At 43.1% G+C, this 72089-nt stretch overlaps 3 protein-coding genes across 6 annotated transcripts; 1 reads left to right on the top strand and 2 right to left on the bottom strand.

Moving 5' to 3' along the window:
• The first annotated feature begins 25994 nt into the window (after positions 1–25994).
• On the top strand, positions 25995–29494 carry LOC123097674 (ubiquitin-conjugating enzyme E2 32). Its single transcript, XM_044519484.1, has 5 exons — positions 25995–26284; positions 26616–26747; positions 26856–26940; positions 28591–28754; positions 28835–29494. The coding sequence occupies exons 1-5, from the start codon at positions 26171–26173 to the stop codon at positions 29255–29257; spliced, it is 918 nt and encodes a 305-aa protein (XP_044375419.1). The 5' UTR covers positions 25995–26170; the 3' UTR covers positions 29258–29494.
• Positions 29495–30794: 1300 nt separating this feature from the next.
• Positions 30795–34572, bottom strand: LOC123097672 (ATP-dependent Clp protease proteolytic subunit 5, chloroplastic). Its single transcript, XM_044519483.1, has 9 exons — positions 34389–34572; positions 34217–34312; positions 33854–33974; positions 33655–33747; positions 32612–32657; positions 32457–32529; positions 31558–31592; positions 31392–31480; positions 30795–31198 (listed from the first exon to the last, which is right to left on the bottom strand). Exons 1-9 carry the CDS (start codon positions 34484–34486, stop codon positions 31001–31003), a joined length of 849 nt encoding a protein of 282 aa, XP_044375418.1. The 5' UTR covers positions 34487–34572; the 3' UTR covers positions 30795–31000.
• A 3184-nt stretch (positions 34573–37756) lies between these two features.
• On the bottom strand, positions 37757–46673 carry LOC123097671 (protein SEMI-ROLLED LEAF 2). 4 transcript variants are annotated; one of them, XM_044519479.1, is made up of 20 exons: positions 46374–46673; positions 46101–46268; positions 45734–45808; positions 45509–45624; positions 45282–45393; positions 45016–45138; positions 44860–44907; positions 44294–44496; positions 43514–43710; positions 42821–43101; positions 42493–42642; positions 41886–42284; positions 40776–40925; positions 40466–40541; positions 40256–40380; positions 39408–39599; positions 39124–39264; positions 38827–38961; positions 38231–38431; positions 37757–38155 (listed from the first exon to the last, which is right to left on the bottom strand). In XM_044519479.1, exons 2-20 carry the CDS (start codon positions 46233–46235, stop codon positions 38030–38032), a joined length of 2985 nt encoding a protein of 994 aa, XP_044375414.1. In that variant the 5' UTR covers positions 46236–46268; positions 46374–46673; the 3' UTR covers positions 37757–38029. The 4 variants fall into 4 exon arrangements, with proteins under 4 accessions (XP_044375414.1, XP_044375417.1, XP_044375416.1 ...); XM_044519482.1 differs by having other exon boundaries at positions 40256–40377; XM_044519481.1 differs by having other exon boundaries at positions 41886–42281.
• Between the last annotated feature and the right edge of the window lie 25416 nt (positions 46674–72089).

Below are 72089 nucleotides of genomic sequence, written 5' to 3'. Positions count from 1 at the left end.
GAAGGTTTTTATCCGCATGACCGAAGCAACTTCACTCCTAGAGAAGCCGCGGATAATCAATTCAATGAGAATGCTCTCTTCATCATCCAAGATGCAATTCCACACGAAGATCTTGCTCATCTCCGGCCCTTCACCATGGCCAAGGATGCATGGCACCATGTTGTCTCTCTCTATAGGGGAAGCGCAAGCATTCAACGCTCCAACTATGAAGTGGTGCAAGATGAAGCCGATGAGTTTGCAATGAAAGAGGATGAAGAACCTCGTGAGCTTTATCGGAGATTAACTACTCTTGTGGTCTCACTCCAAGATCATGGGAGCAAGGATACGGATGACAATTGGATCAAGCGCAAATTCCTCAAGTCCATGATGCCTTACCACAAGGCCATGTCCTCCGTCATTCATCAAAGGCCGGACTTCCACACCTTGTCCTCAAGTGAAGTGTTGGATGAGTTTGTGGCTATGAGCATCTTGGACAAGACCGCCGACAAAGCGGTGTTACGCTCTCAAAGAGCAAAGAAGCCCAATCTTGCCTTGAAGGCCAAGCTTAGTGTGGAAGAAGAGGATGAAGAGGAAGAAGAGGAGAGCAACCCCGAAGATACAAAGTATGCTTATCATGAACACATGGCTCTTGCTTCAAGGCAATTTTGGAGTAAGAAGAACACAAGGCCCAACTTCAATAAGAAAAACTCAAGTGGCGCGAAGGTCAAGCAACGAGTGAGGACTTGCTATAATTGTGGCAACGTGAGCCACTTTGTTGCGGAATGTCCTTATGAGAAGAGGGAAGACAATGGTGGCAAGCTCATCCGAAAGGACAAGGCCAAGTCTTTCCGCAACAAGAGCAACTTCACCAAGAAGACTCCTCCCAAGGGGTTGGTGGCACAAGAAGAGTACAATGAGGATGATGATGATGATGATGAAGACGGTGAGCCGGTTGCCGTGGCCTCCATTGCCATTGCGACAACTCCACGGGTGTCTCTCTTCGACTCACCCAATGAGAACATCACCGCCAAGTGCCTCATGGCTAAAGCCACCAACAAGGTAACCCCCAACATCAAAACTACCATCATTAATAATCCTTCTTTAACGGATTGCATTGATGAACATGAGGGGTCCAATGTGGAGGAGAATGAATTTGAGTCTTTTACGAGTAAGCTCAAGGGTAAATCCAAGAAGCACTTCGTTGCTCTCTTGAAACAACTTGGTGAAGCCAATGACATGATCGAGGCTCACGAAGATACCATCTCTAAGATGGAGGGGCATAGTCGTGACTATGCCGATGAGATCTTGGATCTTTCCAATGCTCTTGAGGAAGAGTGAGGTCTTCGTTTGGCTCTTGAGGAGTCATACAACGATGACCATGCCAAATTAAAGAAAGATCTTGATCATGCTCTTGTTGTATCTCGTGTGCTAAACTCCGAGAAGGCCAATCTTGGGGTTGATCTTGCTAGACTCAAGGAGGAGTTTGATATACTTGACAAGGCTCACAAGGCCTTGAAAGGTGCTCATGCTAATCTCAAGGAGTCTCATGATCAACTCCAAGTGAAGCTAACCAAGGAGAAAGCCACCTTTCCTCACATGGTTTTAATTGATAATGCAAATGCTACTAACCCATGTTGTGAGCATGTGCATCTTGTTGAGGAGAATGCAAAGTTGAAGAAGCAACTTGAGAAAGGCCTTGTGTCGTGCATACAAGGAGAGAAGAACCTCAACGACTTTTTGAGCAATCAAAAGGAAGTTGTGGCCAAGGAAGGAATTGGGTTCACACCCAAGTCCAAGAACAAGAAGAAGGATGACAAGGCCAAATGACCTCCCCCTCTCAAGCAAACTTTTGTGAAGGAGGGAGAGGGTGCTTCTAAGAAGAAGAACAACAACAATGTGAAGGGTAGTGATGCTAAGAAGGGCAATGCTACCACTCCTAACGAAGCTGGCGACTTTAACCCTTCTTATGTGTTATGCCGTGCTACTGATGGACATGTTTATGCCAAATTTGTTGGTTCCTCTTATGAGTACATTGAATGGTCTATTTGGGTTCCTAAGACCCTTCTTACTAACATAAAAGGACCCATTACAAAATGGGTACCTAAAACCAAGCATTGATTTCTTGTAGGTGTTTGCTTCCGGTGAGGGATCATGGTTGCTCGATAGTGGAGCCACTAATCATATGACCGGAAGCAAGGACTTGGTGGTGGACGTTCACAAGATTCCATCTATGCCCACCAATGTCGAGTGGGGTGATGCCTCGTCCTCTAAGGTATTGGGACTTGGCAAGGTTGTCATTTCTCATGATCTCACGATCGAGAAGGTCATGCTTGTTGAGTCCCTTGCATACAATTTACTTTCCGTTCGACAACTTGCACTCATGGGCTTTGTCACTTTCTTTGATGTTGATACCGTGGCCCTCTTGTGGAGCAAGACTCTTAAAGTAGTCTTTGTTGGGCATGTCGAGAACGGTCTCTATGTGATTAACTTTTCGGAGCGACCCACTAAGACCGCGACATGACTAATGGCTAAAGTTGACGTGGGATGGCTTTGGCATCGCCGTTTAGCCCATGTCAATATGAGATCTTTGCAAAGTCTTCTCAAGGGGGACCATGTCCGTGGACTAAAAATGTTATTTTTGCTAAAGATCGTGCTTGCAGTGCTTGTATCAAAGGAAAGCTACATGAAAAGGTTCACCCTCCCACGACTATCATTTACTCGAAGAGGCCTTTGGAGCTCCTTCACTTGGATCTCTTTGGGCCTCCATCCTTTGATAGCCTCGGGGGTAGAAAGTATTGCTTAGTGATTGTGGATGACTATTCAAGATACACTTGGGTATATTTCTTCAAGAGGAAGAGCGAGACCCAACAAACCGTCATTGACTTTGCAAATGAAGCCCAACGTCAACACAATGCAAAGATCTTGACAATAAGAAGCGACAACGGCACCGAGTTCAAGAACTACACCTTGGATGAGTTTCTTAGTGATGAGGGGATCAAGCATCAATACTCAGCACCATACACCCCTCAACAAAATGGTGTAGCGGAGAGGAAGAACCGTACGTTGATGGATGTGGCAAGGACCATGATGGCGGAGTTCAAGTCTCCATACAACTTTTGGGCCGAAGCCATCAACATCGCGTGTCATGCATCAAATCGGCTCTATCTCCGCAAAGGCTTGAACAAGACTCCATATGAGATACTTACCGGTAACAAGCCCAACCTCAAGTACTTTCGGGTGTTCGGGTGTAAGTGTTTCATTCTCAAGAAAGGTGTTCGTTTGTCTAAATTTGAGGCTAGAGCTTATGAGGGCATATTTGTTGGTTATGCTACAAACTCTCATGCTTACCGTGTTCTCAATAAGTCCACGGGACTTATTGAGGAGACGTGTAACATGGAGTTTGATGAGAATAACGGCTCCCAAGTGGAGCAAAGTGGCACTTGTGATGTAGGTGATGAAATTCCTCCTCAAGCCATAAGAAGAATGGGAGTGGGTTTTATCCTACCCATTGAGTAACCCCTTGTGGCCGAAGGAGAAGGACAATGCTCCACTCAAGTGGAGCCATCACCAACCCAAGGCCCACACGCTTCCGAAGAACAAAGTGAAGGCCCTCAACCTCATGAACAAGACCAAGGGCAAGATCAACCTCAAGACGGTGTTGAATCACCAGTTGATGGCCAAGGTCAAGTTCTCTCCTCCGAGCAAGTTCAAGATCAAGAACAAGCTCAAGACGGCGCTCAAGATGATCAAGTGACCGCTCCTCGACTCACCCCCGAGGAGGAATTGGAGCACCGTGCCGCCAAGATTGCATCCAAGCTCTCTACCAAGGGTCATCTCATGAAGAATGTGCTTGGAAGGATTCAAAAGGGGGTAAGCACTCGTAGACAATTGGCAAACTATTGTGAACATCACGCGTTTGTATCTTGTATTTAACCCCAAAAGGTCTATGAGGCACTCGAAGATCCGGATTGGCTCAATGCCATGCATGAATAACTCAACAACTTCGAGTACAACAAGGTGTGGAGATTGGTGCCAAGGCCAACGGGGAACCACAATGCCATTGGAACCAAGTGGATATTCAAGAACAAGCAAGATGCTCATGGGACCATCGTTCGCAACAAGGCAAGATTGGTGGCACAAGGCTACTCCCAAGTCAAGGGTATCGACTACGGTGAAACCTTTGCTCCCGTTGCTCGCCTTGAATCCATTCGTTTGTTGATTGCTTATGCTTCTCATCATAACTTTAAGTTACAACAAATGGATGTGAAGAGTGCTTTTCTTAATGGTCCTATTAATGAGTTGGTGTATGTCAAGCAACCCCCCGGGTTCGAGGATCCCTACTTCCCCGATCATGTGTATCAACTCGATAAGGCACTCTATGGCCTTAAACAAGCCCCACATGCGTGGTATGGCCACCTTAACGAGTTGTTGCAAGATCGTGGATTTGAAGTTGGGAAAATCGACCCCACTCTTTTTACTAAGAAGGTCAAAGGGGAGTTGTTTGTGTGCCAACTATATGTTGATGATATTCTCTTTGGTTCCCCTAACAAAGCTTTAAATGAGGAATTTGCTACTCTCATGACCTCAAAGTTCAAGATGTCTTCGATGGGAGAGTTGAAGTTCTTTCTCGGGTTCGAAGTCAAGCAAAGAAGAGAAGGGACTTTCATCAACCAAGCCAAATATACTCAAGACATGCTCAAGAGATTCAAGCGAAGTGATGTCAATCCGGCCTCCACTCCAATGCCCGTCAAATGCCAACTTGACATAGATCCCAATGGTAAAGCGGTGGATCAAAAGGTATATCGCTCCATGGTTGGCTCCTTGCTTTACCTTTGTGCATCTAGACCGGATATCATGTTGAGTGTGGGAATTTGTGCACGATTTCAAGCCGCACCTAAGGAAAGCCACTTTGTGGCGGTCAAGCGAATCTTTCGATATTTGGCTCATACCCCAAACTTTGGCTTATGGTATCCAAGAGGTTCGAACTTCAAGCTTGCAGGATATTCGGATTCCGATTGGGCGGGAGACAAAGTGGATAGGAAGTCCACTTCCGGAGGGTGCCAATTTCTCGGTTGCTCTTTGGTAAGTTGGTCTTCCAAGAAGCAGAGTTGTGTGTCTCTCTCGTCCACCGAAGCGGAGTATGTGGCCACCGGTAGTTGTTGTGCGCAACTTCTTTGGATGAGGCAAACTTTAAAGGATTACAGTGTCATTTGTGACAAAGTGCCTCTTTGGTGTGATAATGAAAGCGCCATCAGGATTTCTCTCAACCCGGTGCAACACTTCAAGACGAAGCATATTGAGATTCGGTATCACTTCATCCGGGATCACATTAGGCGAGGGGAGATCGAGCTCAACTATGTCAACTCTCATGATAACCTTGCAGATATTTTCACGAAGCCCTTGGATGAATCAAGATTTCGTGAGTTAAGGCATGAGCTAAATATCATTGATTCGAGCAATGTTGCTTGAACCCTTGCACACCCCACCATACTCAACTTGTTATCTTGTTTAGGTGTAGGCATGGACATAGGGGGAGTGTTGTTCTCTCAATGAACTCTCCCTCCCTCCATTATGCATAAATTGATCAACTCTTTCACATTAGCCATTGTTGATGGTACTTGTGCTTCAAAGACGAGTTTTGGTCATGGGTCCGAGATAATTATTCGCGGTGCCATACCAATTGACTCAAACATAGGTGGCTCCGGCCACCACCCTCTCTTTGGAGAGGTTGTGTTGCGTGTTTTAGTCCTTGTTGTCTCTTGTCTCCCTTTCATCGTGTCGAGCTTGTGTGTGTTGTCTCGTGTGTCAGCGTTTTGGTGTGTCCGTTTGCTTGAAGGTTGCTTTGCAAAGGCCTTTTGTTTTCCCTTGTTCTTGAAACTTGCATCTTCTTGAGCACACGGTACTACCGCAGCCTGCCACGGTACTACCGCGAGAGCAGCGCATGGTACTTCCGCACCCAGCGCAGCAGTAATTTTTTACTGCCGCCAGGGGGCGGTACTACCGCCCATGGTGCGGTACCTCCGCCCAGGCGGTACTACTGCGATGACACGCGGTACTACCGCGCTGTCGAGGGCGCGTGGGGGTTAAGAGCGGGCAGGGAGAGTGATACGTCTCCAACGTATCTATAATTTTTTATTGTTCCATGCTATTATATTATCCATTTTGGATGTTTAATAGACTTTACTATACACTTTTATATTATTTTTGGGACTAACCTATTAACCCAAGGCCCAGTGCAAATTGCTGTTTTTTTCCTATTTTAGTGTTTCGCAGAAAAGGAATATCAAACGGTGTCCAAATGGAATGAAACCTTCGGAGCGTGATTTTTGGAACAAACGTGATCCAGAGGACTTGGAGTGGACGTCAAGAAATGAACTAGGAGGCCACGAGGCAGGGGGCGCGCCTACCCCCTGGGCGCGCCCTCCACCCTCGTGGCTCCACCGACCTACTTCTTCCTCCTATATATACCTACGTACCCCGAACCCATCCAGGAGCACCATCAAACCCTATTTCCACCGCCGCAACCTTCTTACCCGTGAGATCCCATCTTGGGGCCTTTTCCGGCGCTCCGCCGGAGGGGGCATCGATCACGGAGGGCTTCTACATCAACACCATAGCCTCTCCGATGATGTGTGGGTAGTTTACCATAGACCTTCGGGTCCATAGTTATTAGCTAGATGGCTTCTTCTCTCTCTTTGGATCTCAATACAAAGTTCTCCTCGATCTTCTTGGAGATCTATTCGATGTAACTCTTTTTGCGGTGTGTTTGTCGAGATCCGATGAATTGTGGGTTTATGATCAAGATTATCTATGAACAATATTTGAATATTCTCTGAATTCTTTTATGTATGATTGGTTATCTTTGCAAGTCTCTTCGAATTATCAGTTTGGTTTGGCCTACTAGATTGATCTTTCTTGCAATGGGAGAAGTGCTTAGCTTTGGGTTCAATCTTGCGTTGCTCGATCCCAGTGACAGAAAGGGAAACGACACGTATTGTATTGTTGCCATCGAGGATAAAAAGATGGGGTTTATATCATATTGCTTGAGTTTATCCCTCTACATCATGTCATCTTACCTAATGCGTTACTCTGTTCTTATGAACTTAAACTCTAGATGCATGCTGGATAGCGGTCGATGTGTGGAGTAATAGTAGTAGATGCGGGCAGGAGTCGGTCTACTGTCACAGACGTGATGCCTATATACATGATCATGCCTAGATATTCTCATAATTATGCACTTTTCTATCAATTGCTCGACAGTAATTTGTTCACCCACCGTAATACTTATGCTATCTTGAGAGAAGCCACTAGTGAAACCTATGGCCCCCGGGTCTATTTTCCATCATATTAATCTCCCGTCAACTAGCTATTTCTATCACTGTTTATTTTGCTTTCTTTACTTTCAGTCTTTATCATAAAAATACCAAAAATATTATCTTATCATCTCTATCAGATCTCACTTTTGCAAGTGGTCGTGAAGGGATTGACAACCCCTTTATTGCGTTGGTTGCATGGTTCTTATTTGTTTGTGTAGATACGAGAGACTTGCATGTGGCCTCCTACTGGATTTCTCAAAAACTGAGGGAAATACTTACGCTACTTTGCTGCATCACCCTTTCCTCTTCAAGGGAAAACCAACGCATGCTCAAGAGGTAGCAAGAAGGATTTATGGTGCCATTGCCGAGGAGGCTTACGCAAAGTCAACAAAATTTGATCTCCCGTCAACGAGCCATTTCTCGCGCCGTTGCCGGGGAGTCTACGCACAAGTCAAGACATACCAAGTACCCATCACAAACTCTTATCCCTCGCATTACATTATTTGCCATTTGCCTCTCGTTTTCCTCTCCCCCACTTCACCCTTGCCGTTTTATTCGCCCTCTATTTCTGTTCGCCTCTTTCCCATTTTTTTCTTGTGCCATGGCCGAATCAAAAAGGGCCAAGGGCTCTCTCCATGGTTTTAATACTTTGGATAGTCCCTCTGTCCTCTCTAAGCTCATAAGTAATGATGCTATGGAAAGACCTACCGGTGTTGTCAATGAGGGTTTGAATAATTTCGATGAAGATGATCCCAGAATTTTTCGTTATTTACTTGATGAGTCTTTGAAAGATGCTTGGGATAGGCTTTTAAGGATCCGAGCTAGCTATGTGCCCCAATATCAAATTGAGATATACCTAAAAAGCTTTTATGTTGGGTTGCCCGCTTCGTTCAAGCAAGTTTTAGATTCTATTTTTGAAGAAGGTTTTCTTGAAGGGGATCCCATAGATACCTATGAAAAGATGAAAACTATATTTGGGCACCCTATGAGTGAGAAAGTTGAATCCACCTCTCTTTTGTGCTTTTACCAAAACGAAATTATCAAAGAGATGAAAGCTAGCTTAGATGCAAATTTCCGTAGCGTGCTTAATCTTTCTTCCACCATTAATGGCCACATGCTTTATCAAAATAGAAAGATAAATGCTATAGATAATAAATTTTCTCTTTTCTTTCCCAACACTAAAGATGGCAAGACGTAGATCTATCCTTGCCTTTATGCCTAGCTAGGGGCGTTAAACGATAGCGCTTGTTGGGAGGCTGTAACATCCCAAATTTTATTGCATTTCCGTTTCACGGTCCTCAAAATCCTAAGCAACTCAAGGACCCGCGGAGAGAGTTGGGGATTTCACGATTTTCATATTTGAATTTTATCAAATATTGAAACAAGGATCATTTTGGTTTTAATGATTTTTCTCTCCGAAAATATTTCGAATTAAAATATATGAGAGGAGATAATATGACTTCTCCAAAATAAATGAAATATTGGAGGAAAAATATTAAAATCAAATAAATGATTTTATTTGGATTTTATTGCAATTTTATTCGAATTAGGAAAAATACGCGTTTTTCAAAATTGCATTATAGGCCCAAATAAATGTTCACCTTGTCCGGCATATTTTTAGAGGACGGGGAAAACTTATTTCGGGATTTTTGGAGTCGGTTTAGTATTTCTTTTTTTTGTTTTTTTGCGTCATGACTTATTTTTAAAAAAAGAGGCAACCGACTTAACGGGCCGGTTTCGACCCGGACTCCTCCCCCCCCCCCGGCCGGCCTTATAAGCCATCGAGGCCGCCCCAACCCGCCCCGTGCCCGTATCCCGCCCTAACCCTAGCCGCCAGCCGCCGCCCGCGCTAGCCGGAGCTGCGCCGCGCCGCTGCCCTGCCGCCTCGCCGGAGCCGCCGCCGCTGTTGACCATTGACCGGTCAGTTTTTTTAGAAACCGTAAGATCGGTTTTTTTTCTTTAGATCGGTTTTATTCCGGTTTTGTGCGGTTTAGTTAAGTAGCGGACGTTCGTCCGTACGGTCGTTTTAACGAAGGCCGTTCACCCGTTTTTCACAGACAGCGGACGTTCGTTCGTTAGCCTGTTCGTCAGTTTTTCTTTTTCCAGGGTTTTCCGTGATTATTTCTGATCGCGATTTCTGCCCTAATTTTCGTTTTAGTTTATCTTTTCGCTCGTTTGTCGGAATCAGGCGATTCAAGCGCCTAGATCTTTGTCTTGAAGCCCTCTTTCTGTTTAACCAACTTGAACAAGATTTTGGTACTGTAAAATTTGACTTCAGTCCAGATTAGTAATTGGATCTTGTTTCTTTCGCAGTTTGAGTTTCGTTGCTCCGTTTGATTTGTTTCTTTTTGCAAACCGGAGTTCTTCAGTTGAACTTTCTGGTTAGATCTCCTTGTTTGAGTTTTACCCGTGCATCTTTGCTTGATTGCTTATGTATGCTATTGTTTGCTTGCGATAGAATTCCCGGAGTGCGAAACGTGCTACTACGAGTCACTAGGTTTTGCGGATCGACAGCAAGGCAAGTAACACATTGATCATACTCTTTACATACCCAGTTTTTATGCATTAGTTACAATCCTCAAACATTGCATGATTAGGATGTGTTTAACTTGTGGGTTTGGGAAGTAGTTGATGAGGTAGAACCTATTGCCCTGTTTTATTATCAAACCCTGGGAGTTACTTCTACGTTATGCTTATATTGCCATGCTATGCTCGTAGACGTGGATTGGGTTTGAGTGTATCCATGACATATGTGAGATTGTTAATTAATGGTTCAACTTAAGGTGGCAACTTTAATACACATCTGGGTGGATTGTTTATTTTGGGCACCTGGGGAATCCAGTGTTGTCCTAGGATATCCCGGGGTTATACCGTGTGATCATCCTACGGTCCGCCACCCAGGCTCAAAGGGATCATAAGATTGTTCATGCTAGAAACTTCCGTGTGCAGCCACAAGTCATTATGGGCTCTGGCATAGTTGAGTATGTTGTGTGACCTCTTTCAGTGGTGGGCTAGCAGATGTAGAGGGAAAGTAGGTGTAACTGTCCACCCAGAGTAAAGAGTTAATGCTTCTGAAAGACTGTGTCTCGGTCATCCGTTTCTCAAACACCATGTAGTGCGAGAAATCCAACGGAGGAGATTGAGTCTTGTGGGGAGAAGTGCGCAAACCTCTGTGGAGTGTATAAACTAATCATGGTTAGTCGTGTCCCCGGTTATGGACATCTTGAGTATCTGGTGCTTGAATTATTGATTTGATCTCATCACTCTAAATAAATTTGTTGGGTTGTTAATGATTACTTTAATTGGGATTGAGTTGGAGGAACCTTCTCAATGATGTTTCAACCACCATGATAGTTAAATAAAATTTATTCCTTTGTTGTAGGGAAAAAATTGCTTTTCGCAAAAATCATATAACCATAGAGCCTCCACCAGCCATATATGCATGTAGTGATAGCATTTATCTATTTATTGCTCTACTGTGTTATATTGCCAGCATATTCCATGTGCTGACCCGTTTTCGGGCTGCAACGTGTCATGTTGCAGACTTTTCAGATGACGAGTAAGGTGCCATAGGTCGTTTGTCGTGCACTCAGCTATGCCGTTGGAGTTGATGGACTCACTTTATCTTCCAAGCCTTCCGCTGTTATCGTATTAGATGGCCTTAAGTCATATTTATTGTAATAAGTTCTCTTTGAAGACATTCGATGTAATAAGTGTGTGATTGCTACTCTGTTATAAATCCTTTGAGTACTGTGTGTGTCAGCATTACCGATCCAGGGATGACACTGAAGCACAGAGACTTGACCGTCTGAGGTCGGGTCGCTACAGAGGCAACCCAATTTTATTTTAGTTTCTTGCTTTTTGGTTCTGTTTAGGAATAAATAATCCATCTATCTTCTGTTTAGATGTGGTTTTGTGTGTTAATTAGTGTTTGTGCCAAGTAGAACCTTTGGGAAGACTTGGGTGAAGTCTTTTTGATCTTGCTGTGAAAAACAGAAACTTTAGCGCTCACAAGATTAGCTACAACTTTTTACTGGAGAGTGATATTTAGTTGATTCTTTTTGAAGATGATTAATAGATAAATTCCTCACGTCCAGCAATTTATTTTAGAATTTTTGGAGTTCCATAAGTATGCTTTTGATACAGATTACTACAGACTGTTCTGTTTTTGGCAGATTCTGTTTTTCATGTGTTGTTTGCTTATTTTGATAATCTATGGCTAGTAATAGAGTTTATGAACCATAGAGAAGTTGGAATGCAGTAGGTTTAACACCAATATAAATAAATAATGAGTTCATTACAGTACCTTGAAGTGGTGTTTTGCTTTCTTTCGCTAACGGAGCTCACGAGATTTTCTGTTAAGTTTTGTGTTGTGAAGTTTTCAAGTTTTGGGTAAAGATTTGATGGATTATGGAACAAGGAGTGGCAAGAGCCTAAGCTTGGGGATGCCCAAGGCACCCCAAGGTAAATACCAAGGACAACCGAAAGCCTAAGCTTGGGGATGCCCCGGAAGGCATCCCCTCTTTTGTCTTCGTCCATCAGTAACTTTACTTGGAGCTATATTTTTATTCACCGCATGATATGTGTTTTGCTTGGAGCGTCTTGTATGATTTGAGTATTTACTTTTTAGTTCACCACAATCATCCTTGTTGTACACACGTTTTTGGAGAGAAACACATTAATCGAATTTATTAGAATACTCTATGTGCTTCACTTATATCTTTTGAGCTAAACAATTTTGCTCTAGTACTTCACTTATATCTTTTTAGAGCACGGCGGTGGTTTTATTTTATAGAAATTATTGATCTCTCATGCTTCACTTTTATTATTTTGAGAGTCCTTTAGAACAGCATGGTAACTTGATTTGGTTATAAAATTGATCCTAATATGATAGGCATCCAAGTTGGATAAACAAAAACTTCCATATAAGTGCATTGAATACTAGGAGAAGTTTGATACTTGATGATTGTTTTGAGATATGAAGATGGTGATATTAGAGTCATGCTAGTTGAGTAGTTGTGAATTTGAGAAATACTTGTTCTAAAGTTTGTGATTCCCGTAGCATGCACGTATGGTGAACCGTTATGTGATGAAGTCGGAGCATGATTTATTTATTGATTGTCTTCCTTATGAGTGGCGGTCGGGGACGAGCGATGGTCTTTTCCTACCAATATATCCCCCTAGGAGCATGCGCGTAGTACTTCGTTTCGATAACTAATAGATTTTTGCAATAAGTATGTGAGTTCCTTATGACTAATGTTGAGTCCATGGATTATACGCACTCTCATCGTTCCACCATTGCTAGCCTCTTTAATACCGCGCACCTTTCGCCGGTATCATATACCCACCATATACCTTCCTCAAAACAGCCACCATACCTACCTATTATGGCATTTCCATAGCCATTCCGAGATATATTTCCATGCAACTTACCACCGTTCCATTTATTATGACACGTTTCATCATTGTCATATTGCTTTGCATGATCATGTAGTTGACATCGTATTTGTGGCAAAGCCACCTTTATAATTCTTTCATACATGTCACTCTTGATTCATTGCATATCCCGGTACACTGCCGGAGGCATTCACATAGAGTCATATTTTGTTCTAAGTATTGAGTTGTAATCTTTGAGTTGTAAGTAAATAAAAGTGTGATGATCATCATTATTAGAGCATTGTCCCAAGTGAGGAAAACATGATGGAGACTATAATTCCCCCACAAGTCGGGATGAGACTCCGGACGAAAGAAAAAAAGAAAAGAGGCCAAAAAAAAGAGAAGAAGGCCCAAATAAAAAAAATAAAAAAATGAGAGAAAAAGAGAGAAGGGACAATGTAACTATCCTTTTACCACACTTGTAGTTCAAAATAGCACCATGATCTTCATGATAGAGAGTCTCCTATGTTGTCACTTTCATATACTAGTGGGAATTTTACATTATAGAACTTGGCTTGTATATTCCAATGATGGGCTTCCTCAAAATGCCCTAGGTCTTCGTGAGCAAGCAGGTTGGATGCACACCCACTTAGTTTCTTTTGTTGAGCTTTCATACACTTATAGCTCTAGTGCATCAGTTGCATGGCAATCCCTACTCACTCACATTGATATCTATTGATGGGCATCTCCATAGCCCATTGATACGCCTAGTTGATGTGAGACTATCTTCTCCTTTTTGTCTTCTCCACAACCACCATTCTATTCTACATATAGCGCTATGTCCATGGCTCACGCTCATGTATTGCGTGAAGATTGAAAAAGTTTGAGAACATCAAAAGTATGAAACAATTGCTTGGCTTGTCATCGGGGTTGTGCATGATTAAATACTTTGTGTGATGAAGATAGAGCATAGCCAGACTATATGATTTTGTAGGGATAACTTTCTTTGGCCATGTTATTTTGAGAAGACATGATTGCTTTGCTAGTGTGCTTCAAGTATTATTATTTTCATGTCAATATTAAACTTTTATCTTGAATCTTTCGGATTTGAACGTTCATGCCACAATAAATAAAATTGCATTGAGAAATATGCTAGGTAGCATTCCACAGCAAAAATTCTGTTTTTTATCATTTACCTACTCGAGGACGAGCAGGAATTAAGCTTGGGGATGCTTGATACGTCTTCAACGTATCTATAATTTTTGTTTGTTCCATGCTATTATATTATCCATTTTGGATGTTTAATGGGCTTTACTATACACTTTTATATTATTTTTGGGACTAACCTATTAACCCAAGGCCCAGTGCAATTTGTTGTTTTTTGTGCCTATTTCAGTGTTTCGCGGAAAAGGAATATCAAACGGAGTCCAAACGGAATGAAACCTTCAGGGGCGTGATTTTTGGAACAAACGTGATCCAGAGGACTTGGAGTGGACGTCAAGAAACGAACAAGGAGGCCACGAGGCAGGGAGCGCGCCTACCCCCCCTGGGCGCACCCTCCACGCTTGTGGCTCCACCGACCTACTTCTTCCTCCTATATATACCTACGTACCCCGAAACCATCCAGGAGCACCACGAAACCGTATTTCCACCGCCGCAACCTTCTGTACCCGTGAGATCCCATCTTGAGGCCTTTTCCGGCGCTCCGCCGGAGGGGGCATCGATCACGGAGGGCTTCACATCAACACCATAGCCTCTCCGATGATGTGTGAGTAGTTTACCACAGACCTTCGGGTCCATAGTTATTAGCTAGATGGCTTTTTCTCTCTCTTTGGATCTCAATACAAAGTTCTCCTCGATCTTCTTGGAGATCTATTCAATGTAACTATTTTTGCGGTGTGTTTGCCGAGATCCGACGAATTGTGGGTTTATGATTAAGATTATCTATGAACAATATTTGAATCTTCTCTGAATTCTTTTATGTATGATTGGTTATCTTTGCAAGTCTCTTCGAAATATCAGTTTGGTTTGGCCTGCTAGATTGATCTTTCTTACAATGGGAGAAGTGCTTAGCTTTGGGTTCAATCTTGCGTTGCTCGATCCCAGTGACAGAAAGGGAAACGACACGTATTGTATTGTTGCCATCGAGGATAAAAAGATGGGGTTTATATCATATTGCTTGAGTTTATCCCTCTACATCATGTCATCTTACCTAATGCATTACTCTGTTCTTATGAACTTAATACTCTAGATGCATGCTGGATAGCGGTCGATGTGTGGAGTAATAGTAGTAGATGCAGGCAGGAGTCGGTCTACTTGTCACAGACGTGATGCCTATATACATGATCATGCCTAGATATTCTCATAATTATGCACTTTTCTATCAATTGCTCGACAGTAATTTGTTCACCCACCGTAATACTTATGCTATCTTGAGAGAAGCCACTAGTGAAACCTATGGCCCCCGGGTCTATTTTCCATCATATTAATCTCCCGTCAACTAGCTATTTCTATCGCCGTTTATTTTGCTTTCTTTACTTTCAGTCTTTATCATAAAAATACCAAAAATATTATCTTATCCTCTCTATCAGATCTCACTTTTGCAAGTGGTCGTGAAGGGATTGACAACCCCTTTATCGCGTTGGTTGCAAGGTTCTTATTTGTTTGTGTAGGTACGAGGGACTTGCGTGTGGCCTCCTACTGGATTGATACCTTAGTTCTCAAAAACTGAGGGAAATACTTACGCTACTTTGCTGCATCACCCTTTCCTCTTCAAGGGAATACCAACGCATGCTCAAGAGGTAGCAGGGAGTTCCAACTCCCCCATACCCATTCGTCTATTTCTCTCCACGCCGTCTCTCTCTCTTGCTCAAGAACGGCGCTGGAGACCCTCGCCGGATCTCCGTCTCCAGCCGCTCTCCTCGGATTTCGTCCGGTGGGATCGTTCCCCACCACTCCCTCTTGCCCTAGAACAAGGTTTCTCCCCAAATCCCTCTCTCCTTGGTTCGTTCTTTTGTTTCTAGGTTTTTGGGGAGATGCATGTTGTTCTTGAGATTTTGGGCCAAATCTTTGCAAGAGTAGGATGTAGGAGAGTAGTAATGCGTAGAGATTGTACTTGATATATTGTCCCGTGGTAGATTTGATCAACCGTAGTACCGCCTCGTTGTCACGGTTGTTCTCAGATTCAGTTGGGGATTCGGATCTGACGCCATGCGGTACTACCGCATCTCAGGTGCGGTACTACCGCTCGTACGGTACTACCGCTCCTCAGGAGCGGTACTACCGCGTGAGACGCCGTACTAAAACTCTACTGCCGCTCAGAGACCCGGTACTGCTGTGCCACCGCGCAGTACTGCCGTGACTAGGAGCGGCACTAAAATTTTAGTACCGCGCAGACAAGCAGTACTACCGTTGTTGTCAAATCTCCCTCATGGCAATTACCAAGTGCACATTCTACTTGTTTCACCTGTTTTGTTGTGGTCTTTGCATTGATCCTTCTCGCTCCTCGTGCGTGTTTTTGTGTTTTGTGTCTTAGGTGGTGGCTCCGGTGCTCCTGCTCGTCGTTCCAATCCCAGCCATGACACGGGTTCCAAGCGTCTGCGCAACCAAGATGAATCTCCAGAGGGCTCCAATGCCCCCCAACGCAGGACCAAGACCACCGCCACCAAGCACAAGGAGCCCTCCATGGGCATGGATGAGATACCACTCGCTGAGTTTATCTCTCGAAGGAGGATCAACCCTTATGTGAATCCTTGTGCCAACTTCAGAGGCAATGATTTGTTCTGGACCAAGCAACAAAATCTCATTTATTTGGATGTGATCAAGGGCAAGCAGAACACATATGTGGACGTGCACTGGATTGATATGAATCACATGAGGGAGGATAAGCACCGTGCCTACTTTGGTGAGGCCTTGGATCTCGTGGAGCAGTTTGCCATTGAGGATGTGATCTCTTTCCACCTGGACTTTGATCCCGAGCTTGTGGCCCAGTTCTTTGCTTCGGTTCACTTTCATACCGATGAGGATCGGAGGATGACCTGGATGACCAATGGACGTCAGTTGACTGCTACATGGAAGGACTTCATGGCGTTGCTCCACATACCTGATGAGGGGCTCAACACGCCCGTTGGTGTTCTCCCTCATGCCAACTCCGAGTCAGCTAACAAGAACAAGCTCCAGCAGTAGTATGTTGAGAAGCTCCTTCCAAGTGGCAAGAAGGCGTGGGTTCTGAACCCTTTTCTTGACATTATGCACTGGATCTTCCGCAACTCTCTCTTCCCACGTATTGGGGACAAGGACAAGGTGCATGCCTATCTGGTGGACATGATGCTCATCTGTGAGGAGGCGCGTCTCACTCAGACTCAACCATTGGACGTCTCCCACATCATGTGGTGCGAGCTTCAGTTTGCGGTGTTCAATCGTAAGGTTCCCATCTATGGACCTTACCTGTTTCTCTTGATCTCGAAGATGTGGGAGAAGCTCTTCCCTCAGGATGAGTTTTTGGCCCCTGACTGGATCCGTCATGACCCCATCAGACTCCGCATCAAGCCCCAGTGGGCTAACACTACTACTCGTGCTGAGGCCGCGGCTGCTAGGATGGATGATGATGAGGAGGAGATTGAGGAGGAGGACGCAAATGAGGACAGCTCTGCTGGGTATGCCCCTCCCTCCACTGAGCCCTCATGGGCTAAGAAGTTAAAGGCCAAGATGAAGGCCTTGTTCTGCATGCAAGCCCAGGGGCAATACAGGGCTCATGTTACTTCCAAGGAGAGTCGCCGTCGCGACAAGAAGATCTTCAAGATATTTGGTGAGGAGGTATCCAGTGGGTCTGAGAAGCATATCACTCCAGAGGTCGAATGGATGGCGAAGCAAGGATATCAGTGGACTGAGTCTGAGGAGGATCCCATCCCCGCCGCCGAGTCTGACGAGGAGCGTGCGAGTGATTACTCCGCTTGAGCCACCACTTGTGTTGTAGGTGTCCTCTCTGCCTTTTTGGCGTCTCGATGCCAAAGGGGGAGAGAGTGTAGGATTTGCGAGTCGTTTTATCGTGTTTATTTCGTTTGCTTTTGTTGTTCCGTTGAACCTCGTTTGCTTTGGTTTGGTTTGTGCTTGTGAGACTTATCTATCATATGGTGTAAGACATATGCACTCTATCGTACCTTATTGAGCTTATGCTATCTTGTGCTATTTATATTGTGCTCATATTTACTATCTTGCTTAGTGTTAGCCTTGTTTTTGCAAGATATGCCTTGTCTATACAATATAGGGGGAGTGTTGATCCTAGCATGTGTGCCGTGCAGTCCAAAGCACTTATCTAGATAACACACATCTAGGGGGAGCCCCGTCGATACTTTATAGATGTGGGGTTTGCCCATGTTCATTTTATCTCCTTTTGTGCAAATCCCGTATTGTCTCAATCCACAAAAAAGGGGAGATTGTAAGGGCATATTTATCCCTTATTTGTTTTGGTGATTGATGACAATGCTTTTGTGGACTAATCGTGTGTGTTGAGTATTTCAGACATCTCATCACTACGCACAAGACGATTTGGTGCCCCTCAAAGACTATTGAGTCGTAGGAAAGCCGTACTATTAAGAGGGGGTCCGCTTTGGAAAGGTTTGGGTGGAATCATCACGTACACGTCTACTCCATTTGCACCTCCTTTCCTCTGGCACCTTGGAGCATCCTCCGTCTTTTCTCGTCTATGCAATTTGTCGTGTTTGCTGAACTTGGGCATGCGGTAGTACTGCTCCTAGGAGCGGTAGTACCGCAGGCCCTTGCGGTAGTACCGGCCCAAGGCGCGGTAGTACCGCAAGCGCCCATGGTAGTACCGCTCCTTTGGAGCTGTAGTACAGTGGCCCAAGGCCGGGCGCTGCTGCGGCTGCAGTAGTTGGGGCGGATGTAATTTTTTACATCCGCGCCCTACATGGTAGTACCGCGCCCGGTGTGCGGTAGTACCGTGCGTTCTGGCCTGGCTTAGCAGTCGCGCGGTAGTACCGCTCCTGGCGTGCAGTACTACCGTGTCGGATTTTTGCATAGACTCCAACTCAGTGGAAGTTGCCATGGATGTATTTTTATATGTCCGTGCCTTCCCAAAATCTGGAACATCCCTGCCTTGCGGTAGTACCGCAAGGGGGAGCGGTAGTACCGTGCCAGCGGTTCTACCACCCTCTACTTCAGTGCATTTGGGTTGTCCTGGTTTGTGCTGCTCGGGCGGTAGTACCGCGGGTCCCTGCAGTAGTACCGCGTGCCCGTGCGGTAGTACCGCGTCCCCGGCACGGCAGTACCATGCTGCGCAGGCTGAGTTGGTGGATAACGGTTGGATTTGTCCCTCCACTATATAAGGGATGTCTTCTTCTCCGAGTTGACCACCTCTTCCATCCCCAAGCTCCATTGTTGCTCCAAGCTCCTTTTTCGCCCGATCTCTCTCCCTAGCCAATCAAACTTGTTGATTTTCTAGGGATTGGTTGAGAAGGCCCCGATCTACACTTCCACCGAGAGAAATTTGATTCCCCCCACTAATCCCTTGCGGATCTTGTTACTCTTGGGTGTTTGAGCACCCTAGACGGTTGAGGTCACCGCAGAGCCATATTCCATTGTGGTGAAGCTTCGTAGTGTCGTTGGGAGCCTCCAATTAAGTTGTGGAGATTGCCCCAACCTTGTTTGTAAAGGTCCGGTCGCCGCCTCCAAGGGCACCAATAGTGGAATCATGACATCTCGCATTGTGTGAGGGCGTGAGGAGAATACGGTGGCCCTAGTGGCTTCTTGGGGAGCATTGTGCCTCCACACCGCTCCAACGGAGACGTACTCCCCCTCAAAAGGAAGGAACTTCGGTAACACATCCTCGTCTTCACCGGCTCCACTCTTGGTTATCTCGTGCCTTTACTTGTGCAAGCTTATTTGTGTTATATCCCTTGCTTGCTTGTGTGCTTGTTGTTGTTGCATCATATAGGTTGCCCACCTAGTTGCATATCTAGACAACCTACTTTCATGTAAAGTTTAAATTGGTAAAGAAAAGCTAAAAATTGTTAGTTGCCTATTCACCCCCCCCCCTCTAGTCAACTATATCGATCCTTTCAATAAGGAACATCACCTTCATCAAATCTAATAAGAGAATTTACCTCTATTACCTGTGTCGGGGTGTCAAGTCCATGTATTTCTTCAATAGGTGGTAAATTCTTAACATCTTCAGCTTTAATACCTTTTTCTTTCATATATTTCTTTGCCCGTTGCATATCTTCAGGACTGGGAAATAGAATACCCCTCTTCTCCGCAGTTGGTTTAGGCCGTGGTTCAGGAAGTGTCCAATCATTATCATTCCTCGATATATTGTTCAATAGTTCTTCAGCCTATTCAATAGTTCGTTCCCTGAAAACACAACCAGCACAACTATCTAGGTAGTCCCTAGAAGCATTGGTTAGTCCATTATAAAATATATCAAGTATTTCATTTTTCTTGAGAGGATGATTAGGCAAAGCATTAAGTAATTGGAGAAGCCTCCCCCAAGCTTGAGGGAGATTCTCTTCTTCAATTTGCACAAAGTTAAATATTTCCTGTAAGGCAGCTTGTTTCTTATGAGGAAAATATTTTTCAGAGAAGTAATAAATCATATCCTGGGGACTACACACACAACCAGGAGCAAGAGTATTAAACCATATCTTAGCATCACCCTTTAACGAGAAAGGAAACAACTTAAGGATACAACAGTAGCGATTTTTTCCTCATGAGCAAATAGGGTGGCTATCTCATTCAACTTAGTAAGATGTGCCACAATGGTTTTAGATTCATAACCATGGAAAGGATCATATTCAACCAAAGTAATTAACTCAGGATCGATAGAGAATTCATAATCCCTATTAGTAACAAAGATAGGTGAAGTGGCAAACTTTACATCATATTTCATTCTAGCATTCAAGGATTTTTCTTTCAGCTTACGTAGTAGTTTCTTAAGATCATCTCTATCATTACAAGCAAGAAGTTCTCTAGTTATCTCTTCACCCACAACAAAACCCTCAGATATCTTAGGCATTTCAATTCTAGGAGAGCTAGGTGTAATAGGTGTTTCATAATTTTCAGTTTCAATAATTTCATCAGTTTCAGCATTTTCAAATTCTCTAGCTTTAGCAAGTTGTTCGTCAAGAAATTTACCTAGTGGCGCAGTATCATCAAGCAAAGTGCTAGCATCATCAATAGCATCATTCATAGATAAGTGGCATCATCAATTACTTGCGACATATCAGAATTAACAGTAGGTGGTGGTGTTGCAAGCTTACTCAAAATAGAAGGTGAATCAAGTGCAGAGCTAGATAACAGTTCCTTACCTCTCCTCGTTCTAGAGGGAACGATCTTGGTTCTATCATCCTTAAGATTCTTCATAGTGATCAACACATATAAATCCCAAGTGACTCACCAAATAGAGCTATGCTCCCCGACAACGGCGCCAGAAAAAGGTCTTGATAACCCACAAGTATAGGGGATCGCAACAGTTTTCGAGGGTAGAGTATTCAACCCAAATTTATAGATTCGGCACAAGAGGAGCCTAAGAATATTTGCAAGTATTAGTAGTTGAGTTGTCAATTCAACCACACCTAGAGATCTAAATATCTGTGGCAAAGTGACCAGTAGGACGATAATATGATAGTTTGATAGCAGTGGTAACGATAGCAACAGTAACGGTAACAGTAGCAGTAGTAGTTTTATGGTGATTGTAACAGCAACAACAACAATAGTAACTTAGCAAAGATCAATATGTGAAAAGCTCGTAGGCATTGGATCGGTGATGCATAATTATGTTGGATGACATTCATCATGTAACGGTCATAACCAAGGGCGACACAGAACTAGCTCCAATTCATCAATGTAATTTAGGCATTTATTCCGTATATAGTCATACGTGCTTGCGATAAGAACTTGCATGACATCTTTTGTCCTACCCTCCCGTGGCAGCGGGGTCCATAAGGAAACTAAGAACTCCTCAAACTACGGTAATCACCGGAAAGAATCCCAATTATTGTCACCTTGGGGGATGCGGATCATAACACGTAATAGGTGCATATAACTTGCAAGACAGGATCAAGAACACAAATATATTCGTGAAAACATAAAGGGTTCAGATCTGAAATCATGGCACTCGGGCCCTAGTGACAAGCATTAAGCATAGCAAAGTCATAGCAACATCAATCTCAGAACATAGTGGATACTAGGGATCAAGCCCTAACAAAACTGACTCGATTACATGGTAAATCTCATCCAACCCATCACCGTCCAGCAAGCCTACGAAGGAATTACTCACTCCCAACGGTGAGCATCATGAAATTGATGATGGAGGAAGGTTGATGATGACGACGGCGTTGAACCCCCCTCTCTGGAGCCCCGAACGGACTCCAGATCAGCCCTCCCGATGAAGATTAGGAGGTGGCAGCGGCTCCATATCGTAAAAGGCGATGATTCCTTCTCTCTGATTTTTTTCTTGGTGAATAGGTACTTATGGAGTTGGAATTAGGATTGCGGGAGCTGCCAGGGGTCCACAAGCCTGCTAGGCGAGCCCCCTGGGCTTGTGGCGCCTTGGTGGCCCCCCTCTAGTAATTTCCTTCTCCAGTATTTTTTATATATTCTGAAATAATTCTCCGTAAATTTTCAGCTTAATTTGAGAACTTTTATTTCTGCACAAAAACAATACCATGGCAATTCTGCTGAACAACATCAGTCCGAGTTAGTTCCATTCAAATCATGCAAATTAGAGTCCAAAACAAGAGCAAAGGTGTTTGGAAAAGTAGATACGTTTGGGACATATCAGCGTATAGGGGGAGTTTGGAGCACCCAGGTGTGGATGCTCTTAGAACCTTCAAGCTCCTATTCGGTTAGTTTTATAGAATGATTAATTTTGGTGGGGTTGCATATGACTTGAAGGCATTTGGAAAATCAAAGTGTCCCCAATATACATGTTTTCTTGTGGCTTATCATCAACGAGAAAAGTTTGGCTCATCATAATCTTGCTAAGCGTCGACATGTAGATGACTTGACATGTGTTTTATGCAGTGATCATGAATCTATACAACATCTATTCTTTGATTGCACTGTTGCAAAGAAAACTTGGGAAACTATTGCTGGAATTCTTGACATTGCTATAATGTTGCTCTTTTCAAGATCTTGTTGTCTTTTGGAAACAAAAAAAGGCAGTCCGAAGTTGTTATCATTTTACCTGTTGCTACCTTGTGGAGCTTATGACTTTTGCGAAATGAATTTGTCTCCCATGGTCGAAGGTGGTGAAGCTTGAAGTGCATCCAGGCTTCAGCAGGTTCTCTGGTTCGAGTCTAGAAAGTGTTGCATCGGTGCTCAAGCTACACTGCTCCTCGAGTGTCTTCGACTTCTTATCATCACCGTGGGGAGCTTCTTCGATCATCTCTAGCAGATTCGGTATATGCCCGTCCTGCAAAATATGTTTACAAGCGCCTGTAAAAAATACAGTATCGCGAGCCCTCTGGTGGAACAGTTCCCGTAAACCAGTAACGCAAATGTTTTACAGGATCTGTTCCGCGCCGGAGGGCTCGCGGTACCGCAAATTTTGCATAGCTTCGAACAAATTACAGATTTCACTAATGTGAGCCGAATGGAATCATAATATAAATACAACATATGAATATAGATGTTCCGGAAAGCAATTCACAATACAACAATAGTTTTCATTACAACAAATGTTTAAATTCAAATAATTATTACAAGACCAAATTGTTCAAATCACACACAAATACATATGAATGGGAATCTATCCCCCATAGAGTGCCAATGATGCTCAATAAGATCATGTTGGAGTTGGTTGTGTGAATCACGATTCTCGATCTTCCAGCAGGTTTCAAGAAATGCAGTGATCTCATTTGCGTCCCTCGCAGGCTTCACACGGCTACCAACATTATCATAATTAATCTCTAAGTCCAAATTCCTCTCATCATCGACGATCATGTTGTGTAAAATTACACAAGTAGTCATGATGTCTCTAAGGGATTTTTTATCCCAGAAGCGAGCAGGACCTCAAAAATGGCAAACCGAGCATGCAACACACCAAATGCCCTCTCATTGTCCTTTCGGCAAGCTTCTTGTGCTTTGGCAAAAAAATGTGCTTCTTGATTTTGGGGTCACCAATGGTCTTTACAAATGTTGACCATGAAGGATAAATAGCATTGGTAAGATAGTACCCCATGATATACTCATGGCTATTGACAGTATAGTTGCAAGCCGAAGCTTTGTCACTAGCTAGCTGAGCAAAAATATGAGATCGTCGCAACACATTTACATCGTTCAGAGACCCCGACAAACCAAAGAAGCAATGTCAAACCCATAGATTATGTGAAGCCACGGCTTCAAGCACGATGGTGGGTTTACGTTTGCGGCCGGTGTATTTCCCTACCCAATCCACCGGGCAGTTCTTCCACCTCCAATGCATGCAATCAATACTACCTAGCTGGCCCAGCTATGAGCTTCTTTGTGTCTTCTTCGTTTGGAACTCGAAGGTACTCTGGGCCAAAAACCCGGATCATTGTCTTTGTAAAGACACAAACACATTTGATGGTGGTATCTTCTCCAATGCGAACAAATTCATTCACGTAGTCGGCGGAAACACCATATGCAATCACTCTCATCGACGCTGATATTTTTTTATATGCACTAAAGCCAATCAAACTGGTGACATTCCTGCGCCAAGTGAAATTGCTCGCAAGCTTCAGCGATGCGCACGAATAGGGACCTATGCGTTCGATATCGCCAACAAAAGAGGTGATACGGATATGTCGGTACCTCGGTAAAGTAGTCCTTCATGAGCATCTTGTCGCTGAGAGCTCAGTTGCGGGGAATGCATAGTCGGCCAACCGTGGATACGCGCCGTTTTTTTCTCTGGGCCCACTTCAAATTCCTCCACGAGATGCAACAACACTAGGTTGTCGACATCGTCGTCGAGGGTCATCTCTTCTATGTCCGAATCATCCCGCGAAGACGATGAGGACGAACTCCAGTCCATCTACAAAATGCATCTGAATAGCCCATGAATTTCACCTGAACCTCACCGAGCCAAATCGCTACAAAATGCATCTAAATAGCCCATGAATTTCACCTGAACCTCACCGAGCCAAATCGCTACAAAATGTCGCGGGTGTTGGACATACCTCGCCCGAAGCCGGCCAAAGCAAAGCCGCACCGCCCCTTTCTTCTCCCCCGCCGACCGAAATCCCTTCCTCCGGTGCGCGTGGGTGGGCCCCATCAACTCCGGAACAAACCGGATCAGCCACCTACTAGGCCGCACGCCAAGCTCCGTGGCGGATCCATGGCTTTTTTATATATAAAACTAGCAAACATGCCCGTGTGTTACAACGGTAGATACAAAAATTACACGTTGGTCAAATAAGTATGACTCAATACCCCGACATATCAGCGTCCTCTATTTTAACACAGTGGCTCATCATTTTGCCACTTTATCTTTCTTCCGACTCTCGCTAATGATGGACATGATGTCCACGTGATCGCAATGCATTCAACATGGTAAATCCCAACGCAATGAGCTTGCCACCGCATGATACACTTGTCATTGTGTAGCGCAAGGAAATGTTTAAAACTTTAAAAATAAATCTCATCTACCACGAACTACTCCCAACGCCTAGACATATAAAGACTTTTCAAAAACTAATTAAAACCTAGACATAAAAGACTTTTGGAAACAGCGAAAAGTTTTTTGAATTGACAAACAATTTTTTTTTTAAAAAAATGGGCATTTTTAAAATTCATAAGCATTTGTTTTGTTTAGACAAACATTTATTGAACACATGAGTATTTTTTGAATTCCTGAACATTTTTTGAATCGATGATTTTTTTAAAATTAGGGCAAAAAATGAAATTCGCAGAAAAGTTGATTTTTTTTAGTATTTTCTAAAATTTCATGGATATGTTGTACTTTAGATTTTGGCTGAGCGCTCTGCATCGTTCTGGATGTGGACTTTTCCCTTTGGCTTTTTTATATAAAAAGTTTGGGCGGGGAAACCCCTTTGTTTTTTTATTAAAAAAAACCATATGCAGAGAGTTATGTCGACCGGCGCCTGAAGTGGCCGAAAAAGAAAACCGAGTACAAAGATTTCCGCCTTCGACGAGCCTCTCTCTCTCTCAACCTCCAAGGCTCCAACCAGCATTCTCTCTCAAAAAAAAAACCCTCCAACCAGCATATAGGAAGGTTCCTTTAACCCACTCACCCACGCCGCAAGCACCAATAGAGACGCGCCACGTGAGCCCATCCACATCACCTCCAAACTCAACCTCACCGACAAGTGGGCCTAACCTATTCACCAGTCCCACGAGACAGGGACACGTCGACCCACTCCATTAATTCCTCCGCCACACGCGCTTCCCAATTCCTTCCAGTCCCCCCTCTCTCTCTCCTCCCTACAATTCACAATTCGAAGGCGCATCCTTGCCCCGGTAAGCGGCGGCGGCGAGTCTACAGGTTTCCTGGGGCGGAGGCGATGGCGGCCGCAGGCAAGTTCAACCGGAGTAACCCGGCGGTGAAGCGGATCCTGCAGGAGGTGAAGGAGATGCAGTCTAATCCTTCCCCCGATTTCATGGCCTTGCCCCTCGAGGTTTCAATCCCGATCTCTTCTCCTGCCTTTACCTTGAGTTTTATCCGATCTCGTCTTTTTAGGTCTGAATCGATTAGGTGGCGTTGATTTTAAAGGAGTTCTGGGGTGCGGAAATTTAGACGTGTCTGTATTTTCTTCTAGATCTCATTGCATTACATGTAATTATTGTAGTCTGATCATCAACATTACCTATCCTTAGTAGCGGCAGATATTCCTTAGATTCTAGACAGAGTGTGCGTGAAATTGTTACAGGTTATTAGGCTTAACTTATTGCCACAATTTGGTTGACATTGATAGCCTTATATGGTTTACAATGCCTGTGTCCGAGCAGGAGGACATTTTTGAGTGGCAATTTGCTATCCTGGGGCCTCGAGACAGCGAATTTGAGGGAGGAATCTACCACGGGAGGATCCAGTTGCCCTCAGACTACCCGTTCAAGCCGCCATCCTTCATGCTGCTCACGGTCTGAAATTGCTGTGTCCCAATTTCCCTGCCTCAGTTCAGCATATGCTTTTTCTGAGCTGTTGATGAATCTTGCTTTGTCTTTTCCCCTTTTATCTATGTGCTGCAGCCAAGTGGAAGATTCGAGATTCAGAAGAAGATATGTTTGAGCATATCAAATTACCACCCCGAACACTGGCAGCCATCATGGAGTGGTGAGTGTTCATTTGTTTGTAAAATGGCTGCTCAAGTAAGCTCTTAAAGTAAAGTAAAACTCAAACGCGTTGAATAGCGTCGTGTTCGTAGTGGATAATGTAAATGCCTCCATTTCCTCTAGGTTTTCGTAGTTTTAATGCGGCAAGTACTTGCCCTATGACCATGAAAAGAAAACATGGATTCTACTTCCCTATTATCTTAAGGTGAATCTGGGAAGTAGGGTTAGTTTGTTTAACAGCATGTTTTAAATGCTGTTATAATGTTATATCAGAGGCATCTGGCATCTGGCATGTGCTTGTTATTTTAATGTAACAGTTGCCTTTTTCATATTCTTTTTCATTGGTTAGCTAATACAGGGCTATGTGTAGTAGCGAGTATATATAGAAGTTAATTGCTATGATAAACCCTGCCATCCTTTTGAACTTAAAACAAGAACAGGATATATTCCAAATATCGGCCAGTTAATCGCTACTCGGACCCCTCCTTGATATGAGAAGGCCATATTCGCGCCATTAACTGGCTGGGCCAATTAACTGCTAGGCACTTTTTTGGCCCAAAACTGCTGCTGATGCTGGACATTTGTCATTTGTAGATCTAGTAATAGTATGTACTGATGTAGGAGGAGAGGAGTTTACCTCTTTAGATGCTACTGCTGTGCCGTGCTGATACTGGGCATCCCCCTTATGTAGATCTAGTAATAGTATGTACTGATGTGCACATCTATCTAATTTAGAGCACACATTAATGCTTTTGTTTTAAATCTGCATGTTTATAGCACTTTCCCTTGCTACATTAACGTGCGCAATAGCATATTTATCCATTAAGTACATTGCATATTGCTATGTAGCCTAGGATATATAGATATGGGCCTAGTTAACCTATTGATAAATTCAGTTAATAGGGCAATTCGCCGATTTATTCCTACTCAGCACCCGACGCATATGGTGCCAGTTACTGATATCATGAACATTCGGATATTGCATGCTATCATATGTACCTTTATAAGATGGACATCATCTCGTAATATACACTATAAAGTACTCCCTCCGTCCCATAATGTAAGACGGTTTTTGACACTACACTAGAGCCAAAAAACGTCTTACATTATGGGACGGAGGGAGTAGTATATATTACGTACACTGTATGACCATGATGCCAAGGAGATGGTTCTTTGTGTAATTGCCCTGTGGTATGGTATTTAGCACTATACTCAAGCCAAAGGAGGAACATATTCATCCTCATATGTCATGTATACTTATTTATTGTGAAACAAGCAATCTTGGGTCTACTTATTACTGATCCACATCTGACTTGTAAGATTAGATTGCAAGCATGTCTCCCAAAATATCTATGTTCTTTTTGTTCACATTTTGTTGGGGAAGGAATTATGTTTTCATTTATTGTCTAGTCTTGACTCCGGAGCAGGTTAAATGATTACTAATTTTACATATAGGAATTCACCATTATTCCTTCTGGAGGATCTTATCACCATATCTGTGAACTGATAAATTACTATTTTTCTTGATTTATCCACCAATTTTGTTTCCTTGGTTGTTAAAAGTGTGTTATATAATCATGTATGTGTCTTCTTTTCCTTTTTCTTGTTCATATGATGTATACACAGCTGAGCCAAACTATTCGTGTTGCAGTACGCACAGCACTAGTAGCATTGATTGCTTTCATGCCAACAAATCCTGGTGGGGCATTGGGTTCACTGGACTACAAAAAGGAAGATAGACGAGCGCTTGCCATCAAATCACGTGAAACACCACCAAAATTCGGCTCCCCAGAACGCCAAAGTGTAATTGACGAGGTAAAATTCCAGACACACTTCAAAGAACTTAAATACGCCCCGTTCTGTTTCTTTGACACAAAGAACTGTTGCAAACACAGATCCATGAGCAAATGCTCAGTAAAGCTCCACCTGTTCCTCAACTGCTGACAATTGGCTCTGAAGAGGAGACTAACAAGACGGCACCCGACACTTCTGGTGAACATGCTGTCAAGGCAGCAGAAGGTGTCAACACTTCTGGCAGCAGCTCTGGTTCTGCTAATGATACTGACCTTCCAAAGCCTGATTCAGAGTCAGAAGTTGCAGAAAACATTGCCAGAGCTCAGGCAGATGTAATCCCCAGGGACAGCGGTCCGAGAGTTGTTACAGCACCGCAGAACCCCGTTGTCACAATCCAGAAGCCAAAGCATGACAGGTTGTTGACGTTGGCTGCATTTGGGCTGACTCTTGCTATCATGGCCCTCGTGATAAAGAAGTTCTTCAAAATCAATGGTCTGGCTGGTTACATTGAGGGCAAGTTTTAGGTAGGTTTGTGCGTAAGTTGATATAAGAGGAGCGCCTGCATTATGCGTCTGAGCGGCTATGTTATCCTTACCATATCTTATATAAACCACCTAAGAAATGTAAATGGTTATTGTCTAGCTATAGATGAAGTGAGGTGGTGGTACCACCCGTACCCTACTGTATGTAGCACTGATGGAATACATGATATTTCATTATATGTGTGCGTGTGTGGCTTAAGTTGTAACGTTTGTTCTGGATGAAGGGCCTCTTGGTTACTGCAAATAATTGCTCAATTTCTTCAGGAAAATATAAACAACTGAAAATGATAGTGATTCTTCTATTAATATTTTTCTTGCTGTGAAGACTTTCATTCGTAGGATTCAAAACCGCAGGAAAAGGAAAAGCGTGGCCTTTGCTTCCAAACCAGAAGAGATCACGCTGGGCAAGATGACAGTCTGGACTTGGATCCATCGTTTGGAAGATGCCTCGTCAGAGCATCTAGAGATGATCATCATTGGCGGCGGAGAAGCGCGCCGGCCTACCTTAACCCTAAAACTGGCAAAAATGGAGCTCACCAGTGAGCCCTATGGGTGCGGCAGCGACTAGTCGGTGTCGGAGGTGAGGTTGACATACTTGGCGTCACGCGCTTCGGCTTCGCGGCGCCACTCCTCCTCGAACTCGCGCGCCCTGGCAAGGCCCTACTCGACCTCCTCCTCCCGGCGGCGGCACTCAAGGCACTGCCGGAGGAGCGCCTGCCGGCAGTCATACTCCTCCGTCTCGCGGCGGAGGAGCAACGGCGGCGGCGAGAGCCCGCGGTTTGTGTACTTTCAGGCGGCCCTTTTCCTCGCGTCGTCGACTTGGACGCACCGCTGGCGCTCGGGGTCGTCGCCACCACCGGCGCCGCGGGCCGCCAACCACATTTCACACCACATCGAGGGGGATTGAGGTCGCCGGCGGCGAGAAATCAGGAGAAGGATTTGGGACTTGCGGCGGCGCGCGGATGGGGTTCCGACTCGTATCCCAACCACAAACCTATACATATACCGCGTGGGGGTTGGGGGGAGGAGGGGGGCGGTTTGCAGGCCACTGTAAAAACATTTACGGGCCGACTATACAGGCTCTGGTCTAGCCCAAAAAAGGGCCAAACCCGTATAATCGCCAGAATTTTACAGGCCGCCCCGTTTCAAGGGGTTTCCTAGAGATACTCTCGGCGAACTTGCGGCGTCACTTGTGGGAGAAGTAATTGCGCTAGAATTTGATCTGGCAGGGGAAGCTTGATGCTGGCTAAGATAAAGCAAAAGATGTGCAACCCTGTTACAATACAGTGAAGGAACATACTTCACGTTGCCTGATAACACTCTTTGAGCTCAAAACTGGGCGCTTTGCTGTGCACTATCTGCTTTCCAGCAACCAGCGGTGAGTTTATCATAAACAGCAGTGTGCTTCATCAAGAATAGTTATAGTACAGGTGCCCCTGTTGGATCCGCAGAAAACCTGTCTCACCCCATATCAAACAAAATTTTGTGTCCAAACAGAGAGAACCATAAGAAAGTGAAATTAACAAAAAGAACATGACTCACATGCAAATATCTTACCGCAAATGATGAATATTCTAGTAGTGCATCTGTTCTGCACAACCTGTGAAGCTTCATGATGCAAAATTACAGCATCTAGCCAGACTAACGAAAACAACGTGGTACAAACACAGCTCCAGAAGATCACAACAAAAATGCTTGGAGCGGCAGAGATTGTGCACGACATGACTAACTGGAAGCTGGAAGTGGTTGAAGTGCTTTAAGAGGATTCACAATTACTCCGTCGATAAGGCCATACTCCTTCGCCTCTTTCGCGCTCATGAAGAAGTCACGGTCAGTATCTACATTGATCTTATCCAGGGGCTGCCCAGTGTGGTATGCTAGGTATCCGTTCAAGTTGGCCTTGTGGTGCAGCATCTCATTGGCCTGACGGAAACACAATTCATGATTAAGAGGACTGGCAAAGCAACAGTGTGTCTTACTGCCTAGCCAAAAGAGTGACTCATTGGTGTTCAAAACTAAGTCAGCAGAAAAGGAGGCATGGGAAAATAAAGATCTCCATCACTCAGATGCAATCCTGGTCTAAAATTAGCAGACATGTTTCACTTTGGTAAGTCACCTGGATCTCAAGGTCGGTCTCTTGTCCTTGGGCTCCTCCAAGAGGCTGATGGATCATTATTCTTGAGTTAGGTAAGCTGTACCTCTTCCCTGCATTACATACACACATTGAAGCATGAAGGTCAGTCTAGCTGTAGACTAACAGTGTAAGCAGTCACTCATATTACCTTTCGTCCCGCCGCTGAGTAGGAAAGCACCCATACTGCAGATGGAAATAGAAAAAGTAAGTGTAGAATCAATGTCACATAACACACAATAATAGGTCAACGAAAAACATTCCGCGAACGAACAATAATGGAAGGTTCCACACTCGCAGCTGCGGACAATAACTATGTTTTACACAGAAACTGTATCGTGAAAAAAAAATCAGCTCCTCTTTATTAAGGAAGTAACATCTCTCTTGATTCTACCCAAACCACTGTTCTATGACTTCAGCTAGATAAACTTAAAACTAGGAACTGTATTACATACAAGAATGCATATTCCTTACCACCATATTTAATTCTAATTATCCTAGTAAATATTGACCAAGCTTATTTACAACCTAAATACTGCAAAAGGTGAATTTGCAGACTGACAAAACCTCAACAAAGAGAAATGCGCAATGAAGCAGCTCTGGTGTTTTGCCATCCTTACAGATTTTACGATCATACAATTTGAAAATCTAGTCATCTTAATTAAGGATATATGATGTTACAAAATCCACTCATGCGGGAAAAATGCTATCTAGAATTAAAAAAATACCAACATTTTACTTGCAGCAAAAAAGATACTCATCACAAAATCCTAGACTGGGCAGGTTATACTGAATAAAACATGCATCAATGATTTAAGATGCATAACAAAAAATTCAAAAGAAAAGAAAAACTAGGCAAGCTGAATAGCTGGAGACAGGTACTTGTTTAAAAAGGTGAAATCCACAAAAATGGAACAGAATCCCTGGTTTTAATAATCAAACGCCATTATAAAGATTATATGCAATGTGCAAACTATAAAGCATCCTACATCTGAACCAATCATCTATTTTCTAATAGAACATTATCACAAAGATGTCAGTACTCAGTACCTTGCAGCAAGTCCGATACAAACTGTGGAAACATCAGGCCTGATATGCTTCATTGTATCAAATATGGCCATCCCTTAATAGAAATAAAATAAATTGATGTTATTAAGCAAGAATAAGATGAACTGATGATTACAAATACGAATGTGAGTTATTACCAGCTGTCACTGACCCTCCTGGAGAGTTCACATACATAATGATATCCTACACAAAATTGACGAGAACCAATTATATCACCAAGTCTAAGGCCTGCCTAGGCAGCTTAAAACCTAAGCACTAAGATACGGTGGCAATACAAAAGCACCAGTAACAGTTTTAACAGATAAAAATCTAGTAGAAGAGACTTCCAGATGAATTCCAGAAATTTTTCCACAACATTTCTTGAAAAGCAGAATGAAGCCTCTCCTACTGGTAACAGTCTTAACAGATAAACTGCCGCCTACAACATCAAGTGGTTTCCTTAAATAGAGGAAACACATCCAAGAACTAGAGTGCCACACTCCATTTTACATCCAGAAACAACTCGACTTAATTTACATGTTCCACTGATGGTGCAAGAAGGCCCTAGAATGTGTTGAAGCTAAAGAAGTGACGTACTACTACTTCCCTTGATAATGGATATACATATCAGCAATTCTAGAGTAAGCTTCTGACCAGAAAACTACTGATCTAGGAATAAGGAACTGCAACAGAAGGAAGATAGTTTCATTTATCTGAATTTACCTTTCATCACAAGATCACAAGCATATACTCAATTCCAGGCCTACCTAGGCAGCTCAAAACCCAAGCACTATGATGTAGCAGCAATACAGAAGTACCAGTAACAGTCTACACAGATAAGCCCAGCACCTTCATTACATGGGTATTGGCAAACTAGAGTCCAGATAAATAGAACTGTTTCCTAGAATGTCAAGTGATTTTCCTTTAATAGAGGAAGCGCATCCAAGAACCACAGTGGCACTCTACTTAACCTGAAATAACTTCAACTACAGGTTCCACTTACGTTTAGTGCAAGGCACTAGAATGTGTTTTGAAGCTAAAGCAACACACTACGTCCTTTGATAATTGATATACAGATCAGTAATTCCAGAGTAGGCTAAGATGAATAGATCATAACAAAGCTTCTGCCAAGATAACTATTGATCTGGGACAGGAATTAGGAATTGCGCACAAGGAGAGAGATACATTTTTCGCAATTTACCTTGTTAGGATCAACGGCGTCCAGGTATAGCAGCTGCGCAACAATGACGTTGGCCATATCATCCTCCACAGGACCGCCGCATCGGATAATTCTCTGCAGCAGGACGCGTGCACATGTTCACAAACCCGCACATTACACTCGCAAAAAAGCTCTACAGAGCAGATGAAACAATTTTTCACACAGTTTAGCATTCCCGTACGTGCTGAAAGAGCTGGCTGACGACGCTCTGGAACCGCTCCATCACCATGGGGGAGGGCCCGCGCTCCTGCCCCGCGGCCTCCACTGGGAAGTAGGGCGACCTAGGCATCAGCAAGTCATCCCTGGCAGACACACACACAGCCATCAGCACCCTTATAGATCCCTAACTGAACCTCGTCCAGCGTACCAAACAGACGACGCGAAACTACAAGCTTTCTGCCACGAAATCGATTTCATCCTTTTCGTTTTGAAACCGGGCTAGTCCCCATTCCATTACTCGCAGAACGGAAATAGTACTACATAGTCGGAGTTTAACAGGATACAGGAAGCGCGAAAGGGAAGAAGCGAGTGGAATTGACTTCACCTGATCGACCAAATCCCGCGCCTGTGAGCAGCCCCGTGGAGTCCCACTCCGCCGCCGCCGGCAGAGGCGGCCACGGACCGAGCGCACCTCCGACTCCTGCGAGGCGGACATGGTTAGGGTAGAGTGATTGGAAGTGGAAAGAGGGGAGGAACAGTGCGGGAGAGATGGGAACCTGAGGAGCGGGAGGGATCTGGGGGGCGGATTCGGGCTGGGTTTGGGGCCAAGGAGAGGGGCGGTGAGGGAGGAGGAGGAGGCGGTGGAGGTCGCCATGGGTGGGGCGGGGAGAGAGCTCGCGGTGGGGGTTTTGGGCGGAGGGGGCTTTGGCTGCGCTTCTTATCCGGGGAGAGAGTGCTTAGAGCATTTCTAGTAGTACCCCTAAACCCTCAAACCCTCAAAAATAACCGCTTTTTTATGGGTTGAGATGAAAAATTCCTAAAGAATAGAACCCCTTAACCCTTAAACCCTCAAAAAAATTTAGAGGCTCAACCCCTATTCTCCTTCCCAGCCTGTAGAAACAGGGGTTGGACAGCTCAACCCCCCGACCCTGTTCCATCGCCAACGACGCGCGGGAGGGAATTTTCAGCTCCCCCTCCCCGGATCCGGCCGCCGCCGGCCTCCGGCCGCCCTCCCGCCGCGCCGCGCCCCGGTGCTCCATCCCCGGCCGCCCCTCCGCCTCCCCGCCCCGGCCGCCCTCCCGCCGGCCGCCCCTCCCGCCTTCCCTGCGCCGCCGCGGCCCCGGCCGCTCCCGCCTCCCCTCCCGCCCTGACCGGCCGCCCAGGAGCCGGCATCGAGGAGCCACGCCGCCGCCCTGCCCTCCCGCCGGTCGCCCAGGCCGTCCAAGCCGCGCCGCCGCCCTGCCCTCCCGCCGGTCGCCCAGGCCGTCCAAGCCGCGCCGCCTCCTCGGAGGTGAGGTATGTGCTTTTTTTCATTTTGTTTCATTTTTAGCACTAATTAGTGACTGTCCTTTGCAGATGGAGATGAACAATGAGGAGATTGTCATGGACTCGATGTCCGATTCGTCGGATTGGTCGACATCCGACGATTCCGACATTGATGAGTTGTTGCAAGACGACGACGTCGAGATGATGAGCCTCCTCATCGACATGCAATCGTTTGAAAACCGCGTGAAGCTGATGGATCAGAGGAGAGGGTCGAAGATGGGGTGAGTCACCATCTACCGGAATCGCGCTCTCGGACACGAGCATTTGATGGAAGACTACTTCGCGGAGGTACCTACATACCCTCCTCGTCTCTTCCGCAGAAGGTACCGAATGCGGCGTAGTTTGTTTGTGAAGATTGTCACCGATTGTGAGGCCGCCTCCTATTACTTTAAACGTCGTAGATCCGCCGCCGGTATCATGGGGTTTAGTGCATATCAAAAGATATCGGCGGCAATGCGGGTACTCGCTTATGGCATACCCGCGGATTATACCGACGAGTATCTTCACATTGGGCAAGATACAACTACGGAGTTAGTCCGTAGGTTTGCCAAGTTGGTCATCCGGTTGTACGGTGAGCAGTATCTTCGGGCACCAAACGAGGAAGATACAAAGAGATTAATGGAAATGAATGAAAAAAGGGGATGGCCGGGGATGCTTGGTAGTCTTGATTGCATGCATTGGAGGTGGAAAATTGCCCAAAGGCATGGCACGGAATGTATTGCGGTAAAAGCCGTGATGCTACCATTGTGCTTGAGGCCGTAGCATCTCAGGACACATGGATTTGGCATGCATTCTTTGGGTTGCCAGGGACACTCAATGATATCAATATCCTCAATAGATCTCCTTTGTTCAAAAGATTAATTTCTGGGGATGCTCCAGCTTGCAACTACAAAATCATGGACAATGAGTACTCAATGGGATACTATCTCACCGATGGCATCTATCCCGAATGGGCAACTCTTGTGAAGTCCATCAAGGAGAAAAATGGGGTGCCCTTAACAAGAAAAGAGGCTCATTTCACCAAGGCACAAGAGGCAGCCCGCAAGGATATTGAGAGAGCTTTCGGTGTTTTGCAAGCAAGGTTTGCCATAGTTCGTGGTCCAGCTCGGTTTTGGGACAAAAAAACCTTGGTGAACATCATGAAATGTTGTGTGATTCTACACAACATGATCCTAGAGGATGAGAGAGGGTTAAACCTCCCTTGTTTCTATGACAATGTTGGTACCCGTGTGCAACCGGAAAGAAACCCTTCTCGCATACACGCTTTTCTTTAAGCACATCGTGAGATTGAGGATGCAACCACTCATGGTCGGCTCCGGGATGATCTAGTAGAGCACCACTGGCAGTTGGATGGGCGGCGCATTGGCCCATGATGTATCTTTGTTTTACTTTTCTATGTCCTATTTGATTCGAACAATTAGTGTAATTTGCTCAAACATTGTTGTAATAAATTGAATGATTATTGTTTTATTCGGTGTTGTAATAATAACTAGAATGATTATTGTTTTATGTCAAATGTGATGGAATTTGTGATATGTCATATGATGAAATGTGATGAAATGTGTGATATATGAAATGACAGTTTTAAAGGTTGGGGTTGAGGCAAAGACTAGAACCCTCAAATCCAACCCTTAAAGCAGTTTAAGGGTTGGGTTTGAGGGTTCTAGTCTTTGCCCCTGTTTTTCAACCCTTAAAAGTGTCAAAAACTAGCACTTCTCAACCCTTAAAACTGCTATAAGGGTTTGAGGGTTTGAGGGTTCTACTAGTAATGCTCTTAGAAGGCAGTGAAACTGTGGGCGAAGAAAGAAGACCCGACGACGCGGGTCGCAGTAAGAGTGTGGGCTTGTTTAGCTATGGGCCCTGGGCTTACATTGTGCGGGAGATTGATAGTACATTTAGTTTGTAGGATAAAATAAAATAAGAAAAATAAGCCTCTCACCCTTCCCTTGAAATAAAAAAAGGGGAAATGTTTCTCATGGCAATTTATGTTGGTGTGAGGATGAAAATTTTAGTTGGCGAGCATGGCAATTTTCTGGCTGCCATGCTCGCCAGCTAAACTTGCCACCCTCGGCAAACATAATTTGTCACGTAAAACATTCGATTTGCCTTGCCTAAAAATCTGACCTTCGCTAAATATTCCGATCCAAAAAATAAGCCTCTCACCTTAAATCTTAGTCGCGCTCTAACAAAAACAATATTACTTAGTCAGCTGTTAACTAAAGCTAGTCACCTACAGTTCTTTCTACACATGTTGAGTTTATTGTCACAATTGGGAATTTGTCACACTTCGTCAGCCGTATGCTTCTTGTGGTCATTATGTTGGCCACATGTTGTGTGCGCATGATTAGTTGTGGAAAAGTTTATCAATGAAGCATGTCCTGAACTCGCACATACTCTTTAACCATTGCGAAAAATCGTGTTTAAAGCATTGCACTTGTGTAACCCCATTTCAGCATATACACAGAAATGACTGCTGCTCAAATATACAACGTGCAGTAGCTGATACGTGATGCGGCATATCTGTGATTCCCTCCGTCCCACGATTCAACGGGCGTATTTTGCTTTGTTGTTTCTCGTTCTAGACTACACGGACAAGAAATGGAGAGATGCCCAGATCATGGCATTAGTCTCGATCACAAGTCTTCTCGCTACAGACAACAGACACGACACGCTAGGTTACAGACATCTAGTACTGCGGTGCACATGATCACACACACGCTACAGGCGTTTTAGTACATAGATAGATACACGTGGTCATACATACGCTACAACAACTGATACCATGTTACTCGCAGACAGGAGGCAGTGTTCAAAGCTTAGATACTACAGTCTAGCACTTCTTCCGACGGTTAGCTGTGATCCGCAAGGGTAATCACATCTCCTGCGGGGTGCGATAAGCTGCCTTCAGGAAGTTGTCGAATGGGCTAGCCGGTGGAAGCTTCACCATGGAGCACGGCTCCGATGACGTGCGGTTGATCTCGAAGCCACACAAATTTACCTGGACAAATGTTGTTAGTGAAAAGTGAAAACAAGATTCAGAGTAAACCGGTTGGGCTTTGTAGAATCTTCATACCTTAGGAAGGATGAAATGGTCGGCAGCGGGAAGGCTTGGCACAGGATTGTCTGGAGTCGAGTTGTGGCCATTCACGAGCCAGCTTGATAGCTTCTTCCTAGTGCCCGATCCCAGGGCCTCACATTGACTAGTCATTGTGCCGTATGGGAGGGGGGAGGTAGAAACGGATGACCCTGCAACCTGGCCAGCTACATGCAGCGCCTAACCAGAGAAACAGTCTACTACTCAGAACTCAATGCAAAAACGAAGTATATGTTTTGCTGTGGTTATACTAGCTTTACCAGACAAGAAAATGTGAACACTGAAACAGAGGTAGCAAGTGAAAAGGGGCTAGGGCAGTGGCAGATCCAGGAATTCAACATTGGGTGTTCAAAAAAAAAGATCACCCTAACAGAGAAGCCAATTGGTTCACGGCAATACTGTCAGTTCAGGACAGTGACATGTACTCCCTCCGTCCCAAAATAAGTGTCTTGACTTATTTTGGGACGGAGGGAGTATTTCACAACAGGTACCACACAAGAACTATGAGCCAACAACCGAGTAGTAAACCGTGTCACCGTGTGCAACAGCAGCTGAATTTCACAACAGGTACTCACCGATTCAAGCAGCTGACCAACACCCAGGACACGGGGAGCAGAATGAGGAAGCGTAATCTTGGATGTGGAGCTAGCAGTATTTGTAATTGGTGAGTCATGCAATCCACCATCTACCGAAGATGTTCTTGAACACTCCTACAATGCAAAAGGACACATGTGAGAAGATGTAAAAATACATTTTAATGATGGCAACGTACAGTACAAGAAGGAACATTGCAGTATTGCAAACTTTTGCAAGTGCCACCACCTAATGAAATTTGCGCTATTAGTAGGGACCATTTAGTGTAAGTGGCATACCTCATCAAAAGAAAGGGATTCATCCGAAAATGCCTGCGCATGAAAGTTGGCCCAGTCAAGGGCTGAATTTGAACCAAACAAGGGAACTTCTTCAGGAGTAAACATCTCTGTGAGCTCCTTCGCCACTGCATCCTTGTCCATCTGATAACGCAGTTATAAGAACATTAGGAAATAGTACGTTACCTTCACTTTCAACAGCATCAGTATGTGATCTCACTAGTGCCATAAAATGCAGCGTCAACAGCAAATAGATGACAAAATTGAACCATTCTCACAGGACTAACCTCAGTTAAATTTGAAAGTGCACAGGCAATCACATCAAGCACTTGCTGATCATTTATTCCCACTTTCTTTCTGCAATCAGAAAGTACAGACCTAGCAACGTCTTGATCACTTTCAGAACCATAGCTGCCAAGATCCGATTGCAACCTTACATAGAGTTGCAAGTCTTCACCAATTCTTAGATAAGAATCAATCTGCAAAAAAATATGATAACATAGTTTTCAGCAAATGTTCAGGAAATTGAAGGTAATTTTATATTTGCTAAATAGTGTCACTTATTTATGAACGGAGGGAGTAGAACAAACAAAAGTTATTGAAGAGATAATTGGGCAATGGGCACAGAAGGCCACAAGAAAGCTACCATTAAAGTGAGGCACGCCAATGAACATTAGTATGAACACATGCGTTGCTGCACACAAGAAATACTGCAAGTATACATTTTTTTTGGAAAAAAAGCAAAGTAAAGTTTCACCTAAGAAACATAATAGGAGTATCATATTAGCATCTGTACTAGAACTTAGGACTTGCATCAGATAATGTAAAATACTCCCTCCGTCCCAAAATAAGTGTCGCTGATTTAGTAGTTGTACTAAATCAGCGACACTTATTTTGGGACGGAGGGAGTACCTTAGAAGTAATACTTTTATTTAGATATAAAACTGAAGTACAGTTTCACATGCAGAAACATAATAGGAGTATCTTATTAGCATATGTACTAGAACTTACACCAGATAATGTAAAACACCTTAGAGGTAATACTTCTTCTTTTGAGAAAACTGAAGTAAAGTTTCACATGAAAAAACAAAACAGAGGTATCTTAATAGTTTCTGTACTACAACAGAGTACTTACATTGGATGAGGTAAAACACCTTAGCAACTCTGCCAATTCAACAATATGACAGACTTTTCCAGCAAAAGCCAGCATACTCGTTGCTAAGGAAAAAATAGACCGTTGGCAAGAAGGGGGCAGGCCTCCTGGAAAAATTGCATATAAGACGAGTGAACTTCATGATGCGGATGCGGAAACATGTGATCATAAATTTCATTATGCAGATCCTACCACTTGGAGTTAAAGCAATACTTCGGAGGGACAGAGGCAACTGGAAGAACTGAATGTTATTACTGTTGCTTGAATTCTGCAGCACCAAAACCACTATTTCAACATGGGAAATTTTACTTAGCCAAGATAATGAGAACTTCGATAGTATGCAAGGATATATTTCTTGCAGCATAAAGAGATTGACATGACTAAGTATCTCTTTATGAAAGAAAAGTGCTATCCAAAAATGAGGAAAATGAGAATCACTTGATAAACTCTTCATGGGTATACTTGAAAACTTAAAAGATACAGTCTAAAAAGGAACTCGTACCTTAAGGCGGGAAGAAAGAACAGTGAGGCTGTATGAATGACCAATGGCCTCATAATTAAAAGGAGTGTTATCGGTCTGATTGGCCTGTATCCAAAACGCAGACAGCAATTGATTTGTTTGATCTTCAGTTAACAGGACGATTTTGGTTTCCTGGAAGATGGGTCAAAAGTTTTTTCTTCAGTAATCATGATCAATGAGTTGTGTATCCCTCTAAGACTACCCATAGTGGGAGTAACATAGATGACACCTAAGCAAAAAAGATAATGTGGCAGCTAATTAATGAAGAGAGAAATAAATTGAGTAACATAGCTAGTTACTCACACAATGAGTAACATCACACATACCAAGACAAGATGAGTCTACAACCTAATAAATGAAATGTTGCATGACACCACACATATGTTATGCCCCACTATATAGTAACATAGACTAGTAACATAGCATGTTACTAGTCTAAGTTACTCCCCACTATGGGTAGTCTAAGGGCTCATTTGGTTGACGGAGGGAACAAACCAAGGGCAGCTAACCACCTCGGGGGAATTCAGGGCGTATGTACGATCCCCTCCTCTTGTGGGGGAAATATCCCTCAATTCATGTGACCAAATGGCAACAGCTGCCAGCTGGACCGGGGGAGATTTTTTTGAGTAAGAGGAAAGAAACTGGACCGGGGGAGATGAACAAAGGAAGCGGGCGTCACGAACAACGACTGCGCGTGAGAAGAGAACCGTGGGAAATTCCACGAGTGCGGAGGCCTGGAAACTGCACCCGGGAAAATAGAGGGGTTAGGGCCGGCATGCCCCGTGGGCTGGGTCATCCAAATGTTGGGCTTCTCTCTCCCGGGGACAATTTCTGCGTGGGCTTTGCCCCCTGGATAAAGGCCGGGATCCCTGGGGGATCCACAGCAACCAAACGAGGCCCAAGTGATCCAACCAGACCCAAAAATATATACTCCCTCCGTTCCATATTAGTTGACGCCCAAACAGATGTATGTAGCACTGAAATACGTCTAGATACATTTGAGCGTGAACTAATATGGAACAGAGGTAATACATCGCAACAAAACAAGGAACCTTGCAGGGGTGAGGTGGGGATGGGGCAGGACTGGGTTACCTCAGCAGAACTAGCTAGTGTTGCCCATCGATCGACGAAAGAAAAGACCAACTTTGAAAAATAAGCCGGGCTTTTTCGTGCCCAAACATGCTTATTATCCTCTTCATGGGTGTTTCTTTCCTTCCCATCATCATGCATCATATGTCCAGGCTTATCTGAACCTAAGCATTCTTTCTCTCTCCTTAACTTCTCAAGTAGAGCAGTAGCTGAAGAAAACACTGATGGTGATCGAGATTGACACTTTTTTGTTGCAAATAGGTACTCTGAATCACCCCTCTGATGGCTTGGGCCTCGGACAATTACAGCAGAAAATATGTGGTGCGCCCCCACACGAGTGTCTGCATCTGGATGTACCATGGATCTCAATATCTGCTGGAGGAGTGCTTCCGGAAACACCTGCTAGGAAGAGTTAGATTAAAAACTCAGCAAAGAATGGCAGAAGTAGCCAACTGATCACGGAGTAGAATTCTGCAAACGATGAACAGCATGCAGTGCAATAAATTATTTGATGTGAAGAAGAGAATACGCAGTTTCTGAACTTCATCACACCACTCTTTATTAATTTAGAAATTATTTGATGAGTGCATAGTATAAATTCAGAACTGACCATAGGAGCGTCCGAAGATACTGATGTCAAAGAGATTATGTGGCAAAGTATCAGCGAACTTCCAATAGTTGCTCTAGCAACAGCAGGAATAGAAGGCAAATTCTCCAATGTAATTGCCATCATGTCATAAAGTGGGCGCACATCTTTAACCTATAAGAAGTTCCAAAAAATTAACAAAAGTGAAGGGAATGTATGTATAAAACTATATACTAGTGTGACTCTTCAGCGTCAAAGCTCTCGCAGTTGCAGATTTCTAAGAAAGATGCACTAAAAACATCCATGGCAGTTAACAAATGTTAGCGTGTAACTGGAATAGTGTGGGACATACTCCTCTTACGACTTCAACAAGACAGCCCTCCAGGAAATTTTGAAGAGACTCATTCAAGCTCAGCTCTGCAACACTGGCTGACTCCATGGCCTCTAGTGTTTTCCTCAAGTGCCTGCACAAGTCACCTGCTACTGCAAGTTCAGGAGAAACTCCTCGTGATCGCAGCTGCCGTGCCAAAGATGTTGCTGTCTGAATAATATCAGATTTAGTCTGAGGACAATGCAAAATATTCTTGTGGTCCAGATGACGGATGACAGTAGTCAAAATCAATCGTTCGTTGCCTATGAGAAACAAATGTATTAGCACTTTAGCAGACAAGGAAACACCTTAAATATGTTGCAAACAGGAAAGGAAAGTGCACTGTGGACTGCAAATGTATTCCATCAGAAAATGGGTCACGATCTACCGAGAAACGAGCAATCACAACAATATAAGAAGACTTATAATACATTCAACAATTGAAAACGCCAAACATAGTGTTTGCTCAAAGATAACTAAATAGATTGGAAGAATGGAACAGCAAGAAAATTGACGACACTTTATCTATTACTAGAAAGAAAAGGATCTTCATAGCATGCCATGTAATTAGAAGAATAAATAGAAAGCTCATGTATAGCATAACATGACCTACGTATTTTTACTATTTTGATTGATAGTTCAAAATTCAAAATCTTCTTGGGAACAAAAATTTACCTGAACTCTTCTCTGGGTAAGACATATCAGACAAGACAAGCAAAGCTAATCCATGCCGAGGAGCCCATTGTTTCTTCATATCAAAGTAAGAAAACATTGGATCAAGGATGCGTCGCATAGTTGTACTCTCTTTGGCCAGTTCCACAAGCTTCTGAACACAAATATGGGACCATACTTCTGGAGATTCACGCTCCTCCCTGCATAGTCATTCAAATGAATCATAATATGTTGGGTTCATCTGAGCTCGAATATTAAAAAGAAGCAGCATCAAACATGTCACAGAATATAGGTTGGACGGTCATTCTCAAGGCCATTACTTCTGGTGCCAAGTTACCATTCATCCCTTGATTGATGGATTAAACAGCGAAAAAACATACTTGACTTATTTATATTATAATCTGCTATGCTTCAAAAGGAAATTTTCTTCTCAATGTTTCGTGCTCTTTTTCTGCATCTCCAGTGCAATGTGCATGTACTTGATAGCAAGGTCACACTAGCCATACAAATAAGTTGTCAATAGAAGTTGAAAGACACCTACACTTTTTAAGTGTGGTATCTGAACCTCGGTTATAGGCTTCTAGCATGTATGTACCCTTCAAAGTATGAAAAGGAATGACATGCACTATTGCTAGACACCATACAGAACTAAAATGAACTGAAAAGTTGCAATGCAGTAAAAGTGTGTATGATGTGCACCAGCATGCTTTTTTTTTCTGCACAAAATTTAGGGAAAAGAAAAAGTGCTATAGCGGGTATATATGAATGAGAATGACACTTCACCTGGTCAGTGCTGAAGAGTCCCTTGCTGATCGCAGTCTAGTAGTTGTTGCACCACAGAAATTTACATCATTACCTCCACCTAAACCAGCTCTTCCCTCACGCCTGACTATTTCATCAACCCAGTTATGCTGTGATGCATGTCTGTCATCATCACCACCAGCAGTTCCATCCATCCTATAATTTTCCAAGACCGACTGCACCATCTGTCACGTCAAAGAGAGTTAGATTGTCAACATCCATCATTGCATTAAACTTGAGAAATATAAAAGTTCTTATGTGCCATGATATAACCATTTTACTAGAAGTCAAAACAGAAATCATTAAAAAACTGGATAAGTCAACAACATTTGCAGTCTGCAGAAGACAAGATAAATAATGGTGTTCTTTATGACCACACAAGCATTCTATTGGTAATAACCTGGTGCAAACGAGCAACTAAGCAAGCAACCAGGTTGAGCAATTTGGAACTCAACTGTCCAAGAAACAAGCTTAATCTCCTTTGATTCTCCACAGCCACAAGTAATGACCAATGGAGCAATGCAACTAAAAGAACTGATTGTAGTTACCTCATCAAAATCAGCAAATATGTATGAATGCTCCTTCATAAACCAGATCTGCACGAGTATTACAATAGTTAACTGAACTGGACATTCAAACAAATTACCTTGAAATGTGAAGAAGATAACAGAAATGAAGAAAGAGAGCTGCAAAGCCACATTTACCATTGCTGAGAGACACTGTAGGCTTGCTGCACGCAGAAGACTATGCTCCACTCCCTGTTGCCGTGAAAGTGTGCACACTTTGTGGACCAAGCTCTCAATATTTCGTGCATATGTGTTGTCTACCTGTGAATGTGACAACATAGTGAATGTCATACATAACTAAAAAAAATAAAGTGACTCGAGTAGTAGCCTTTCATGATTAGGAGGAACAGATTGAAATGCAATGTTTATAACTCTAAGCATGTCTGATCCATCATAATGCCCACCTGGCTGTAAATAAACCTCGCTAAAGTTTGACATCCAAGGATATGAATGTTCTCCTGCTTGCTTTCCAGAAGGTCGGTAAGGACGTTCACCAGGCTGATGGCAAAATATGCCCTATACCATCACATGCACACAGTAACATAACTTTTTAGCCACGAAGCTTCATCAGAAACCATTAACATTTTCAAATAGAAAACGTGAGTGGCAGCCAAGAATCTCAGAAACTCACATCTGCTCCTTACAAATGAAGAGTAGCTTGCTGTATGCTTCAGTGATTATCTTGACATAGTTCAAATGAGCAGCGCGCAGCTCCTTGCGACTCCTCTGTTCCAGAAACTTGGCAATCTGACAAGCATGCAGTGAAGAGAAACCTACTGAATATTGATTAACCAAAGACTCCTAACGAATATTCTAGCAATGAAACGTGAGAAAGCATGATGCAAAGGTCACATGCCTTTGGAATGCGCAGGGGATTCTTGGCAGCATACTCGCATAACTTCATGATTTTCCTCTCATTTGGGGGACCCTCCTGCAAAGGTAAACTCTACTCTATGAGCAACTATACGCCCTAATACTGAAGTATCAAGTATGTGTGAGCATTAGTGTGTCCTTTGCAAGCAACAGCGGAAGCTGCATTCTGCAAAAAACAATTACACAGTGGCAGAAGATAACCATGTGACATGGCCACGTTCTGTGGAGCATGTTTAAGGAACATGTGGATTACTCCACTTATAGATCGAAGACAGCACAGCACAGCATATCCAACGACCGCAGCAGCAACCAACCAGGCCGGCCAACAATAGCGACAAGCGGGCACTTACAGGCGTCTTGGGGAATATCTCAGCGAGCAGCTTCTTGTACCGCTTGACGGGGCGGCGCGAGCTCGGGCGCAGCGCCGGGCAGCAGACGCACATGCTCTCGCACGACGGGAACAGCTTCGCCCCCATGAAGCCCATCTTCGGCGGCCCGCGGAGGCTGGAGGCTGGACGCTGGAGCAACCGGCTGGGTCAGTGGCGGATCTAGACGGCGTGCCGCGTGCGCATTGTGGAGGTCAGTGGGATTTCTTAACTATTAATCGCTGGACGGAAACATACCTCCAAGTTACCTCCAAACCCAACCAACGGGCGGAGGTTGCGGACGGGGTGGAGGCACGCGATGCCGCGACGAGGGAGAAGAGTAATGGCGACGCGCGCGAGAGGGGCGGAGGGGTTGTGGGGCACGCCACGGCTAGCTAGGTCAGGAGAGTCCAGGCATGGCGGAGACGAGCGAAGGGGAAATTTTGGTGTGTTGGGGGGGAGTGGGGAGTGGGGAAAGAGGAGGAAAGGCAGAAGAGGGGCTTCACGTGACCGCGGCCTCGGTGGCAGGGCCAATTGGAGCAGCCTTTTCTCCTGTGCTCGGCGAGGATTGACGACGGCTTTCCACGCCCACCCGCCAGCCTGCCCAACACAGAGGGTGTTTGATACGTTTTAGACTTTGTGTGACTAAAAGTAGTGGGACTAAAACTTCCTAGCCTCACCCATGCTTGGTTTCAAATACTAAAGAGATTAAAATCAAGTTAATAAGCATTTATTATCCTCCAAACTCTTCAATCCAGAACTTGCATGTGTTAAAGGAGAGAAGTTAAATGAGGAGAGAGGACTAATCCACATTTTAGTAGGGGTACTCCTCACTAAAAAAAATTTAGTCTCAAGACTAGTTTTAGCCCCTCTTTAGTGAGGGGTGCTTGGAACTTTAACCTCTTAAAGAGACTATTTTTAGTCAGACTAAAATAAGTCCCTTGGATCCAAACACCCTCACAGTGACGCACATGACAAGGCGTTGGGTTTGGATTTTGATTGTATCCGAGGCTTCTTCAGGAAGATAGGATTCTTAACAATGGAGGGTTATCTCCATTTAATATGCTTTGTTTTTTTAACCACATATGGCTAGTGGTGACTTTATCAGAATCTCTCTTCTTAATTAACCACCGTAAAAGACAAAGTCATAACTCTCTTCTTAATTAATCTCTGTCTAACATAAAATCATCGGGACTAGCCTTATTTAAGTGGAAAATGATTCTCTTCAACCGATCGATCCTGCGTGAGCGTCCGCCACCTCCGTGTTCATTGGATGGGCTATTAATCAGACGGTTAGGAACCAACCCCTATGTGTCAACGTTCTGCAACTCGTCCATTGTTTTATAAAGGGGTTATGCAACTAGCCTCTTGTTGCAAATCGACGAGGGGTTAGATCCTGCAGCGGCTGGGACTACGGAGGGTGTCGGCAGCTGGGACTAGGGAGGGCGGCAGCTGGGACTAGGGAGGGCGGCAGCGTAGGCCTATGAGGCAACCCGGCAGACCCCCGCGGCGGTGACGATGGTGGGATTTCCGCCGGCTGCGACCGGCCTCTGTATGGATCGAGACATTCCTTTCTCTCTGCTCCTGTAGCTGGCATAAGTGGTAGGCGGTGGCGGTCGCCGGTGGTGGTGGTGGTGGTCGGCGGCGGCGGCGGCGGTGGTTCTCCCCGGCGTGCTTCTGAAATAGCGGGAGCGGCAGCGCTATTGCTCTACTGAGGCCAGCGACGATGCGCTCGACACAGGCAACAACATCAATGTTTATGCACATTTTCAGTTTTAAATTTTTCTGCAACATTACATATGTTGCCAAAGTTCTCCCGCCACATCACCATTGTTGGAAAAAAAAGTGAAGACAGGAAAAACATTCTGCAACCCGATCTATGTTGCAAAAAAAATCCGCAACATAACCTATGTTGCAAAAAAACTATAACATAACCTCTGTTGTAAATGTTTCCGCAATAAGACCTCTGTTGCAAAATAAAGTAAGACATTTGGCCTCTTGATTGTGTCAGATCCCACGGCTCGCGAGGCAGCGAATCTTTTTAAAAGATCCACCACCAACGCGTAGCAACTATTTAAGTACTACTACTATAAGTATAGAAGATATAGGTTAGAACATCTTCAATCGAATCAGATACTCATTCCGTCCCATTTGTTCCAAGTAAGAGCATATACAATCACGATTTTCAAATTTGGCACTGTATACGACCACGGACTGACTGGTACACCCTTTATTTCTTCAGTCCTCCTTCAAGAACCCTTCCCAGTCGACGGATCAGACTCACTGTCGGATGCGCTACCAGATTGGTTGGCGGAGCCGGACATGGTGGAGGAGAGGGGAAACGAGGAGACGAGCAGTGGAAACGAAGCAGAGTGGTCGAGGGTGTGGACTTTGACTAGGGTTTGGTCCAATGGAGTATTTATGGGACAAGCTAGACCAGATCTGATGTGGCGGACGTGTCCAATCCTCCTCATATTCACCCCACATATGGGTTGGGTATGGGGGTGTCGGACAGCTCGGACGCATAGGGCTAGTTTGAGAGGTTTGGTTGCGTCGCAAAAAAGTGATTGGTCACTGACCAGGCCGTCCGACGTGTGGGGGTAATATGAGGGGTCCGGTTGTAGGTGCTCTAACAGTTTGGACAAGACCCATAAATGTATTCAGCCGGGCCTCATTCCTAACTCACATGTCTAATATCTAAGTTGTCTGCACCCCCAAACTCAGTTCAGGTGTGGAAAGGATTTGAGGCAGCTCAGACGCATTTGTCACGCCAGATTGACAATCTGAACCCACAGAAAACCAAATCGGAGCTCACCAGTTTCCTGCCCACATTCAAGGCATGTTGGTCGGTGCGCCGCCCGAGGAGCCTACCAGCACCTATTAAAGCCGGGCGGCAAGGACCAAAACTAGTTGCTCCATATTTTCCTCTTTTCTTCCCCCGTTTGTCGTTCGCCATGGTGTGTGAGGTCACATGGTACAATATGCTCTGATACGTCTTCAACGTATCTATAATTTTTTATTGTTCTATGCTATTATATTATCAATCTTGGATATTTTATATGCATTATGATGCTATTTTATATCATTTTTTGGGAATAACCTATTAACCTAGTGTCCAGTGCTAGTTGCTGTTTTTTTCCTTGTTTTTGTCTTTATAGAAAATCAATATCAAAAGGAACGAACCTTGTTGACGATTTTTCTTGGACCAAAAGACACCCTGGAAGCTTCGGAAGGAGGCCAGAAGAGCCACGAGGCCACGACAAGCTCGGAGGGCGCGCCCCCAGGCTTGTGGGGCCCCTGTGGCACCTCTAGCCCTAATTCTTCTTCTATAAATACCCAAATATTCCCCGTAGACCAGAGGGCACACCAAAAATACTTTTCCGCCGCCGCAAGTTTCTGTCCTCGTGAGATCCCATCTTGGGGCCTTTTCCGGTACTCCCCGGGAGGGGGATTCGATCACGGAGGGCTTCTACATCAACCTTGTTGCCCTTCCAATGATGTGTGGGTAGTTTACCGCAGACCTACGGGTCCATAGCTAGTAGCTAGATGACCCCCTCTCTCTCTTTAATCTTCAATACAATGTTCTCCTCGATGTTCTTGGAGATCTATTCGATGTAATCTTCTTTTCTGCGTGTTTGTTGAGATCCTATGAATTGTGGGTTTATGATCTGATTATCTATAAATATTATTTGAGTCTTTTCTGAACTCTTTTATGCATGATTAAGATAGCTTTGTATTTCTCTCCGATCTATTGATTCGGTTTGGCCAACTAGATTGATTTTCCTTGCAATGGGAGAGGTGCTTTGTAGTGGGTTCAATCTTGCGGTGCTTATATCGAGTGACAGAAGGGGACATGACACGTATTTGTATTGTTGCCACTAAAGATAAAAAGATGGGTTTTGTTCATATTGATTAGATCTATTCCTCTACATCATGTCATCTTGCTTAAGGTGTTACTCCATTCTTGTTAACTTAATACACTAGATGCATGCTGGATAGCAGTCGATGTGTGGAGTAACAGTAGTAGAAGCAGGCAGGAGTCGGTCTACTTGTCACGGATGTGATTCCTACATACATGATCATTGCCTTGGATATCGTTATAATTATTCGCTTTTCTATCAATTGCCCAGCAATAATTTGTTTACCCACCGTATGCTTAATTTCTTTCAAGAGAGAAGCCTCTAATGAAAACTATGGCCCCGGGTCTACCTTTTACCATATTATTTTCAGATCTATAAAACCAAAACCCAAAGATACCTTGCTGCAATTTATTTACCTTTATCTTATTTTGCACTTTTACTTATCTTTTATATCTATCACTATCATATCTCATCCTTGCAAGTAACCGTGAAGGGATTGACAACCCCTTTATCGTGTTGGGTGCAAGTATTTGTTTGTTTGTGTAGGTACACTCATTGGTGACTTGTGTGTTCCTCCTTCTAGATTGATACCTTGGTTCTCAACTGAGGAAAATACTTATCTCTACTTTGCTGCATCACCCTTTCCTCTTCAAGGGAAAAACCAATGCAAGCTCAACAAGTATCAGGAAGAAATTCTAGCGCCGTTGTCGGGGAGGATCTACATCAAGCCTACCAAGTACCCATCATAAACTCTCATCTCTTGCATTTACACCATTTGTCATTTGCCTCTTGTTTTCCTCTCCCCCACTTCTGAAACTTTTTTAGAAAAATACAAAAATATTTGCCTTCTTTTTGTTTGTTTTTTCATTTGCTTTCTGTTTGCTTGTGTGCTAGATTGCTTGCTCTGTCACGATGTCTCAAGAAAATACTAAGTTGTGTGATTTTTCCAACACTAATAATGATGATTTTATTAGTACTCCCATTGCCCCCGCCACTAGTGCGGAATCTTATGAAATTAATGCCGCTTTGTTGAATCTTGTTATGAAAGAACAATTTTCTGATAGTCCTAATGAAGATGTTGCATCCCATATTAATAATTTCGTTGGATTGTGTGATATGCAAAATAAAAAAGATGTGGATAATCATATTGTTAAATTGAATCTATTTCCATTCTCACTACGAGATTGTGCTAAAACTTGGTTCTCATCCTTGCCTAAAGATAGTATATATTGATTCATGGAATAAGTGTAAGGATGCTTTTATTTCCAAGTATTTTTCCTCCTGTTAAGATCGTTTCTCTTAGGAACGATATTATGGATTTTAAGCAACTTGATCATGAACATGTTGCACAAACATGGGAGAGGATGAAATTAATGATAAGAAATTGCCCTACTCATGGTTTAAGTTTATGGATGATCATACAAAAAATATGTTGGATTGAATTTTGCATCTAGAAATCTTTTAGATCTCGCTACGGGTGGTACTTTTATGAAAATCACATTAGGAGAAGCTACTAAATTCCTAGATAATATTATGGCAAAGTACTCTCAGTGGCATACCGAAAGATCTTCTACTAGTAAAAAGTGCATGCTATTGAAGAAATTAATACTTTGAGTGGAAAGATGAATGAACTTATGAAATTGATTGCTAGCAAGAGTGATCCTATTGATCCTAGTGATATGCCTTTGTCTACTTTGATTGAGAATAATAATGAATCTATGGATGTGAATTTTGTTGGTAGGAACAATTTTGGTAATAACGCGTATAGAGGTAATTTTAATCCTAGACCGTTTCCTAGTAATTCCTCTAATAATTATGGTAATTCCTACAGCAATTCTTATGGAAATTATAATAAGATACCCTCTGATCTTGAGAATAATATTAAAGATTTTATTAACTCCCAAAAGATTTTCAATGCTATGGTAGAAGAAAAATTGCTTAAGATTGATTATTTGGCTAGAAACGTTGATAGAGTTTCTCATGAGATTGATTCCTTTAAGATTAGATATATGCCGCTCAAGCTTGATATTAATGAGTCTCTAAAACCAATCCAAAATTTCTATTAATGAATGTAGGGAGAGAATCACTAGGATGTGATCTAAGAGAGAATGGCTAGAAAAAGTATGTTCTTCTAGTTTTCGCGATAATCTTGATGAAGATCTTAAAGTGATTGGTGTGACTCCTATTAAATCTTTGTTTGCTAATATAAAACTTGATAAAGAAGGGACTGGAGAGGAGTCAACTTTATCTAGAAGGCGTCCCAATAATTTGGAGGGTGAAGATCTTAATGAAAAAGTTGATAAAAGTGGGTTTGGCGAGGTCAAAACTTTAACTAGTGATGAGCCCACTCTTTTGATTTTCAAGGAATTTAATAAAAAAATTGATTGAGTGTATTTCCTTGTTATAATCTATGCTTAATTCACCTCATGCTTATAATCAAAATAAGGCTTTTACTAAACATATCATTGATGCTATGATGAAATCTTTTGAAGAAAAACTTGAGTTGGAAGTTTCAATCCCTAGAAAGCTTTATGATGAATGGAAACCTACCATTAAAATTATGATTACAGATTATGAGTGCAATGCTTTGTGTGATTTGGGTGCTAGCGTTTCCACTATTCCAAAAACCTTATGTGATGTGCTAGGTTTCCACAAACTTGATGATTGTTCTTTCAATTTGCACTTATCAGATTCCACTGTTAAGAAACAAATGGGAAGAATTAATGATGTTCTTATTACTGCAAATAGGAACTATGTGCCCGTAGATTTTATTGTGCTTGATATTGATTGCAATCCTACATGCCCCATAATTCTTGGTAGACCTTTCCTTAGAATGATTGGTGCAATTATTGATATGAAAGAAGGAAACATTAGATTTCAATTTTCATTAAGGAAGGGCATGGAACACTTTCCAAGAAAGAAAATTAAGTTGCCATATGAATCTATTATGGGGGTCACTTATGGATTGAATACGAAAGATGACAATACCTAGATCTATGCATTATGCCTAGCTAGGGGCGTAAAACAATAGCGCTTGTTGGGAGGCAACCCAATTTTATTTTATGTTTTTGTTTTTCTTCTTCTTTTCAATAAATATGCAATTATACTTCTGTTATGATTATGTTTTATTATTTTAATTAGTTTTTGTGCCAAGTAAGACCTTTGGGATGATTTTGGGTGATAGTTGGTTTGATTTTGCTGAAAAACAGAAACTTTTGCGCTCAATTCTTGAATTTTGTAAATTCACCGAAACGTGCTTTTGATCTGAATTTTTCTACACAAGATTTATATACAAATTTCCCATGCTTTCCTAATTTCTTAGAATTTTTGGAGTTACAGAAGTTTGGCTAAAGTCCAGATTACTACAGACTGTTCTGTTTTTGACAGATTCTGTTTTCTATGCATTGTTTGCTTATTTTGATGAATCTATGGGTAGTATCGGGGGGGGGGGGGTATGAACCATGGAGAAGTTAGGATACAGTAGATATAATGCAAATATAAATTGGAATGAGTTTACAACAGTACCTAAAGGTGGTGATTTGCTTTATTATACTAACGGATCTCATGAGTTTTCTGTTGTGAAGTTTTTTAAGTTTTGGGTGAAATTTCGATGGGCTAAGGAATAAGGAGTGGCAAGAGCCTAAGCTTGGTGATGCCCATGGCGTCCCAAGGTAATATTCAAGGACAATCAAGCATCTAAGCTTAGGGATGCCCCGGATGGCATCCCCTGTTTTGTCTACAATCCATCGGTAAATTAATTGAGGCTATATAATTCACCACATGATATGTGTTTTGCTTGGAGCGTCTTGTATTATATGAGTCTTTGCTTTATTTGCTTTTTAGTTTGCAACAATCATCCTTGCTGGACACACCTTTTGAGAGGGACACACATTAATCGTGAATTTATTAGAATACTCTATGTGCTTTACTTATATCTTTTGAGCTAGGTAGTTGCTCGAGTGCTTAACTTATATTTTTAGAGCACGTCGGTGGTTATATTTTGAAGAAATTGATCAACTCTCATGCTTAACTTATAACATTTTGAGAGTCTTATAAATAGTATGGCAATTTGCTTAAGTCATGAATTTAGTCCTAATATGACGGGTATTCAAGAGGGATATAATAAAACTTTCATGAAGATCATTGAATATACGAGAAGTTTGATTCCTTGCATTTGTTTCGAGATATAAAAATGGTGATATTATAGAGTCATTCTAGTGAGTAATTGTGGTTTAGTAAAAATATTTGTGTTAAGGTTTGTGATCCCCGAAGCATGCACGTATGGTCTCTCGTTATGCTATGAAATGGGAGCATGATTTATTATTGATTGTCTTCCTTATGAGTGGCGGTTGCGGATGAGCGAAGGTCTTTTCCTACCAATCTATCCCCCTAGGATAATGCGTAGTAGTACTTTTCTTCGAGGGCTAATAAACTTTTGCAATAAGTATGTGTGTTCTTTATGACTAATGTTGAGTCCATGGATTATACGCACTCTCACCTTTCCGCATTTTGCTAGCCTCTTCGGTGCCGTGCATTGCCCTTACTCACCTTGAGTTGTGATGCAAACTTCGCCGATGCATCCAAACCCCATGATATGATACGCTCTCTCACACATAAGCCTCCTTATATCTTCCTCAAAACAGCCACCATACCTACCTATTATGGCATTTCCATAGCCATTCCGAGTTATATTGCCATGCAACTTCCACTCTTCCTTTCATTATGACACATATCATCATTGTTGATACGTCTCCAACGTATCTATGATTTTTTATTGTTCCATGCTGTTATATTATCAATATTGGATGTTTTATAATCATTTTATAGCCCATTTAAATCATTGATTGGTACTAACCTATTGACATAGTGCCAAGCGCCAGTTGATGTTTTTTTGCATATTTTTACATCGCAGGAAATCAATACCAAACGGAGTCCAAACACAGCGAAACTTTTTCTGGACCAGAAGACAACCAATGGGCCGAAGAAGCACCTGGGGGCTGCTCCGAGGGGAGCACAACCCACCAGGGCGCGCTTGGAGGCACATGCGCGCCTTGGTGGGTTGTGCCCACCTCGGGTGCCCTCGGACCGCCTCTTTACTCTATAAATACCCAATATTCCAGAAACCCTAGGGGAGTCGACGAAAATCAATTCCAGCCGCCGCAGAGTCCAGAACCACCAGATCCAATCTAGACACCATCACGAAGGGGTTCACCACTTCCATTGGTGCCTCTCCGATGATGCGTGAGTAGTTCTTTACCTTCAGGTTTGTAGTTAGTAGCTAGATGGCTTCCTCTCTCTCGTTTAATTCTCAATACAATGTTCTCTTGGAGATCCATATCATGTCACTCTTTTTGTGGTGTGTTTGTTGGGATCGGATGATCTTTGAGTTTATGATCAAATCTACCTTTTTATCCATGAAAGTTATTTGAGTTTCTTTGATCTCTTATATGCATGATTGCTTATAGCCTCGTATTTCTTCTCTGATATTTGGGTATTGTTTGGCCAACTTGATCTATTTATCTTGCAATGGGAAGAGGTGCTTTGTAGTGGGTTCGATCTTACGGTGCTTGATCCCAGTGACAGAAGGGGAACTGACACATATGTATCGTTGCTACTAAGGATAAAACGATGGGGTCTATTTCTACATAAATAGATCTTGTCTACATCATGTCATCGTTCTTATTGCATTACTCCGTTTCTCCATGAACTTAATACACTAGATGCATGCTGGATAGCGGTCGATGTGTGGAGTAATAGTAGTAGATGCAGGCAGGAGTCGGTCTACTAATCTTGGACGTGATGCCTATGTAATGATCATTGCCTCGATATCGTCATGATTATTTGAAGTTCTGTCAATTGCCCAACAGTAATTTGTTTACCCACCGTTTATTTTTCTCGAGAGAAGCCACTAGTGAAACCTACGGCCCCCGGGTCTCTTTCTCATATTATTTGCCTCTGCGATCTATTTTTCCTTTGCTTATATTTTCAGATCTATTAAACCAAAAATACAAAAATACCTTGCTGCAATTTATTCTTATTTATTTTATTTGGCGTTCGATTTATCAAGCTACTACAATTTATTCACGTCCGTTTGCCAATTTCCGGCGCCGTTACCCGAAAGGGATTGACAACCCCTTTAATATGTTGGGTTGTGAGTATTTGTTATTTGTGTGCAGGCGCCGCTTACGTGTTGTTGCTTGGTTCTCCTACTGGTTCGATAACCTTGGTCTCATCACTGAGGGAAATACCTACCATCGTTGTGCTGCATCATCCCTTCCTCTTTGGGGAAATACCGATGTAGCTTCAAGCCGCATCAATTGTCATATTGCTTTGCATGATCATATAGTTGGCATAGTATTTGTGGCTTGGCCACCGTTCATATTTTTTATACACGTCACGCTAGATCATTGCACATACCGATACTATTGGGAATCGTTGCATGGAAAAACAAAAAAATTCTACGCACACACAATGATCTATCCATGGAGATGCATAGCAACGAGAGGGAGAGTGTGTCTACGTACCCTCGTAGACCGTAAGCGGAAGCGTTTCACAACACGATTGGTGTAGTCGAACTTCTTCTCACGTCAACCGATCAAGTACCGAACGCACGGCACCTCCGCGTTCTGCACACGTTCAGCTCGGTGACATCCCTCGCCTTCTTGATAAAGCAAGACATCGAGGTAGTAGATGAGTTTCGTCAGCACGACGGCATGGTGACGGTGATGGTGAAGTGATCTCCGCAGGGCTTCGCCTAAGCACTACGAAAATATGATCGGGGGTGTAAACGGTGGAGGGGGGCGCCGCGCATGGCTAGACAATTGTCTCGTGTGTGCTAGGCGCCCCCCTCCCACATATATACAGGTGGGAGGGGGAGGGGAGGCAGCCTGGCGCACCACATAGGTGGCCGACTGGCCCTAGGGCTCCTGCCCTAGCCGCGCCCTCCTGCCATGTATTGACACTTTCCTTCCCCTCCCCCCTTTCCTTATCCTCCTTAGGCCGGCCCATATGGGGGGCGCACCAGCCCCTTGTGGCTGGTGTGTTTCCCCTCTTGGCCCATAAGGCCCATATCTTTTGTCGGGGGTGCCCGGAACCCCTTCTGGTGACCCGATAAGTACCCGGTACCCCCCGAAACACTTCCGGTGTCCGAATACCATCGTCCTATATATCAATCTTTACCTCTCGACCATTTTGAGACTCCTCGTCATGTCCTTGATCTCATCCGGGACTCCGAACAACATTCGGTCACCAAATCACATAACTCATATAATACTCTGTCGTCATCGAACGTTAAGCGTGCTGACCCTACGGGTTCGAGAACTATGTAGACATGACCGAGACACCTCTCCGGTCAATAACCAATAGAGGAACCTAGATGCCCATATTGGCTACTACATATTCTACGAAGATCTTTATCGGTCGAACCGTTATGACAACATACGCAATTCCCTTTGTCCATCAGTATGTTACTTGCCCGAGATTCGATCGTCGGTATCTTCATACCTAGTTCAATCTCACCACTGTCAAGTCTCTTTACTCGTTCTGTAATACATCACCTCATGACCAACTCCTTAGTCGTTTTCTTGCAAGCTTATGATGTGTATTACCGAGAGGGCCCAGAGATACCTCTCCGATACTCGGAGTGAAAAATCTTAATCTCGATCTATGCCAACTCAACAAAAACCTTCGGAGATATATACCTGTAGAGCATCTTTATAATCACCCAGTTGCGTTGTGAAGTTTGATAGCACACAAGGCATTCCTCCGGTATCCGGGAGTTGCATAATCTCATAGTCGAAGGAATGTGTATTTGACATGAAGAAAGCAATATCAATAAAACTGAACGATCATTATGCTAAGCTAACGGATGGGTCTTGTCCATCACATCATTCTCCTAATGATGTGATTACGTTATCAAATGACAACACATGTCTATGGTTAGGAAACCTTAACCATCTTTGATCAACGAGCTAGTCTAGTAGAGGCTTACTAGGGACACGGTATTTGTTTATGTATTCACACATATATTTAAGTTTCCGATCAATACAATTCTAGCATGAATAATAAACCTTTATCATGAATAAGGAAATATAATATGAAACAACAACTTTATCATTGCCTCTATGGCATATTTCCTTCGGTCTCCCACTTGCACTAGAGTCAATAATCTAGTTGACATCACCATGTGATTTAACACCCATAGTTCACATCGCCATGTGAACAACACCCAAAGAGTTACTAGAGTCAATAATCTAGTTCACATCGCCATGTGATTAACACCCAAAGAGTATTAACGAGTGATCATGTTTTGCTTGTGAGAGAAGTTTAGTCAACGGGTCTATCACATTCAGATCCGTATGTATTTTTGCAAATTTCTATGTCTACGAAGCTCTGTTTGGAGCTACTCTAGCTAATTGCTCCCACTTTTAATATGTTTCCAGATTGAGACTCAAAGTCTTCTGAATCGGCGTCAAAGCTTGCATCAATGTATCCCTTTACGACAAACTCTTTATTACCTCCATAATCGAGAAATATCTCCTTAGTCCTCTTAGGTAACTAAGGATAATTTTGACCGATGTCCAGTGATCTACTCCTGGATCACTATTGTACCCCCTTTCCAAACTCATGGTAAGGTACACAACAGGTTTGGTACACAACATGGCACACTTTATAGAACCTATGGCTGAGGCATAGGGAATGACTTTCATTCTCTCTCTATCTTCCGTCGTGGTCGGGTTTTGAGTCTTACTCAACTTCACACCTTGCAACACAGGCAAGAACCCTTTCTTTGACTGATCCATTTTGAACTTCTTCAAAATCTTGTCAAGGTATGTGATTTGTGAAAGTCATATTAAGCGTCTCAATCTATCCCTATAGATCTTGATGCCCAATATATAAGTAGCTTCACTGAGGTATTTCATTGAAAAATTCTTATTCAAGTATCCTTTTTATGCTATTCGGGATTCTAAATCATTTCCAATCAATAATATGTCATCCACATATAATATCAGAAATGCTACAGAGCTCCCACTCACTTTCTTGTAAATACAGGCTTCACCATAAGTCTATATAAAACCATATGCTTTGATCACCTCATCAAAGCGTATATTCCAACTCTGAGATGCTTGCACCAGTCCATAGATGGATCGCTAGAGCTTGCACACTTTGTTAGCACCTTTAGGATCGATAAAACCTTCTGGTTGCATCATATACAACTCTTCTTTAAGAAATCCATTAAGGAATGCAGTTTTGACGTCCATTTGCCAGATTTCATAATCATAAAAATGCGGCAATTGCTAACATGATTCAGACGGACTTGGGCATCGCTATGGGTGAGAAAGTCTCATCATAGTCAACTCCTTGAACTTGTCAAAAACCTTTTGCGATAAGTCGAGCTTTGTAGACAGTAACATTACCTTCAGTTTTAGTCTTCTTCTTGAAGATCCATTTATTCTTTATGGCTTGCTGATCATCAGGCAAGTCCACCAAAGTCCACACTTTGTTCTCATACATGGATCCTATCTCGGATTTCATGGCCTCAAGCCATCTGTCGGAATTTTGGCTCATAATAGTTTCTTCATAGTTCGTAGGTTCGCCTTGGTCTAATAACACGACTTCTAGAACAGGATTACCGTACCACTCTGGTGTAGATTGTGCTCTGGTTGACCTACAAGGTTCAGTAGCAACTTGATCTGAAGTTTCATGATCATTATCATTTGCTTCCTCTCTAGTTGGTGTAGGCATCACGGGAACAGGTTTCTCTGATGTGCTACTTTCCAATTCGAGAGAAGGTACGATTACCTCATCAAGTTCTACTTTCCTCCCACTCACTTATTTCGAGAGAAACTCCTTCTCTAGAAAGGTTCCATTCTTGGCAACAAAGATCTTGCCTTCGGATCTGTGGTAGAAGGTGTAACCAGTTGTTTCCTTAGGGTATCCTATGAAGATGCACTTCTCCGATTTGGGTTCGAGCTTATCAGGCTGAAGCCTTTTGACATAAGTGTCGCAACCCCAAACTTTAAGAAACGACAGCTTAGGTTTCTTGCCAAACCACAGTTCATACGATGTCGTCTCAGCGGATTTAGACGACGCCCTATTTAATGTGAATGCGGCTGTCTCTAATGCATATCCCCAAAACGATAGTGGTAAATCGGTAAGAGACATCATAGATCGCACCATATCTAATAAAGTGCGGTTATGACGTTCAGACACACCATTACGCTGTGGTGTTCCAGGTGGCGTGAGTTGTGAAACTATTCCACATTGTTTTAAATGAAGGCCAAACTCGTAACTCAAATATTTGTCTCCACGATCAGATCGTAGAAACTTTATTTTCTTGTTACGATGATTCTCCACTTCACTCTGAAATTCTTTGAACTTTTCAAATGTTTCAAACTTGTGTTTCATTAAGTAGATATACCCATACCTACTCAAATCATTTGTGAAGGTCAGAAAATGGCAATACTCGTCGCGTGCTTCAACACTTATCGGACCGCATACATCGGTATGTATATTTCCAATAAGTCATTAGCTCGCTCCATTGTTCTGGAGAACGAAGTTTTAGTCATCTTGCCCATGAGGCATTGTTTGCAAGTATCCAATGATTCATAATCAAGTGATTCCAAAATCCCATCTGCATGGAGTTTCTTCATGCGCTTTACACCAATATGACCTAAACGACAGTGCCACAAGTATGATGCACTATCATTATTAACTTTGCATCTTTTGGCATCAATATTATGAATATGTGTATCACTACGGTCGAGATTCAATAAACCATTCACATTGGGTGTATGACCATAGAAGGTTTTATTCATGTAAATAGAACAACAATTATTCTTTGACTTAAATGAATAATCGTATTGCAATAAACATGATCAAATCACATTCATGATCAACGCAAACACCAAATAACATTTATTTAGGTTCAACACTAATCCCAAAGGTAGAGGGAGTGTGTGATGGTGATCGTATCAACCTTGGAATCACTTCCAACACACATCGTCACCTCACGCTTAACTAGTCTCTGTTTATTTTGTAACTCCTGTTTCGAGTTACTAATCTTAGCAACTGAACCGGTATCAAATACCCAGGGGCTAACATTAATACTAGTAAGGTACACATCAATAACATGTATATCAAATATACCTTTGTTCACTTTGCCATCCTTCTTATCCGCCAAGTATTTGGGGCAGTTCCCTTTTCAGTGACCATTTCCTTTGCAGTAGAGGCACTCAGTTTCAGGCTTGGGTCCAGCTTTGGGCTTCTTCATGGGAGCGGCAACTTGCTTGCCATTCTTCTTGAAGTTCCCTCTCTTTCCCTTGCCCTTTTTCTTGAAACTAGTGGTCTTGTTAACCATCAACACTTGATACTCTTTCTTAATTTCTACCATCGCCGATTTCGGCATCGCGAAGAGCTCGGGAATCATTTTCGTCATCACTGGCATATTATAGTTCATCACGAAGTTCTAGTAGCTTGGTATGGTGACTAGAGAACTTTGTTAATCACTATTCTTATCTGGAAGATTAACTCCCACTTGATTCAAGCGATTGTAGTACCCAGACATTCTAAGCACATGCTCACTGGTTGAGCTATTCTCCTCCATCTTGTAGGCAAAGTACTTGTCAGAGGTCTCATACCTCTTGACACGGGCATGAGTCTGAAATACCAATTTCAGCTCTTGGAACATCTCATATGCTCCATGGCGTTCAAAACGTTTTTCAAGTCCCGGTTCTAAGCCGTAAATCATGGCGCACTAAACTTTTAAGTAGTCATCATATCGAGCTTGTCAAACGTTCATAACGTCTACATCTGCTCCTGCAATAGGTCTGTCACCTAGCGGTGCATCAAGCACATAATTCTTCTGTGCAACAATGAGGATAATCCTCAGATCATGGACCCAGTCCGCATCATTGCTACTATCATCTTTCAACTTATTTTTCTCTAGGAACATATCAAAAATAGGAGAGCTATATTGCGAGCTATTGATCTACAACATAGATATGCAAAAACTATTAAGACTAAGTTCATGATAAGTTTTTAAGTTGAATTAATCAAATTACTAATGAACTCCCACTTAAATTAACATCCCTCAAGTTATTTAAGTGATACATGATCCAAATCAACTAACCCATGTCCGATCATCACGTGAGACGGGGTAGTCATCAATGGTGAACATCTCTATGTTGATCATATCTACTATATGACTCATGTTCGACCTTTCGGTCTCCGGTGTTCCGAGACCATGTCTGTACATGCTAGGCTCGTCAAGTTTAACCCAAGTATTTTGCATGTGTAAAACTGTCTTACACCCGTTGTATGTGAACGTAGAGTCTATCACACCCGATCATCACGTGGTGTCTCGAAACGATGAACTGTAGCAACGGTCCATACTCAGGGAGAACACTTTTATCTTGAAATTAAGTGAAGGGATCATCTTATAATGCTACCGCCGTTCTAAGCAAAGTAAGATGCATAAAGGATAAACATCACATGCAATCAAAATATGTGACATGATATGGCCATCATCATCTTATGCTTTTGATCCGCATCTCCAAAGCATCGTCATGATCTTCATCGTCACCGACTCGACACCTTGATCTCCATCGTTGCATCGTGGTCGTCTCGCCAACTATTGCTTGTACAACTATCGCTAACGCATAGTGATAAAGTAAAGCAATTACATGGCGTTTGCATTTCATACAATAAAGAGACAACCATAAGGCTCCTGCCGGTTGCCGATAACTTACATAACATGATCATCTCATACAATAACGTATATCACATCATGTCTTGACCATATCACATCACAACATACCCTGCAAAAACAAGTCAGACGTCCTCTAATTTGTTGTTGCAAGTTTTACGTGGCTGCTACGGGTTTCTAGCAAGAACCGTTCTTACCTACGGCAAAAACCACAACGGTGATTCGTCAAGTTTGTTGTTTTAATCTTCTTCAAGGACCAGGCTGCAGTCAAATTCGATTCAACTAAAGTAGGAGAAACAGACACCCGTCAGCCACCTTTATGCAAAACTAGTTGCATGTCTGTTGGTGGTACCGATCTCATGCGTGTGGACATGTAAGGTTGGTCCGGGCCGCTTCATCCCACAATACCGCCGAATCAAAATAAGGTGTTGGTGGTAAAGCAGTATGACTATCACCGCCCACAACTCTTTGTGTTCTACTCGTGCATATCATCTACGCATAGACCTGGCTCATGGTGCCACTGTTGGGAATCGTTGCATGGAAAACAAAAAAAATTCTACGCACACACAATAATATATCCATGGAGATCCATAGCAAGGAGAGGGAGAGTGTGTCTACGTACCCATGTAGGCCGTAAGCGCAAGCGTTTCACAACGCGGTTGATGTAGTCGAACTTCTTCTCACGTCAACCAATCAAGTACCGAACGCACGGCACCTCCACGTTCTGCACACGTTCAGCTCGGTGACGTCCCTCGCCTTCTTGATCTAGCAAGACGTCGAGGTAGTAGATGAGTTTCGTCAGCACGACGGCGTGCCAGCGGTGAAGTGATCTCCGCAGGGCTTCGCCTAAGCACTGCGAAAATATGACCGGGGTGTAAACGGTGGAGGGGGCGCCACACACGACCCCACATATATATAGGTGGGAGGGGGAGGGGAGGCAGCCTGGCGCACCACATAGGTGGCCGGCCGGCCCTAGGGCTCCTGCCCTGGCCGCGCCCCCCTGCCATGTATCCCCAAGGTGGAAGGAAAGAGGGGAGGGGGGAGGAAGTGGGAATCCTAATCCACACTTTCCTTTCCCTCCCCCCTTTCCTTATCCTCCTTAGGCTGGCCCATATGGGGGCGCACTAGCCCCTTGTGGCTGGTGTGTTTCCCCTCTTGGCCCATAAGGCCCATATCTTTTGCCGGGGGTGCCCGGAACCCCTTCCGGTGACCCGATAAGTACCCAGTAGCCCCTGAAACACCTCCGGTGTCCGAATACCATCGTCCTATATATCAATCTTCGCCTCTCGACCATTTCGAGACTCCTCGTCGTGTCTGTGATCTCATCCGGGACTCCAAACAACATTCGGTCACAAAATCACATAACTCATATAATACTATATCGTCATCGAACATTAAGCGTGCGGACCCTACGGGTTCGAGAACTATGTAGACATGATCGAGACACCTCTCCGGTCAATAACCAATAGCGGAATTTGTATGCCCATATTGGCTCCTACATATTCTACGAAGATCTTTATCGGTCTAACCGTTATGACAACATACGCAATTCCCTTTGTCCATCGGTATGTTAGTTGCCCGAGATTCGATCGTCGGTATCTTTATACCTAGTTCAATCTCGTTACCGGCAAGTCTCTTTACTCGTTTTGTAATACATCACCCCATGACCAACTCCTTAGTCATTTGCTTGCTAGCTTATGATGTGTATTATCGAGAGGGCCCAGAGATACCTCTCCGATACTTGGAGTGACAAATCCTAATCTCGATCTATGCCAACTCAACAAACACCTACGGAGATACCTATAGAGCATCTTTATAATCACCCAGTTACGTTGTGATGTTTGATAGCACACAAGGCATTCCTCCAGTATCCGGGAGTTGCATAATCTCATAGTCGAAGGAATATGTATTTGACATGAAGAAAGCAATAGCAATAAAACTGAACGATCATTATGCTAAGCTAATGGATGGGTCTTGTCCATCACATCATTCTCCTAATGATGTGATCCCGTTATCAAATGACAACACATGTCTATGGTTAGAAAGCCTTAACCATCTTTGATCAATGAGCTAGTCTAGTAGAGGCTTACTAGGGACACAATATTTGTTTATGTATTCACACATGTATTTAAGTTTCCGATCAATACATTCTAGCATGAATAAAAAACCTTTATCATGAATAAGGAAATATAATATAAAATAACAACCTTATTATTGCCTCTAGGGCATATTTCCTTCAGGTACACCGCCGGAGCATTCATATAGAGTCATATTTTTGTTCTAGTATCGAGTTGTAATTCTTGAGTTACAAGTAACAGAAGTGTGATAATCATCATTATTAGAGCATTGTCCCATGTGAGGAAAGGATGATGGATACTATGATTCCCCCACAAGTCGGGATGAGACTCCGGATGAAAAATAAAGGAAAATATAAAAATATATAAAAAGAGGCCAAAAGAGCCCAATAAAAAAAGAGTAAAAAAAAAGAAGGGACAATGTTACTATCCTTTTTCCATACTTGTGCTTCAAAGTAGCACCGTTCTTCATGGTAGAGAGTCTCCTATTTTGTCAATTTCATATATTACTAGTGGGAAATTTTTATTATAGAACCTGGCTTGTATATTGCAATGATGGCTTTCCTCAAAACGCCCTAGGTCTTCAGGAGCAAGCAAGTTGGATGCACACCCACTTAGTTTTCTTTTGAGCTTTCATACACTTATAGCCCTAGTGCATCCGTTGCATGGCAATCCCTACTCCTTGCATTGACATCAATTGATGGGCATATCCATAGCCCGTTGATTAGCCTCATCAATGTGAGACTTTCTCCTTTTTGTGTTCTCCACACAACCTCCAACATCGTATTCTATTCCACCCATAGTGCTATATCCATGGCTCACACTCATGTATTGCGTGAGAGTTGAAAAAGCTGAAGCGCGTTAAAAAGTATGAACCAATTGCTTGGCTTGTCATCGGGGTTGTGCATGATAAATACTTTCTGTTAAGAAGATAGAGCATGACAAGATTATATGATTTTGTAGGGATAACTTTCTTTAGCCATGATATTTTGAGAAGACATCATTGCTTTTTAGTATGCTTGAAGTAGTATCGTTTTTATGTCGATATTAAACTTTTGTTTTGAATCTTATGGATCTAAATATTCATGCCACAAAAGAAAGATTACATGATAAACATGTTAGGTAGCATTCCACATCAAAAATTCCGTTTTTATCATTTACCTACTCAAGGACGAGCAGGACTTAAGCTTGGGGATGCTTGATATGTCTCCAATGTATCTATAATTTTTTATTGTTCCATGCTATTATATTATCAATCTTGGATGTTTTATATGCATTGTGATGCTATTTTATATCATTTTGGCACTAACCTAGTGACCAGTGCCAGTTGCTGCTTTTTCCTTGTCTTTGTCTTTACAGAAAATCAATACCAAACGGAGTTCAAATGGAACAAAACTTTTTGATGATTTTTATTGGACCACAAGACACCCTGGAAGCTTCAGGAGGAGGCCAGGCCACGACAAGCTCGGAGGGGGCATCCTAGGGGGAAGCCACCCAAGCTTGCGGGCCCCCTGTGGCACCTCTAGCCCTAATTCTTCTTCTATAAATACCCAAATATTCCCCGTAGACCAGAGGACACACCAAAAATACTTTTTTGCCGCCGCAAGTTTATCTCCTCGTGAGATCCCATCTTGGGGCCTTTTTCGGTACTTCGCTGGAGGGGGATTCGGTCACGGAGGGCTTCTGCATCAACCTTGCTGCCCTTCTGATGATGTGTGAGTAGTTTACCACAGACCTACGGGTCCATAGCTAGTAGCTAGATGGATCATTCTCTCTCTTTGATCTTTAATACAATCTTCTCCTCGATGTTCTTGGAGATCTATTCGATGTAATCTTCTTTTGTGGTGTATTTGTTGAGATCTAATGAATTGTGGGTTTATGATCAAATTATCTATGAATATTATTTGAGTCTTCTTTGGACTCTTTTATGCATGATTAAGATAGCTTTGTATTTCTCTCCGATCTATTGATTTGGTTTGGCCAATGATGACCCACAAGTATATGGGATCAATTGTAGCCTTTTCGATAAGTAAGAGTGTCGAACCCAACGAGGAGCAGAAGGAAATAACAAGTGGTTTTCAGCAAGGTAATGTCTGCAAGTGCTGAAATTGCAAGTAACATAGTTGTTTGATAGCAAGACCATTTGTAACGAGCAAGTAACGATAGTAGTAACAAAAGTGCAGCAAGATAGCCCAATCCTTTTGAGGCAAAGGACACACCAAAACGGTCTCTTATAATAAGCATAGCATTCTTGAGGGTACACGGGAATTTCATCTAGTCACTTTCATCATGTTGGTTCGATTCGTGTTCACTACTTTGATAATTTGTTATGTGGGTGGACCGGTGCTTTGGTGCTGTTCTTACTTGAACAAACCTCCTACTTATGATTAACCCCCTTGCAAGCATCCACAAATACGAGAAAAGTATTAAGAATAAATTCTAACCATAGCATTAAACTTTTGGATCCAATCGGTCCCTTACGGAATAGCGCATAAACTAGGGTTTAAGCTTCTGTCGCTCTCGCAACCCATCACCTAATAACTACTCCACAATGCATTCCCTTAGGCCCAAATATGGTGAAGTGTCATGTAGTCGACATTCACATGACACCACTAAGGGAATCACAACATATATACTATCAAAATATCAAACACATATCAAGTTCACATGATTACTTGCAACATGATTTCTCCCGTGACCTCAAGAACAAAGGTAACTACTCACAAATAATAATCATGTTCAAGATCAGAGGGGTATTAAATAGCATATTGAATCTAAACATATAATCTTCCACCAAATAAACCATATAGTAATCAACTATAAGATGTAATCAACACTACTAGTCACCCACAATCACCAATCTATAGTTCCGGTAACAAGATTGAACACAAGAGATGAACTAGGGTTTGAGATGAGATGGTGTTGTTGAAGATGTTGATGGAGATTGCCCTCCCCAAGATGGGAGAGTTGTTGGTGATGATGATGACGATGATTTCCCCCTCCGGGAGGGATGTTCCCCCGGCGGAATCGCTCCGCCGGAGGGCAAAAGTGCTCCTGCCCAAGTTCCGCCTCGAGACGGCGGCGCTCCGTCCTGAAATTCCTCTCCTTATTTTTTCTAGGTCAAAATGACTTACCAAAAGATGGGCACCGGAGGTGGGCCGGGCTGAGCACAACCCACAAGGGAGCGCCTGGGGGGCCAGGCGCGCCCTGGTGTCTTGTGCTCACCAGGTGGTCCCCTTCGGTGGTTATTTGCCCCAGTATTTCTTATTTATTCCATAAAAAATCCTTTTGAAGTTTCAGCTTGTTTGGAGTTGTGCAGAATAGGTAGCCTGACGTAGCTTTTCCAGGCCCAGATTTCCAGCTGCCGGAATTCTCCCTCTTTGTGTGAACCTTGCACATTATGAGAGAAAAGGCATTAGAATTACTCCAAAAAGCATTATTATGCATAAAAACATCATAAATAATAGTAGGTAAACATGATGCAAAATGGACGTATTAACTCCCCCAAGCTTAGACCTTGCTTGTCCTCAAGCGAAAACCAAAATCGAAAACATTTCCTCATGCTTAGAGAGAGAGGTGTCGATAAAAACAAAATACGGACATAGAAGCATCATGTGAATTATTATAACAACAACAAACTTAAACATAAAACTTTTGTCATAGAACTTTTTATCATAGACTTCTCATGAATAAGTAACAATTCATCACACTATCGAAGTATAAAGCATAAACTCTATTGTAAACCAACAAACTATGTTTTCAGTCAACTTTGCAACTACAGTTCATCATCTTTTCAGGAAGGGTCACGTATCGGAGCCTTTAGGCAAGTCCACATACTCAACATCATATAGTCTTCTATGATTGCTAACACTCGCCGCATACACATGAGCAAAACATTTTAATCGGACACATAGAAAATAGGGGCTTATAATTTCGCCTCCCAACGTATTCACCTCAAGGCTGATGTCAACAATAATAACTCACATACTACCCATATTCAACTGGACATATGTGCCTAGATCTTTCCTCACCACATGATGCTTGCCAAAGGAGAAAAATAAAAAGGAAAAGGGAGAAAAACTTTGACTCTTGCATACAAGTAAATACATAAAAGTAAAAGATAGGCCTTTCGTAGAGGGAAGCATAGGTTGCCATGCGCTTATTTGTTTGTATGCTCAACCCCTTAGTGCAAAAGAACATCACGTTATATTGCCCCTTATGATAGCAACCTTTATTTTGCTGTCTGTCACTTTTATTTCTTTGCTATCACAAGTTCGTACAACGCTCAATTTTCTCTTACACTAAATGATCTAACACTTTTAGAAGCAATTTTTATTGCCTTATTGCATCGATGGCAACTTACTTGAGGGATCTTGCTCAATCCCTAGGTAGGTGTGGTGGACTCTTGAAAATAAGATTTGGGTTTAAGGGTTTTTGGATGCACAAGTAGTATCTCTACTTGGTGCGGAATTTTTGGCTAGCAAAGATAGGGACAAGCACCACCTGTTGAAGGATCTATGACAATATAACTTCTATGTGAATATGAACAAACATAAATCATTATGTTCTCTTCCTTGTCCAACGTCAACAATTTTGGCATATAATATTTTGATGGGGGCTCACAATCACAAAAGATTTCCAGGATAGTGTATTTATATGTGAATCTTATCTTCCCTTATTAATTCTTTCATGAGTTGCATCATTGACCAATGATATGTTTGTCAATCTCCAATAAAATTTTCTACTTATACTTTTCCTTATGTGGTGTCATCACCTACCATAAGATCAGCATATGATCTTTTTCATTTATTTCCTTTTTTTATTGAAACAAGAAAGTAAAGAAAGCGAAAACTCGAACTAAACTATATTATATATATCACACATGATTACAAGGATAGATCAGTAAGCAAACTCTCGAAAAGAAAGGATCGAAATAAACTTCTATTCATCTAAAGCAAAATATAACTATGGATCGAACTAAAATAAGTAAAGGCAAAATATAGTGGGGGTGATACGATACCGGGGCACCTCCCCCAAGCTTGGCGGAAGCCAAGGGGAGTGCCCATACCCGATACTCAATGTTCTTTTGGTGATGAAGAAGGAGGTGGTGGTGGTGGTGGTGATGAAGTAGAGGCGATCCCGTCCTTCATGATCAAGAGATTCTCCAATCTATGGGTGACGCTCCCGAGGAAGATGATGTGCTCTTGATGCAGAATATTTTCACGAGTGAGATATTTATTTTGCACACAAACCGTTTTAATGATTCGAAAGCTTCAATCTCAGCCGGGGTAAGATGAGCATAATAAGGTTTAAGGATATCTTCTTCTTCTTCCTCAGTAGGCCAGGCCTGCTCAACCACCGACGCTTGATCTCCGATAGCCTCCTTGCTCTTGTCCCCTTTTACGGCTTCTATGGGATCTTCTCTCTTCAGCTCGATCTTCATCAACCAAGCATCCTCTTCCACGTTGTTGGAGGAAGAAGAAGACATGATGCCTGGCTCAACAGATCTGACCGAAAACAGCAAGAAAAGAGAACAGAAGATTTCTCCGCGATACAGTGGTCAATAGGTTTGGGGGGTATATAAAGATTTTTTATCTTGGGGAACAAGCAAACAGAAGAAAAACGGAGTTTGGAAGGTACCCGAGGTGGGCACAACCCACCTGGGCGCGCCTGGCCAGGGTGACCTTCCCGGTAGTTTCTTATTTTCCTATTTTTTGTTATTTTCCAAAACTGACAGAAAATATTTTTGCGTATTTTTCGGAGTCCATTTACTTACCGTATCACGTACCTCCTCTTAATGGGCGTACATGAGATATAATGTTTTATTCGTTGCCCATTGACAACCTTCGGGTTAGTACCTTCGGCATTATTTATTTTGATAGCTCTAGATCGATAAACCTCCTCAATAACATAGGGTCCTTCCCATTTGGAGAGGAGTTTTCCTGCAAAGAATCTAAAACGAGAGTTTTACAAAAGAACATATTCTCCAACTTTGAACGCACGCTTTTGGATTCTTTTATCATGCCATCTTTTAACTTTTTCTTTAAATAACTTGGCATTTTCATAAGCCGGGTTCTCCATTCATCTAATGAGCTAATATCATATAACCTCTTCTCACCGGCAAGTTTGAAATCATAGTTGAGTTCTTTGATTGCTTGATGTCGCTTGAAGCTACGTCAGTATTTCCCCAAAGAGGAAGGGATGATGCAGCACAACGGCGGTAGGTATTTCCCTCAGACATGAAACCAAGGTTATCGAACCAGTAGGAGAACCAAGCAACACAATGTAAACAGCCCCTGCACACAAATAACAACACCTCGCAACCCGACGTGTTAAAGGGGTTGTCAATCCCTTTCGGGTAACGGCGCCAAAAATGGCGTGCGGACGGGAATAAGTTGTAATAAATTGATAGATCGAACACCAAATAAAATAAATAGAAATAAAATGCAGCAAGGTATTTTTGTATTTTTGGTTTAATAGATCTGAAAATAAATGCAAGGAAAAAGTAGATCGCAAAGGCAAATATATGAGAAGGAGACCCGGGGGCCGTAGGTTTCACTAGTGGCTTCTCTCGAGAAAAATAGCAAACGGTGGGTGAACAAATTACTGTTGGGAAATTGACAGAACTTCAAATAATTATGACGATATCCAGGCAATGATCATTATATAGGCATCATGTCCAAGATTAGTAGACCGACTCCTGCCTGCATCTACTACTATTACTCCACACATCGACCGCTATCCAGCATGCATCTAGTGTATTAAGTTCATGGAAAAGCGGAGTAATGCAATAAGAATGATGACATGATGTAGACAAGATCTATCTATGTAGAGATAGACCCCATCGTTTTATCCTTAGTAGCAACGATACATACATGTCGTTTCCCTTTCTGTCACTGGGATCAAGCACCGTAAGATCGAACCCACTACAAAGCACCTCTTCCCATTGCAAGATAAATAGATCAAGTTGGCCAAACAAAACCCAAATATCGGAGAAGAAATACGAGGCTATAAGCAATCATGCATATAAGAGATCAAAGAAACTCAAATAACTTTCATGGATATAAAAAGATAGATCTGATCATAAACTCAAAGTTCATCGATCCCAACAAACACATCGCAAAAGAGTTACATCATATGGATCTCCAAGAGACCATTGTATTGAGAATCCAGCGAGAGAGAGGAAGCCATCTAGCTACTAACTACGGACCCGAAGGTCTACAAAGAACTACTCACGCATCATCGGAGAGGCACCAATGGAGGTGGTGAACCCCATCCGAGATGGTGTCTAGATTGGATCTGGTGGTTCTGGACTCTGTGGTGGCTTGATGAA

This window comes from Triticum aestivum, chromosome 4D (assembly GCF_018294505.1).
Source record: "Triticum aestivum cultivar Chinese Spring chromosome 4D, IWGSC CS RefSeq v2.1, whole genome shotgun sequence".
NCBI classification, from domain to species: domain Eukaryota; kingdom Viridiplantae; phylum Streptophyta; class Magnoliopsida; order Poales; family Poaceae; genus Triticum; species Triticum aestivum.
The sequence above is the reverse complement of the archived record's forward strand: the minus strand, read 5'-3'. Positions and strand labels throughout refer to the sequence as shown.

Coding starts and splice junctions, on each gene's coding strand:
- LOC123097674 (XM_044519484.1), top strand. CDS start 26,171: ATGGCGGCCGCAGGCAAGTTCAACCGGAGTAACCCGGCGGTGAAGCGG. Junction 26,285..26,615: donor TCATGGCCTTGCCCCTCGAG/GTTTCAATCCCG, acceptor GTGTCCGAGCAG/GAGGACATTTTTGAGTGGCA. Junction 28,755..28,834: donor GCCAAAGTGTAATTGACGAG/GTAAAATTCCAG, acceptor TTGCAAACACAG/ATCCATGAGCAAATGCTCAG.
- LOC123097672 (XM_044519483.1), bottom strand. CDS start 34,486: ATGGCGACCTCCACCGCCTCCTCCTCCTCCCTCACCGCCCCTCTCCTT. Junction 34,313..34,388: donor AGATCCCTCCCGCTCCTCAG/GTTCCCATCTCT, acceptor TCCGCCTCGCAG/GAGTCGGAGGTGCGCTCGGT. Junction 31,481..31,557: donor ACTCAGCGGCGGGACGAAAG/GTAATATGAGTG, acceptor TATGTAATGCAG/GGAAGAGGTACAGCTTACCT.
- LOC123097671 (XM_044519479.1), bottom strand. CDS start 46,235: ATGGGCTTCATGGGGGCGAAGCTGTTCCCGTCGTGCGAGAGCATGTGC. Junction 45,809..46,100: donor AGATATTCCCCAAGACGCCT/GTAAGTGCCCGC, acceptor TTACCTTTGCAG/GAGGGTCCCCCAAATGAGAG. Junction 40,926..41,885: donor CACTAGCTAGTTCTGCTGAG/GTAACCCAGTCC, acceptor CCCATCTTCCAG/GAAACCAAAATCGTCCTGTT.